This window comes from Ctenopharyngodon idella, chromosome 16 (assembly GCF_019924925.1).
Source record: "Ctenopharyngodon idella isolate HZGC_01 chromosome 16, HZGC01, whole genome shotgun sequence".
Taxonomy (NCBI): domain Eukaryota; kingdom Metazoa; phylum Chordata; class Actinopteri; order Cypriniformes; family Xenocyprididae; genus Ctenopharyngodon; species Ctenopharyngodon idella.
Genome location: NC_067235.1, coordinates 32,391,785 through 32,463,873, shown reverse-complemented (window position 1 = coordinate 32,463,873; position 72,089 = coordinate 32,391,785). Strand labels below are relative to the sequence as shown.

The following is a 72,089-nucleotide window of genomic DNA, read 5'->3' as shown; positions in this document are numbered from 1 at the left end:
TTATGAACACACACCTGTGACTGACTATAAACACTATATTAATACACCAAATTGCTAGATTGCTTGTCAGCTATATAAATAATACTTATACTGGATGAATTGTTTACTCCAATTATTATTAATAATTAATTATTAAAATTTTAGAAAATAAAATTATAAAAACTATTTACTCTTTTACATATTATTTATATATTTTTGTATGTATATACGTACCATTCATATGAGTTCAGTAATTTTTTTTTTAATTATTCTGCAAGGATGCATTAAATTGTTCAAAATTGACATTTAAAATGTCACAAAATATTTCTGTTTCCAATAAATGTTGTTCTTTTGAACTTTCTATTCATCAAAGGATCCTTAAAAATGTTTTCACACATTGATAATAATTAGAATGATATATTTTAATCACATTTTGTCCCTGCAATTTCTTATAAGCAATAAGCCCCTCACGGCCTTTACTGCTGTTTTTACATAAAACTGCAGATCTTTGAACAATACATGTATAGTGACACACAATAAAGTGAAGCAGGTACAGTACCACCCACCTTCAGCATGTTTTTCAGACTTCAAAGGATTTTCTGCCGCTTTCCACAAGAACCAGATGTGTTTCAGGCACCTTTCATCATTATAAGGTGAGTATTATGGGTCACCCTGGAGGTCCGACTGCCTGCCAACTACTACCCAGAAAAAGACAATTAAGCATTATAGTCTACCAAAGCCTCGCCTTCCAAACTCCTCTGAATCACAAATATTCAGAGTTCTGCTGTCTTTCTTTTTGGCTACTCAGAGCATGACATTTTTATTGCTGATTCAGAAGTCTATTTATTAGTGTTAGAATCTAATAATTCAACTTAATAATACAATTCAAGAAGATCTGTTCAGGTTGAGCGATCTGGCACAGAAAATCTGGTACCAGGGTATCAAATGGAAGACTCAGACACAGAGAGTGCAGTTCAACCAAGATACAAAGTTTATTCGGCCAGAGGGTCAATATATATTTGAAAATATAGGAAGTGATATAAGGTGATTTGGAGCAAAAGTGGTTGTAGAGCAATCAGAGAAAGTAAAGTGCTTCAGTTTGGCTGATTTGAATTAGTCAAGCGACTTGGTTTACTGTAAAAATGCAGGACAGCTTCCCATCATTTGACTAACTCCCAAAGGAAGACAGCGCCATCTGCTGGAAAAACATACAAATAACATTTAAAGGGACAGTTCACCTAAAAATGAAAATTCTGTCATCATTTACTCACCCTCAAGTTGTTCCAAACCTGTATGTATTTCTTTCTTCTGCTGAACACAAAAGAAGATATTTTAAAGGGTCTTAGTAACCAAACAGTGATGGTCCCCATTGACTTCCATAGTATGGACAAAATAAAATGGAACTCAATGGGGACCAGAAAATCTATCTATCTATCTATCTATCTATCTATCTATGCACTGTCAGAAAAATTGTGCAAAACTTTACTTTTAGGCTTACAAGAGCTTGTCACTGAGGCGGTACCCTTAAAGTGACAACTTTGTACCTTATTTACCCCTAAAAGGTGCGTTTTAGTATCTTTATTACTATATTACTCACCCTCATGTCGTTCCACACCCGTATGACCTTCGTTCTTCTTCGGAACACAAACGAAGATATTTTTAATCAAATCCAATGACTCAGTGAGGTCTGCATTGCCAGCAATAACACGCCCTTTTTCAATGCACAGAAAGCTACTAAAAACATATTTAAAACAGTTCATGTGACTACAGTGGTTCAACTTTAATATTATAAAGCGACGAGAATACTTTTTTACAATATCTAGTGATGGGCGATTTTACAACACTGCTTCATGAAGCTTCGAAGCTTTACGCATCTTTTGTTTCGAATCAGTGGTTCGGAGCGCCAAAGTCACGTGATTTCAGTAAACAAGGCTTTGTTACGTCATAAATGTTTTGAAACTTCAATAGTTCACGTGACTTTGTCAGTTTGATACGCGCTCCGAACCACTGATTCGAAGCAAAAGATTCGTAAAGCTTCATGAAGCAGTGTTTTGAAATCGCCCATCACTAGATATTGTTGAATAAAGTCATTATTTTGTTTTTTTGGTGCACAAAAAGTATTCTCGTCGCTTTATAACATTAAGGTTGAACCACTGTAGTCACATGAACTGTTTTAAATATGTTTTCAGTAGCTTTCTGGTCATTGAAAAAGGGAGTGTTATTGCTGGCTACGCAGGCCTCACTGAGCCATCGGATTTTATCAAAAATATCTTCATTTGTGTTTCAAAGATGAACGAAGGTCTTACGGGTGTGGAACGACATGAGGGTGAGTAATAAATGACAGGATTTTCATTTTTGGGTGAACTAACCCTTTAAGGTACTTCTATGAGACTTTTAGGGGGTAAATACGATACAAAGATCCTTTTAAAGGTACAAGTTTTGCACATTTTTTCTGAGAGTGTGGGATGATTGGAAGCATATAACAGAACACACTGTATCCCACAGTGCAATGCACTTAAAGTGACCTTCTATTTCCATTGTGATGAAAGAACTGCAAATTTGTTAATCATACTGTCAAATGTTAACATATTTGAGGTTAAATGAAGGTTAAAAAAATCCAAATTTAGATGAAATTCAGACTTGACTTGCTAATTTAATGCAATATGATGAGTCATGTGACAAGTGTTTGAAACATTTATCATTGCATGCTGTTTCTGTTGCATACTGCATACTCAATTCACATATGCAGTTATGAGTTATGCTTGTTCAGACATTACAGCATGAATATAATCATGTTGTCTGTTATTGTCAGAGACATTTGTCATAATGTCCATGACGTCACCAAAACACTTTACTTTGATCCAGGACGAAGTTAGTAACTATTTTAAGTTGCTGATAAAGGCTGACAGTGTTTGTGTGTTGAACACATGCCTTTAATTTGTGCATGTTTTTAGTCATGTTCTTCTTGTTTCTGCACAGTGGTGAAGAAAGTCAAACCATTCAGTGTTTATTGCAAGATCACTGCGGTAAAAAACAGGCACTTCAAAACAACCATTTGACCATGGGTCACAAGGAGAAGGTTTTACACACACTGTTTGTTTCCTTTTACACAAGTCTTTTAGTTTAAATTGTCACTTGTTTGTTTTCAGAATCTAAATGCTACTTTCAAGTGGGTCAGTATTTGTTCTCAGTAAGACAACATTGTTCAACCACCCTTTTTAACCACGAGTGCAAAAGCAAAAAAAAATCAAAAGCAAAGATTTTGCCCTGTATATTCTGAAATGAGTTAGCAGCAAATCTCATACACTCAGTATTCATCTCGAGATGATCTGTAACAGAAGTTTCTCATAGCTAATGTCACATGGATGTTTCTTCATTTCCTGTAGCTCACAGACGGCCTTTTAAAGACAAAAACATGCATTCTCAACGTTCCCGAGGGTCCCGACATCATCCTGTAAATAGAAGACTTTTTTCCTGAATATTACAAAAATGCAACTGTGGGCAACTGTGTGCTCTGTGTGCAACTGTGTGCTCAACCATTTCATGTTTTTAATGTTATTTAAAATATTTTTTCAAACTTCACAACAATACAAAATATGTATGAACATCATTTTTATAACCAGAGTCTCTCTAAAAACATTTTATTTATGTAATAATAATAATAATAATAATTAAAATACATCATGAAAGTATTGATTACAGGTCTCTGAGGGTGGAATAGATGATGAAGTGAATGTTGCTTATTTTTTTTGCATGTTTGTTTGATTTTTACCTTCTCTTATACTCTGGTTATTTACCAAACTCAAACCAGTGTTATTTCAGTAACGCTGATATACTATTATACACTGTAAAAAAAAAAAAAGTATGTAAAAATAGGTCACAATGTACTGTATAAAAGGAATTTTCCGTATTTTTTTTAAACAGGTGTTTTACCTGTATTTTGAATTATGCATTGCATTGTGTTGTGTTTTAGGGTTAATGTAAATTTCCGTAAAATTACAAGATAATGTCCTGACCAGTACATTTTCCCAATTTATTTTTTACATTCGTTTTTGTTAATATTTTGTATTATGTTTTATTTTTCTATTGTCCGTTTTCATTTTAATTTTTAAACTGTCATTTTAACTTTCAAAATTTAGGAATTTTATTCTGTTTTTTTTTTTTGTCATTTTTATTTTTAATGTCTGTTTTTTAAGTTTTATTTTTATTTAGTTATGACATTTTAACGCTTGAACTAAACGAAAATGAAAAATGATGCATTGACAACTAGCTGAAATAAAATAAGTTAATTTTTTAATATATTTCATTTTTATTAATGTTTATTTTATTTCAAATAATTAAAGTGTTTTTATGGTTTTAGTTTTATTTAGCAATATTTAACCCTGAATGAAAGTCCTTAAAGGTATAGTTTACCCCAAAATTAAATTTCTGTCATTAATTACTCACCCTCAAATCTGTAAGACCTTCGTTCATCTTCAGAACACAAATTAAGATATTTTTGATGAAATCCAATCACACACATGCATTGTGGTACTCACGCTGGTGTAAACACTGAAGCGCTGAACTGCATTCACTGCGTCAACTGCTTATGAGAATGACAGGGTAGAGAAGAATTTGTTGAAAAAAGTTCTTTTTGTTTCGTTTTTGCACTGTCACAGACACGCCAGGCTCTACACTCACCCAATCACATCGCACTCCCTCTCCTGAGTACTGACAAGCCACACCTGACGCTCATTCACGATCATCACCACAGCCACATATAAGTCACGCCAGTTCACTCAGTCACTGTCCGGTCTCGTTAACACATGCTAGTGTTTACTTACCTCCAGGACTCCCTACTCGACTACTTACCTATCTCCAGCGTCTTCAGTGATTCCCAGTGTCTCCTCGTCTCCTGTGCTTCTCCTGTGTGTTCGTCTGCTCCTCGTCTCCCGGTATCCACGCTCCCTAGAGAACACAGACAAGTATCAGTTTCCAGTTCATCGGCTCATCGACCCATTCTTCTGCCATCACTCACCTGCACTCTTCTCACGCTCTGCTTACCTGAAAATAAACCTGTTAATCCTTACCTGTGTCTCCGCTCCCTTCTGTCCTGTAACAGAAGACCGGACCAACACCGTCCAGGTACAGCATGAGCACCCCGGATCCCATTCAAGAGCTGGTCGATGCACTTCGTCGCACTTTCACCAGCACCTCCATGACAACGCCACCAGCGAACACTTCCGCATCCACCGCCACAGCTCCTTCACCTCCCGTGGTCGCCAGTCCCATGGCCAAACCGGCGCCCTTCTCTGGTCTGGCGGAGGATTGCAACGGTTTTCTCCTGCAATGTTCGCTGGTCCTGGAGATGCAACCGCACTTATACCCAGACGATCGTTCTAAAGTGGCTTTCATAATCTCTCAGCTTCACGGGAAAGCACTGCGATGGGCTGAACCTCTCTGGAGCCTAAACAACCCCGTTGTTTCATCCTTGTCAAGTTTTACAACCCACTTCAAGGAAGTTTTTGGAAAACCCGCCTGGGACTCGTCGATTGGTGAGAGATTATGCAATTTAAAGCAAGGTGCACTAACTGTGTCTGATTATGCCCTCCAGTTTCGTACCCTCGCTGCTGCTAGTGGCTGGAATGAGCAGGCCTTAATAACCACTTATCGTCAAGGCCTCGATCCCCGTGTGCGGTTGCATCTCGCTGCATACGAGGATTCCATCGGGCTCGAGAAATTCATTCAGCTGTCTATCAGATTCGCCACTCGTATGCAGCTGTGCTTAGAAGAGCACCAGGGCCAGCCGCTATTCCCCTCCATTTCCCGCCAGCCAGAGTCCGTCAGCTCCCCAGAACCAGCTAACGATAACATGCAAATTGAGCACTCGCGTCTTTCCGCAGCTGAGCGACAGAGGAGGCTGACCCAGAATCTCTGTTTGTATTGTGGTGGTGCCGGGCATTATATCGCTGAATGCCCTTTACGTCCTGCCCGATTTTTGGTGAGTGCTGTCCTGCCCACTCTAAATAAAATGAAACCACTCACAATTGTAGTAACACTTACTGCTGCTAAACTTTGTCTTCCAGCCAGTGCGCTCCTCGATTCTGGGTCAGCTGGAAACTTCATCTCCGGAGCCCTCTGTCGCCAGCTGCGTCTCAAGACCACCCCAACGCCGAAGATCTACCAGATCCACGCGATAACAGGAAAACCTTTACGGAAGGTACGTTACAGCGTGGGACCTCTCCGTCTCCAAGTGGGAGTGCTTCACACCGAGGAGATACAGCTGCTGGTTCTGGAGGAGTCTACATCTGACGTGATCCTAGGGCGCCCATGGCTTGAGCAGCACAACCCCACCATCTCCTGGAGGACAGGAGAGATCCTGAAGTGGGGTAACCAATGTTTCCAGGACTGCTTTTCCGAACTCCCAGCTTCCAGTTCTCCAAGTTCCCATGAAATCCAAGTCGGGGCTACCACAGTGGAAAGCCCTCTCGAGAAACGTTCCACGGACATCCCAGCCTGTTACTCCCACTTCAGAGATGTCTTCTGTCCGAAGCAGGCCTCCAAGCTGCCCCCTCACCGGCCATGGGACTGTGCCATAGACCTCATCCCAGGTGAGCCAGTGCCCAGAGGGAAGATATACTCCCTATCCGTCCCGGAGGAGAAAGCCATGGAGGAGTACATCGACGAGGCTCTCAAGCAAGGTTACATCCGACCGTCCACTTCCCCTGCTGCTTCTAGTTTTTTCTTCGTGGCCAAGAAGGACGGAGGCTTGCGGCCTTGCATTGACTATCGAGCACTCAACCAAATCACCATAAAATTCCGTTACCCCCTTCCTCTCGTCCCAGCAGCCCTGGAACATCTACGCGGCGCCACTGTGTTCACCAAGCTGGACCTCCGCAGCGCGTACAACCTCATCAGAATACGTGAGAGGGACGAGTGGAAGACCGCCTTCGTGACACCTACCGGCCACTATGAATATCTTGTTATGCCGTATGGCCTGGTCAACGCCCCCTCCGTATTCCAAGACTTCATGCATGAGGTGCTCCGGGAGTTCCTGCACCGGTCTGTCCTGGTCTACATTGACGACATTTTGATCTACTCCCGGAGCCTGGCCAAACATCGCCGACACGTTGCGGAGGTCCTCCAACGCCTGAGAGATTACCACCTCTTCCTGAAAGCCGAGAAGTGCACCTTCCATCAGCCTTCCGTGCAATTCCTCGGCTACAATATCGACCACAGTGGCGTCCGCATGGACGAGAGGAAGGTCACAGCTGTAAAAGAATGGCCCATTCCCTCCACTATTAAAGAGTTACAAAGATTCCTAGGATTTGCCAATTTCTACCGCCGTTTCATCCAGCACTACAGTTCCATCACCGGTCCACTCACCAACCTCCTCCGTGGTAAGCCCAAGTCTCTGTCCTGGACCCCAGCAGCCACCCAAGCCTTTGAGGCCCTCAAAACCGCCTTCACGACCGCTCCCCTCCTGGTTCACCCTGACCCTGAGCTCCCCTTCATCGTCGAAGTCGACGCCTCAACCACCGGAGTGGGAGCGGTCTTATCCCAGCAGCAGGGGAATCCCAGCAGACTCCATCCATGCGCTTTCTTCTCCAGGAAGCTCAACCCGGCGGAAGTCAATTATGACATCGGCAATCGCGAACTCCTCGCCATCAAGCTTGCCCTAGAGGAATGGAGGCATTGGCTTGAGGGAGCCAAACACCCTTTTGTCGTTTTAACTGATCACAAGAACCTAGGATACTTACGTGAAGCCAAGAGACTAAACCCCCGCCAGGCCAGATGGGCTCTGTTCTTCACGAGATTTAATTTCACCATCTCCTACCGTCCCGGATCAAAGAATGTGAAAGCCGACGCCCTATCTCGTATCCACAGCCTCGACGAGAGCAACGAGGATCCAGAGCCCATCATCCCCGAAAGACTCATAGTAAGTCCCATATCCTGGTCGGAAGAGACGCTCCCCGAGTCCAATGCCTCCACTAGCATTCCGCCGGGTTGTCCCCCCGGATTGAAGTATGTACCCCGGTCACGACGCACACCCCTCATCCATTCAACCCATACTTCACTGGGCACTGGCCACCCCGGGGTCAACGAAACCCTCTCGCTGTTAAAACAGCGCTTCTGGTGGCCCAACATGACATCCAACGTCAGAAGGTACGTGCAAGGGTGTAGGGAATGTGCCGTCTCCAAGAGTCCACGCCATCTTCCCTCCGGAAAACTCCAGCCTCTGCCCGTTCCCACTCGTCCCTGGTCACACCTAGGAGTGGATTTCATCACCGACCTTCCTGTCTCCGAAGGATGCACATGTGTGCTAGTAATCGTCGACCGCTTTTCCAAGTCCTGCCGTTTAATTCCCCTGCCTGGACTCCCCACTGCCATGGAAACGGCAGAACTATTATTCAACCATGTATTTCGCTACTTTGGTTTACCTGAAGACATTGTATCAGACCGTGGATCCCAATTCACCTCCCGAGTCTGGAAGGCCTTCTTCAAACTCCTAGGTGTGACCATAAGTCTCTCCTCCGGATACCATCCACAGACGAACGGGCAGACGGAGAGGAAGATACAGGAGATCGGCCGTTTCCTGCGTACCTTCTGTCACGGCCACCAGGACTCCTGGAACCAGTTCCTGGGCTGGGCCGAGTACGCCCAGAATTCTCTTCGTCAACCCACTACAGGCCTTACACCTTTCCAATGCGTGCTCGGCTATCAGCCCCCGCTGTTCCCCTGGGATGGGGAACCATCAGACGTTCCGGCGGTGGATTACTGGTTCCGGGAGAGCGAGAGGGTCTGGGACTCAGCACATCTGCAACTCCAGCGAGCCCTACGCAGGCGCAGGTTGACAGCCGACCTTCGACGCTCCCACGCACCCAACTTCCAACCAGGGCAGAAGGTTTGGCTGTCAACCCGGGACATCAAGCTGCGCCTACCCTGTAAAAAGCTGAGTCCTAGATTCGTTGGCCCCTTCACCATCATCCGGCAAGTCAACCCCGTCACCTATCACCTGCAACTCCCTCCTGAGTATCGCATTCACCCAGTTTTCCATGTGTCACTCCTGAAGCCTCACCATCCCTCTGTTCTTCCCTCCACAGAGCCTGGCGACCCCGAAGATCCCCCTCCTCCACTCATCGCTGAAGACGGAGTGGCCTACCAGGTGAAAGATATCCTGGACTCCCGACGTCGTGGTGGGTCCCTTGAATACCTGGTCGACTGGGAGGGCTATGGCCCCGAAGAACGCTCATGGGTCCCGAGGAATGATATCCTAGATCCCAGCCTCCTTGACGACTTCCACGCCAGACACCCCAGCAAGCCAGGCCCCCGAGGCAGAGGTCGACCACCACGACGTCGGGGTCCGCGGTCCTCAGGAGCGGACCGTGGAGGGGGGGGTAATGTCACAGACACGCCAGGCTCTACACTCACCCAATCACATCGCACTCCCTCTCCTGAGTACTGACAAGCCACACCTGACGCTCATTCACGATCATCACCACAGCCACATATAAGTCACGCCAGTTCACTCAGTCACTGTCCGGTCTCGTTAACACATGCTAGTGTTTACTTACCTCCAGGACTCCCTACTCGACTACTTACCTATCTCCAGCGTCTTCAGTGATTCCCAGTGTCTCCTCGTCTCCTGTGCTTCTCCTGTGTGTTCGTCTGCTCCTCGTCTCCCGGTATCCACGCTCCCTAGAGAACACAGACAAGTATCAGTTTCCAGTTCATCAGCTCATCGACCCATTCATCTGCCATCACTCACCTGCACTCTTCTCACGCTCTGCTTACCTGAAAATAAACCTGTTAATCCTTACCTGTGTCTCCGCTCCCTTCTGTCCTGTAACATGCACTTAAAAAGTATTCTCATCACTTCATAACATTGTCATAATAGTCAACGTGACTACAGAGGTTCAATGTCTTTAGCTTTCTGGACCTTGAATGATGGTAATTATGTTGCTTTCTATGAGAGATTAAAAAAAACAACAACTTGGATTTCATCAAAAGTATCTTAATTTGTGTTCCAAAGATGAACGAAGGTCTTACAGGTTTGGAACAACATGAGGGTGAGTAATTAATGACAGAAATTTCATTTTTAGGGTAACTAACCCTTTAACTATGTTCCAGTTTTGCTGTAATGTAAGGTTAGGCTTGTTTTGTCTTTCCTTTGACCTTCTGGGTCGCAATGCAAGACTTCTTAGTCTTTGAATTCAATATAATAATCAAGACACAAGAATAAACCCGGCATGCATTTAAAACTTCTGCTCAATAAAACCTGCCATTTTTTTCTCTGACCACTCCAGCTTGTGTCTATTTATTGTGTGTGTTTGTTGCAGCTTGAAATCACTGTGAAACTATTTTAGCACATGAAAAGCTCAAGCAGCCACAACAGAAAACAGACAATTGCAGGATACAGAGAAACCTCTTAAATGTTAAAGTCAAGGTCTAAAGATCTACTGGTTGAATATGAGGTCAGCTATTTTTGACTGGCTTGGTACACAAGATCAAATTTAAAAAGCACAAGCAAAGTATGACATTTAAAAACACATCGATTGAAAATGAATGTTTCAGAGTAAAATTATAAAGGGCTGACATTGAGTGAATCATGCAATGTTAAGGTCATTTCACTCCAAAATACAAAAGACAAAAAGTAAGTAAAAACATCTAATAATCTGGACACGCACACACACAGAGAGAGAGAGAAATATTCTGCTGAAAGAAAATGAAGGCTATTTTTATTCGTTCTGTTGTGAAATGTGACCTGGACTTGTTTTAGTAAGAATTACTCCATTCTGATTTCCTAAAGTCTCTGACCTTTCGATGATGTTTGTGACCTTTTGCATCTTTCCTCTTCAGGTTTCTGTTCCCATCAGTATGTGCAGATATTAATTCTATTGTTTATTCATTCAGCTGTGTTTTACATCTACCCTCAAGCAAATCACGTTAGGGAAGATGTGACTGGCTTTGTCTGAACACGAGGATGTCATGTTTAGGAATACAGTAAGTCAGTGGTTCCCAACCTTTTTTACTCCAAGGCCCTCCTCCTCTCCGAATCAAACTTTGCAGACATTCTTTACAACTTAAAATTACTTACTTTGTTCAGTTATACAGTAACTCAAATAAGCACAAATCAACCTGCCATATAAAACAAGACCACAGGGAGGCGCCAAAGGACTGCATATAGCTACTGTATGGATCCATTCAGAATTATTAAACACACCAAACTACAAATAAAAGATAAAAACATTCTGAATGCATGGAAACTTTGCGATCTGAAGGTGGGTCAGTGTCATCAGTGAACAGTTCCTCTGTCAGAACAAGCAAACGTGTCTATGTTAGGAGCATCTGATGCCCATAAACACCACTCATACTCACAAACTCCTCCAAAACATGCTTCCTCAGCGAGCATCTGTTATAAAACACTCACAGTAGTACATTAATTTTGACAACTACGCAAATATATTGAACTTTGTTCATGCAGAAATACGATGTTATAGCGGTGAGTCGAGAGAGCACATACAACCCGAATTCTGGAAATGTTGGGACGTTTTTTAAATTTGAATAAAATGAAAACTAAAAGACTTTCAAATCACATGAGCCAATATTGTATTCACAATAGAACATAGATAACATAACAAATCTTTAAACAGAGAAATTTTACACTTTTATCCACTAAATGAGCCCATTTCAAATTTGATGCCTGCTACAGGTCTCACAAAAAGTTGGCACGGGGGCAACAAATGGCTGAAAAAGCAAGAAATTTTGAGAAGATTCAGCTGGGAGAACATCTAGCAACTAATTAAGTTAATTGATATCAGGTCTGTAACATGATTAGCTATAAAAGGGATGTCTTAGAGAGGCAGAGTCTCTCAGAAGTAAAGACGGGCAGAGCTGTGAAAGAGTGCGTAAAAAGATTGTGGAATACTTTAAAAACAATGTTCCTCAACATCAAATTGCAAAGGCTTTGCAAATCTCATCATCTACAGTGCATAACATCATCAAAAGATTGAGAGAAATCTCTGTGCGTAAGGGACAAGGCTGAAGACCTTTATTGGATGCCTGTGGTCTTCGGGCCCTCAGACGACACTGCATCACTCATCGGCATGATTGTGTCAATGACATTACTAAATGGGCCCAGGAATACTTCTAGAAACCACTGTCGGTAAACACAATCCGCCGTGCCATCTGCAGATGCCAACTAAAGCTCTATCATGCAAAAAGGAAGCCATATGTGAACATGGTCTAGAAGTGCTGTCGTGTCCTGTGGGCCAAGGCTCATTTAAAATGGACTGTTTCAAAGTGGAAAAATGTTCTATGGTCAGATGAGTCCAAATTTGATATTCTTGTTGGAAATCACGGACGCCGTGTCCTCCGGGCTAAAGAGGAGGGAGACCTTCCAGCGTGTTATCAGCGTTCAGTTCAAAAGCCAGCATCTCTGATGGTATGGGGGTGCATAAGTGCATACGGTATGGGCAGCTTGCGTGTTTTGGAGGCACTATGAGTGCTGAAAGGTATGTAAAGGTTTTAGAGCAACATATGCTCCCCTCCAGATGACGTCTATTTCAGGGAAGGCCTTGTGTATTTCAGCAGGACAATGTAAAACCACATACTGCATCTATTACAACAGCATGGCTTCGTCATAGAAGAGTCCGGGTGCTGAATTGACCTGCCTGCAGTCCAGATCTTTCACCTATAGAGAAAATTTGGCGCATCATTAAACAAAAGATGACCACGAACTCTTCAGCAGCTGGAAACCTATAAAAGGCAAGAATGGGACCAAATTCCAACACCAAAACCGAAACTCATAACCTGGATGCCCAGAAGTCTTCACACTGTTTGGAAAACAAGAGGAGATGCTACACTATGGTAAACATGTCCCCGTCCCAACTATTTTGAGACCTATAGCAGGCATCAATTTTGAAATGAGCTCATTTTGTGCATAAATTTCTCAGTTTAAACATTTGTTATGTTATCTATGTTCTCTTGTGAATAAAATATTGACTCATGTGATTTGAAAGTCTTTTAGTTTTCATTTTATTCAAATTTAAAAAACGTCCCAACATTTCCAGAATTCGGATTGTACATGGTTTGTTTGCGCATCAATAAAAACGGACTCATGCATACCTAATGTACAACTCCTGTATGTCACTGTAATCGTCTTTACCGTCATTACAATCGTCATCCATCAAAACTTTTTTAGCGAAACTGGTTTTCTTTATTCCGCTGAGAGAGAAAACCACTGCAGTAAGTAAAGCACAAACTATGTTGCTTTATATTCACATATGTAAGGGATAATAAACAGGCAGCTTATAATAACAGACTTTCTTTAACATGCTATCTGGCTGAATAAACACATGGCCAGTTGTGTCTAATTATAATAAAAACGTGGCCAAACAATGCAGGTAAAATGCATGATACAATCATTAGATCTTTTGTACACCAATGAGTCATTTGAACTTCTTCTTTATCATGATTATAGTTATCTGAGTTGTTTACTTGGTTCCACTTGTAGACAGTTGGGTCACAAGTCAGCATAAGGATTATGAAACTACTAGTTGGCCTCGTTTGGCTATTTTGGTGACTGAGTTCATTTGGTTTAAAAACACTTATGTCTTATGTCATACGTCTTAGGTGCAATAACAGTAATTTAGACACAAAATGCACTTTCCTGGCTGTGTGACGAGCTGCATTGCAGTTTTTTTTTTTTTTTATCTATTGAGTCTCCTTCAGCTGAGAATGAAGGACAACCAGTTCTGTGCAGTGAAACTGCAGTACATGATGGACGAACAGGAGATTCAAGGGAGGGAACCACACGGATTCTTGGAAAGCTGCACAATTAGTGTTGTATGACTAACAATGGATTAGGAGTGAACAATAAACCATGAGTTTGTTGAACTGACTGAATCATCCTGTCACAGCAAGCACAGGGTTGCCAGGTCTGCTTGACAATAATACCCCAATACTAAAACTCATTATATATCACTTCGAAATTAAAAACAGATTTTTTTTTTTCACATTATGCATACTTAGATTTTTCTTTCACTTACTATATAAGGTATCAGCATAAGAAAATAAACAAAAATCGAGTCTGATTATCTCTTGATTTACAAAGTAGGCCTATACTACTTCAATTCATTTCAACTGAGATACATTTTAGGGGTTGCTTGAATAATATAATAGACAATAGTGATGCGCAGGTCTGTTTTTTTTCTAACCCGCGGGTCCTGCTTTTATGAAATTATTTGGCCCGCCCCAGCCCGCCCCGCACCACTGTATCTATTTTTACAACCCGCCCCGCCCCGCACCCGCAACCATTAAATAGACATACTGGGCATTGTAATGTAAATGAAAACAGCCTTTATTTCAGCCTGAAAGTGCTTGGAAACATCGCCCTGTAAACTGGCAACGACATACGATTATGAATATGAACCATAAATCAGGTCATATTAATAACAAGATAATGATAAACATGTTCAACATTTACAAAGCAGCGTTTGTATTCATCTAATAGGCTAAACAATTTATTATTTCAGATTTGTATAGGCCAACAGTTTACATGTATAACCACTGAACTTTTTGTTTTATTTAACACACGGAAATGTTCATTTCTGAGAACCGATCCCAAACATTAGATTTAGCAGCCTGACCTTTTTTTCTTCCATCTTCACTTTTATTTTTCCGTTTTTGTTGTCGTGACTAGCGGCGGGAGCTGCTTGGCGCGCCGCTTTCGTGACGTGTCACGTGACGCCAAAGGTTTGGAGACATCACGCAAGGTACGTTTGATGTTGGAGTTTGGGTTCCTTGCCGCTGTCGCTTTTGGCTTGCTTAGTTGGGGACACTTGACATTTGATATTCAACAGTGCTTTGCATCTGCCTACATTGACAGCATTTTGTTTAAGAGCTGCTGTGCAGCCAAAATTATATACCATTTATCACTGACACAATCTGCATTGTAAAAAGCGCTATATAAATAAAGCTGACTTGACTTGACGTTGCTACGGCCTTCGTATTGTAAACTTATCAAAGAACCTAATAAAATATGAAAATAGATATTCTCAAATATTTAATATAGGCTATAGGGAATTGCACACAACATAAATGGATTTTTTAAAATGTTGTTTTTAATGACCCGCCCCAACCCGCCCCGCAAATAAAGTGACAATTTCTTTCCCCGCCCCAACCCGACCCGGGGCATCACTAATAGACAAATATAACTTCTACTTACCTTAAACATAAATTACGTAACATGGGTTATAAGAATTTACTACATTTATTAATTTTAAACAGAATGGCAACTCTTTGCCGTATAATGAAATTGAATAGGAAAAATAGTACCTTAAATACAGCATAAGCTTTGTGTGATGAGCAAAATTGTAATTTCCTGTAAATCTTTCCCTCTGTCCACATCCATTCAAATAATATACATGCAAGGAATCATGTTTCACAACTACCATTAATGTCTAACCAATTAACAATGCCATATTTATTTTGAGAGCAATGACAGAAGGCAATATTTCCTGTATACAGCCTTACATTTCTGTCATATAAAGATATCACATGACTAAGAAGAAGATATTTTGACCAAACAGTTAATGGATCCCATAGTATGGGGGAAAAATACTATGGTGCCCCACAACTGTTTGGTTACAGACATTCTTCAAAATATCTTCTTTTGTGTTAAGCAGAAGAAAGAAATTCATACAGGTTTGGAACAACTTGAGGGTGAGTAAATGATAACAGAATTTTTATTTTTAGGTGAACTGTCCCTTTAAGGATTCCCCGATTCGAACACGTTTCTTGGCAACCCTAACGGCACGAATCCAGCGACCCTCCTCTCCACTGGATGCCGCTGCAGTCCTAGAAAGAGACCCCTCCCATTGACTTTTCAAAACCTGCCCAAAGGGTGTGTTTTTAGAGCTGTTCATATATTTGTTCTGCATCACGCACTGCAGACATGGGAAAAAGAGATGGTGTGTGTGAAATGATCAGTCGTATCGCTAAAGGACATCGAATAAGTTCTTTAAGGAGCGCTGAAAAGCCCGCCTGACGCTACCACGAATACAGCAACGTCTTTCGTAGTTGAAGCGACTTTTCCTGTCGTCTGTATCGGGACAGGACAGATTGTGATATTATCAGAAGAGCAAACGAGCAACATGAAGAAAACGTGATTGGTGCCTTTGGACTGTATCGATGAGGACTGTTTTGGAGTTGTCATTGAGTGTCCTTTTTCCGTGCTGTGTTTCTGAGGGGCTGATGATGGTGATGTTAGAGGAGGAAGAAAATGAACATCAGTTCTACCTTTTAGTGTAGCGCCTTGAGGGAACACATACCCGCATATATTTCCTGGTCTATATGCAGGTATATTCACACACACACACCTGTCTATATTTCCTGGTTTTCTCTGCCTTCACCTGGAGAGGGTGTTTAAGTGTTTTACAGAAGCCAGGAAGTAGGAAACCCAAGAGCCTTTTAGATTTCAGTCAATCCGAAGTCAGAAAATGATCCAGGAATTATCTAGTAGGTTAAAAAGAAACTTCATTATAGAGCTAGTTAAAGCATCGACAGAGTTGGTCAGATAATATCGTGTCATTCGTGTATCGGGAGGAGCTTGATTCCTCTCATCTTTTAAAACGCACAACTATCATGGAGCTCAAGATGTTCATCATTGTCTTGGGGTTCCTGGTGGGCAGTTTGATGCCCCTCGAAGGGGCCGCCAGCTCTCCAGCCATGGACACCGGGGTGTCCCAGAATAACCACGAACACAGAGACATGGGACACAACAGCACTCATTCCAAGAAGCCCTTCCCGGTTCTGTCATTTGATTATGACACTGTTCGGCTGCCCTTTGAGATTTCATTATGGGTTCTGCTGGCTTCCTTGATGAAATTGGGTGAGTATGTCTATATTTTTATATTTAGTGGCTTGGTTTTGTGTGTGTGTCTGTTATATACAACAATATATACAATCAGCCTGGAGAGACCCCTTAAAGGTATTCACCCAAAAATGAAAATTCTGTCATTAATTATCACCCTCATGTCGTTTCAAACCTTCGTTCATCTTCAGAACACAAATGAAGATCTTTTTGATAAAATCTAAGAGTTTTCTGTTCCTCCATTGACAGCCTACGCAACTACTACTTTTAAGGCCCAGAAAAGTAGTAAAGTCATCATTTAAGTAATCATGTGACTCCAGTGGTTTAACCTAAATTTTATGAAGCGAGTGCTGTGTTTGCCCCAAAAAACATAATTTACCACTTTATTTGCAAAATATTAAAGGGTTAGTTCACCCAAAAATGAAAATTGTAATTTATTACTCACCCTCATTTCGTTCCACATCCGTAAAGGCCTTTGCACACTGAGTCCGAAATTTGCATCTGAAATTTTTGCATGTTAAAAAATAAATTCGACCTCACGTTGTGTCAATCACGTTTGCGCACACCCTCTGAAACTTTCGTCAGTCAAAAAAAAATTCGGATCAGGTTTCGCATCCATGGCACGCATTTTGAGAGACGTTTTGCCAATTCAGAGCCACCGTACAAGCGAACGCCAAAATCCAGAATGCCATCTGACAAGTTGATCTACGCCGTCTACATCACAAAGCAGCAGAACTGTATGACAAACAAAGTGCGGAATACAAAGAGACAGAATATAAAGACAGATTGTGCCAGTAACACTAGCAAAGCATCAAACTGAGCCACAGACATCGTGAAGTAAACTTTGAAACGCTCGGGATAATCACGCAGCTTCTTGATGAGGTGGAACTCTCCTTCCTCTCTCTCTCTACGCAATCTCGGGAATGGATGGACCCAATATTTCCTCTCTTTAAGAAGAGAGGACAACTAAATCATTCTCACTGCTTGAATACTCCATTTTGTATTATTTTGCTAATTTTTTCGCAACGGATTTATTAATACGCATCGGACTCAGTGTGCAAGGTCTCTGTGCGTGACGAATTTTTAAGATCGCGAATACGAAAAAACGCATACGAAATTTTCGGACTCAGTGTGCAAAGGCCTTTAGACCTTTGTTCATCTTCGGAATACTGATTAAGATCTTTTTGATGAAATCTGAGAGCTTTCTGTCCCTCCATTGACAGTCTACGCAACTACCACTTTTAAGGTAAAGACATCATTAAAGTAATCCATGTGACTCCAGTCTTTTACCCTAAATTTTATGAAGCAATGCGAGTGCTTTGTTTGCGGAATAAAAACAACAACAACATAATTTACCATTTTTATTTACAGCTACCACTTTTAAGGCCCAGAAAAGTAGTAAAGACATCATTAAAGTAATCATGTGACTCCAGTGGTTTAACCTAAATTTTATGAAGCGAGTGCTTTGTTTGCCCAAAAAAACATAATTTACCACTTTATTTGCAAAATATTAAAGGGTTAGTTCACCCAAAAATGAAATTTCTGTCATTAATTACTCACCCTCATGTCGTTTCAAACCCGTAAGACTTTCTTTCATCTTCAGAACACAAATGAAGATCTTTTTGATGAAATCTGAGAGTTTTCTGTCCCTCCATTGACAGTCTATGCAACTACCACTTTCAAGGCCCAGAAAAGTAGTAAAGATATTATTAACGTAATCCACGTGACTCCAGAAGTTTAACCTCAATTTTATGAAGCGACGTGAGTGCTTTTTTTTTTGTGTGTAAAAAAACGTAATTTACCACTTTATTTTACAAAATATTAATCTCCAATGCGCGTTCACGTAACAACGTCTGCTCTAGCATCAACACAACACAAATTATGTTTTTTTTTTTTTTTTAGGCAAATAAATCACTCGCGACACTTCATCAAATTGAGGTTAAACCACTGGAGTCACATGATTACTTTAATGATGTCTTTACTACCTTTTTGAGGCTTAAAAGTAGTGGTAGTTGCGTAGACTGTCAATGGAGGGAGAGAAAGCTCTCATTCATTTGTGTTCTGAAAATGAAAGAAAGTCTTACGGGTTTGGAACGACATGAGGGTGAGTAATTAATGACAGAATTTTCATTTTTTGGGTCAATTAAACCTTTTAATTACCTTCTGCTCAGGGGTAGTTTCTTCTCTGTTCTCATGCTTCTCCGTTTACCAGTGTAAATATTCCTTTTTCACACTGTGACCAACTTGCTCAAATCTCCACTTTTTGTGCACAGTCATCAGAACAGTGTTTCTCTCTTGCTGTCAGCATAAAGTCTGGTCCAGATTGCAGTTTATCCTGATAACAGCTGTCCACTTGGACAGTAAGGTTGATATGTAAAGTGACCAATGGTACACCGTGGGCTCCTGGACAGTTCTGCAGCATCAGCCAGCCTGTTTTTGTGTGCATTTATGCATGAATCAGACTTTTTGTTGCTGGCGTGCCGTCTGAGACTAGAACTGGTAACGTGAGATTCTTATATGCTTGCCATTGAATGATACCTTAGTGGACAGTGTCAATTAAATGCCTGATGTACTGATAATTACAGTACATACTGACCCTAGTGTACATACTGCACTGGGCCTGCTTGATTAGGGCTGGGCATAATATGGATTATTAAATACTGTTTAACTTCTCAAGCGAGTTATTGTTGGTGAGGAAATGAACGTGGCATTGTGCATATACATGATATTTGATGTTTTGGGGAAATACAGCAGTCATATGATGCAAGAGGAGAGGAACATGGCGAAGAGGGAAGATGAGGTCAGGTATGTGCAAAGGCAGAGTTTCAGGCTTCTTCCTGTTTCAGAAGAGCCTGTGTGAGCAACAGATGATTTGGCATGACAGTTTCTAGCTTCCTGATGTACAATCCTCCTCGCAGGAGTCAGAAATCTAGTTTTTTTTTTTTTTGCAAGAATCTTCACCCTGGGGCCGGTTGAATAAACTGTTAAGACTAGTCTTACTAGTTCGTCATCAAATTTTTTTCTTCAATACCATTCATAGCTCTGTTTAAGTCAGTTACATAAAAACATAGATCGGTCTAACTTGATACCGAAAAGTAAGATTGATTACTCTTGATTACTGCTAGTAGGTCATACTAGTTCATAAGACACAGTCTTAACATAATGGCTATGTTTATATAACTGGCCCCAGGTCTTTTCTTTACAGCAGTTCATATCATGCACATCTGTCAATCATAAATTAGTCCAGAAGACTTATTTTTATATTATAAGTGTTCTGAATTCATATTATAGGTTTATGTGAGGAAGAGACACAAATTTAAGCAATTATTTGCTAATAAGATTTTTACTTGTCTGGCGACATTTTCACTTGATGTTAAAGCAAATTTGACATATTTATTTGAAGAATCTTCTCTCTGATCATTTCTGTATAACAGTTTATAGCAAACACATCTGTCAATCATAAATTAGTCCAGAAGACTATGTCTTCTTTCTTCAGTCGAAAAAAAATTAAGGTTTGTGAGGAAAACATTCCAGGATTTTTCTCCATATAGTGGACTTCAACAGTTACGGGTTGAAGTTCCAAATTGCAGTTTCAGTGCAGCTTCGGTACTTCCGCCTACGTCACCCATGACCTTTCCAACATGATTACAAAATGCGTGGCGCATCGCAGAGCTAGTGCAAGACGAGCATTTGTGGTTAAAAAGTATATAATTTTAATTTTTTAAGAAAATGACTGATTGTTTCGCTTGTTAAGACCCTTATTCCTTGTCTGGTATCATGTAGAGCCCTTTCAAGCTGCACTGAAACTGACATTTGGACCTTCAACACGTTGGTAACTGTTATCTGTCCTGGCTTGGCTACATTTTTACTGGCTGTTAAAGCAAATTTATTTATGTATTTTGACTTAGTTGGCCTAAATCCTTTGGTTTTTCTTTTGACTTTGTCAGTCATTTGGTCTGGCTCCTCTGCTTGTCAGCTGTAGCTTTGTCATTTCTAGTGTTTACATCGCAGTCCATCTGTCCAAATGCATTGATGCCTCTGCAAGGGTTAAGCATTAATGTTTCAGAGTCTGTTCATTATTAATACATGCTCATCACGGGGAGTGAGTGCCAAGTCTCACAGCCTGAAGATAGTTAGTAGTAGTTAATACAATATGGGCTCATTTATAGCTCACGCTCAGGACTAATTAGCATGGCTTAGAGTAATTAATCAGAACAATTTAAATGAACTCCTGTTCCGCAGATTTAGATTGCATTAATTGCTCTGGTGTTGTTTTTGTCGATGTTTAGCAAAGCAGGAATTCAAGTTGTGGTCTTTCAAGAGACCATGTGAAATTCTGGAATGACTGGAAAAGCAGCCATTTATACAATTTAGAGTCATTATGCAGAAATATTTCATCGTAGAATGCAGTCATTGACCAAACACAGTCTTATTAATAATAAGTATGTTTATTGAAAGCTCTTTTTTTTTTATACACTAATGAGTTATCCTCTTTCATTTAAGGCAGGGTTTCTGGCAAGGTCTGTGAGGGAACTGCATAGTTAATCAGCTGATGAAAAGCTAATAATTAAAATTTTAATTTTAAAAATTAATCATATTTAATTAAAATAAATAAGATAGAAAATGCATTTACCTGCATGTCATGTGACTATTAGACAAGATCAGAGAACAGTGGACATGTGTAAATGTGTTAAATTATTTAAATATTAACTTAAAATCTCAGAGGGATATTTTACTTCAAAGTGGTTCGCCTGACAGAAAAATTTGGAATCCCTGCTTTAAAGGAACACTCCACTTTTTTTGAAAATAGGCTCATTTTTGGAAAATGAGCCTATTTTCAAAAAAAGTGGTGTTCCTTTAAGTTAACACGTCATGTATTTGAAGAATTTAAATATTGACTAACTCTGTAAATGTGGCATAATTGATCACCAGGCTCAGATTTCAAACGAAAGTGACTTTAGAGTTTGTTTGTCATTCTGTTTGAAATTTTGTTGAAATCATTTACAGCAAATCTGTTTGTCCATTGTTAATTCTGTTTTCTCTTTTGCTTTCTTTTATTGATTCTTACATGCTTCCTCTAAAGTGGTCTGTGTAAACTGTGACCTCAGTCTGTGAGACTGTGCGGTGTAGATTAGTGTTTTCACCAGACTACTGTCGCTCACAGTTTACTTTTGTTAGTTTGATCAGCTGATTAGGGCTCAGACAGAATAGAGTACCTCAGGGATGACGTGTTTTTGTATGCAAAACCCGGAAGTGAGTTAGCATTTTAGGACTTGCGGTTCCATCGCCCCAAAGTCAATGGGTTTTTCGAATGGGTTTTTGCTAAATCGCCTGAAATAAGGTCTGTGGTTAACAAAGCCTCTAAATATTTTCACGTTTTGATCTATGACATAAAACACACCAGTTATAACCCGCTTGTTTTTTTTTTGTTTTTTGTTTTTTAAAAAACCTTTATTGTGTCTTAAAAACGGCGGTTGCTAACAAATTGCTAAAAGGGACTACTTCCTTTGGCGGGGACTTTAGACGTCATCATGACAAACAGGACATTTGGACAGCATTTCTCATGAAAAAGTGGATAAGTATTCATACACAGCGCAGGTCATAATCAGCGAGCATGTTTTTAAATAAAGTTGTTTTTTAAATAAAGTTTGAGGAAGTTTGGTGGTGGTGACGTTGATCCCCGACCATGGTGTGCTGTAGTCCGTTTATAGCCTACTGTTAGCTTTTTATATCTGACGACTTTATTTAGGCTTCGAAATGTCTAAATGTTGTGTTAACTTGTAAAGATTATCTTGATAGACAAAACGTGTAAGTGTCATAACCCTTTGTTAAACACAGAGCTTACTTTTTGCGATTTTCCAAAAGTCTATGGGAAAAATGCATAGGCTTTTGATCGAGGGAACCCGTGCGCCGCTAACTTCCGGGTTGTCTTGTAAAAACACGTCATCCCTGAGGTACTCTATAGAGATCCGACCTGACCGGTGGGATTACAGCAGAGTTTTAAAAATGGGTGCCTGTGTTTCGCGTGCGTTTGACATATCAGCGTACGTACACCTACGTCACTGGTAGCTCCTTTTGTGCTGGGTTAGACCTTTTACATTCTGAGGTAGCCGTGATTCGCCTCTCGCGATGTAACATGCTCTAAACACACCTCTTAAACACGCAGCATAATGTAAGTGGATGTTTTCCCTTGTAATCGCGCCTTTGAATGATTACGAAATTGTGGTAATTGTAATCGCGATTAGAAATTCGATTAATTGTGCAGCCCTATAATTTATATTCACTTTTCACACAAAATTAGTTGTTTTCATGCCTTTTACGTAACATTGCACTATTTCATGCTTTTAATCTTCAGAAAGATCTTTCTTCCTACCCATATTGCATGAGAACTGTGACTTGCTTAATAATGTGGAACAACCTCTTTAAGTAGGGTTTCCATTAGAGCTGCATGATTAATCGTAAAAAGATCGCGATCGCGATTCAAGCACCCACGCGATCCTACTTTATTAATGACAACGATTCTCCTGCGTCTATTAAACCTTTGACAAAATCATACCGGAACGTTCAAATCTGTGTTCGTGCTGCCAGAGCCAGAGAGAGCCGTTTTGAATCACACATTAGTTGTTTCTTTGTTAAATATTCACATTATCACAGAAGTACTGAGATATAAGTTTTAAGTTAGTATTTAAACACCGATGTCTACGATAGCGATCAAAATAGAGAAAACTACCTTTTGAAACGAATTTGGCACGTCAAATAACGGTTGTCAATTACATCTAATTCCACTAGGTGGTGACAACTGACTGTTAAAAAATGTATTTGTCATTGAATCGTTCATTCAAAAGATTCGTTCAAAAACACTGATTCATCCAGCAATGAAACAAGTATTTATTGAGTCATTGAATTCATTCAAAACCATTTTTTAAATAATTCATTCAAACATTTTCCAGCAATTAGAGTCAGCAATTTACATTTTGTCAGAACCTCTAGTAAATTACATGTTATTTTGTTCGGTTGTATATTCAGAATCGTGGGAGAATCGTGATCTCTATTTGAAACCAAAAAATCATGATTCTCATTTTATCCAGAATCGTGCAGCTCTAGTTTCCATTTACCTAAGTAGACCTGGCAGACTGTTTTGTCTGAGATTGATACCAGTTATCTAAAAAGATATGGCGAAATAAAACAAACAAACACTTTCGTTGAAAAACTAAAATCTGAATGTTTATTGTAGTGAAAATTCTCCTGATATGTCACTTGCATAATAATTTGTAACACAGTGTGTGTGTGTATATATATATATAATATATATATGAAAAATTACCATTTCCACAAACATATTAATTGTTTTCAGCATTGAAATGTTTCCTGAGTAGCAAATCAGTATATTAGAATGATTTCTGAAGGATCATGTGACACCGAAGACTGGAGTAATGATGCGGAAAATTCAGCTTTGATCACAGAAATAAATTACATTTTAAAATATATTCACATAGAAAACAGTTATTTTAAATTGTAATAATATTTTACAATGTTTTTAAGATAAGTGAAGACACCAAACTTTTTTTATTTTCATTTGCTTTAATAATTATGTATTTTTCCACTGCTTGTTTCTGTCTTGGTAATAGTTTTTGTTAGCAAAAATAACTTGCAGATTAGTCACCTGGCAGCCGATCCCAGTCTCTCACAGAGATGATGCTGGTTTTTCCCTAGACAGGCTGTTCACTTGTGACCAGGATCAATATGACTCATTGGCGCAGCAGTTACAAGCGCCTTTAGTGACCCTGTAACCAGAGGAGCGTAACATGCAGTCTTCTCATTTGCATTTCTTGCCCGTTTACCCCTGCGATTTACATGCCAGATGTTTGTTTAACATGTTCCATCTGCTAAGCCAAAAATTTGACTGGCTGCTCCAACATCTAAGGCTTAATGCAATGAAAAAAACATATGCCTGTTTGGTTCCAAATTATAGTTTGTTTTGATGTTTTAAATGCAGATGCAGGCAGATTTTTGCCACTCTCATGTGTAAGTAAATGATAAAGCAAAATGTCATGTACATGTTGGAACGTTTCGTCCCAGTCCTAGACTCTAAAGGAGTCCCGTTGCAGGTAGGAGAGATATATGACATGCTCCCTGAGGGTTTGGTGTGCCAGGTTGCTCCCATTATAACACTCCCCACAGGCAACCGTTTGTTTCACTGCTGCTGAATGCCTGGCGACAAGAACGGGCCTGCAGACTTCACTGTGCCCTTTAGAGCATTCTGTGTAGATCTCCAGCAGCGATACCCACTAAACAGGCCGTAGACAGAGATTGATTTAGGACAGCGGTGTAGATAGGATCTTGAAATCTTCAATTAAAAAAGTAATCGTTTTTGTGTGTGTCCCTTTAAATGCAAATGAGCTGCTGCTCCCGGCCCCCTTTCCAGAAGAGGGCGGAGCTTTAACAGCTCACGCTTCGTTTGCTCAACAACAACAAAGCTGGAGAATCTCACGCAGACAAAATGAGGATTGTCAGTAACAGTGTTCAGCCTTACATTGTTCAAACAGGAGTCGGACACTGATGGAGAGACTCAGGAAGCACTTTTTAGAATGCAACGGGATGTTTCTGAATGGTTAGTGGATAAATGTGAACATCACGCATGACCTTTCCAACTTGATTACGTATTGCGTGGCGGATCACAGAGCAGTGCAAGACAAGCATTTGTGGTTAAAAAGTATATAATTTTTATTTTGTTTAGAAAATGACAGATGGTTTGCTAGATAAGACCCTTATTCCTCGTCTGGGATCGTGTAGAGCTCTTTGAAGCTGCACTGCACCTTCAACCCGTTGAACCCCAGTGAATCCACTGTATGGAGAAAAATCCTGCAATGTTTTCTTCAAAAACCTTAATTTCTTTTCGACTGAAGAAAGAAAGACATAAACATCTTGGATGACATGGGGGTGAGGAAATTATCAGGAGATTTTAATTCTGAACTGAACTAATCCTTTAAGGGGTTTAGTGTCATGCAAACCATTAACCACAGTAAGGAAATATGGGATTCCAGCGGAGACCACACACAACCTCTAATGCTGTCTGTCACTGTCTGTGTCAGGCTAAAGCAAGACTGACCAACCCACCTGACATACTTTTATGTCAGTTTGGCGTTGAAGAATAGCCTGTTGATGCTGTTCTACAGGTCTGAACAAACAACACCCCATAGATGACACTTCTGAATGCCTTTTTTTTTAAACGTCTATGTGTCTTTGTCACTCTTACAAGTAAATAATGTAAAGCAGTCCTGCTCACTGATAGCTGCAAACGTATACTGCGGTCTATACATCAAACATGATACAGCAAAATCTTACCAGCAGACACTTTTCGACCACCACAAGGTATATATCGCCATACTGTGTGGCTGAATTAACATTCTCTACATGTCCATTGCTAGTGGTGTGCAGAGGCAGTCATGATGACTTTGCTGCTTGTAATTATGGGTTGTCAGGACCGTTCTCTCTAACGCCGGCAATTTATTGCAGTCTAATGTTCCCTAAATGACTTTGTAAGTGGCATGAAAATGCTCATGAAATCACACATTTAAATATGCACTGTGACATTAGAATGCTTAGTTATAAGATTATTATGCAAAAGATGTGTAAAAATATACACAAGTACGAGAATGCAAACGCTGCTTATTTTTAACACTTTCACATCCTTTATTGTCATTTGATGTTTGTTTTGTATATTTTCCCTGTAACTTGTAATCATAAACATTAGCATGCTAAAAAAGGTCCAACTTTACCCAAAAGAAAGTCAAACTGGTTGTCATCCAGTCTGAATTAAGATTAGAACCGGGTTAGAAACTAATTTAAATCACCAAGAGCATCCAGAGACAGCATTTCCCACATGATGCTGGTAGTTCTGTTTTACTTTAAGTAAATTTGTTTAAGCTTAGTGTTTATAATGAATGCCACCATAATATATGTTTGTTTGCATTTTTCATCTTGCACTGTTCTGAATACTGTTTAATTTAAAGGATTTGTTGTTGAGTGAAGGGAAATTGTTTCATTATATTTTCTGGTATTTCACATTATAATAAAATGTGACTTCTACATAGATGCAACTTATCTGTGATTTTTTTTTTTTTTTTTTTTTCTTTCTCTCTCAACAATTCAATTTTGACCCTGTGCAGCTATAGTCAGGTGCGACTTATTTTCCGGAAAATACGGTACTTGTCACTGTATTTGGGTATGAAAGATTTGGCTCCTGATTGGGTGATGTTCAGCCATTAAGTGTGAATTTGAGCCAAGAACACACTCTTGTTCTGTCCTTGTTCAACCTGCGCAATTGTTGATCCTCTGCAGAACCCAGAAGTGCTTCGAGCAGCTGCTGTGATAGTGGTAAATCTTTGAGGAACAGTCTCAAGTCCTGTCATGCATTCACACAAGAGCTGTTTGTCTGCATTTTGGGTGGATGAACTTAAACGTCTGCTATCAGAGATCCACAGTTGAGATCTTCTCAGGCATGCAGACAGTGTTTAATAATAATGATTAGAGAACGTTTATGTTGAGCTTTGTGATAATTCATTACAAATTAAGCATTTTCTTGTTTAAGAGAAGAGATTGATGCACTATATATTTAGTAGGGAGGGATGCACCGGTGTATTGGCAAATAATTGGTATTGGTCAGTAAAAGCTATTATTTTCACTATCAGCCGTCGGCCGATTAAAAACAGCCAATGATCAGTGCCGATTATATCCTGTCAATCAAAAGGGGGTGGAAAAAAGTGTCAGACTGCAACTCATACTGTGTGTGAAGAAAATCTCTCTTGTGTTGAATTTAGGTCAAGTTAACGTGACAATAGTGCATTAACAGTTAAAAAAAAAAAAATTAGCAACGTTCAAACAGGCTCTTTTTGAGCCTATGAATTACCTCTAATTCAAGCCAGGGTTGCCAGGTTTGCGTTTTTTTTTTTTTTTGTTTTTTTTCCTACACCAAACATATATATATATATATATATATATATATATTTTTTTTTTTTTTTTTTTTTTTTTTAGCTCGCCTCCAATCCACTAATCACAAAGAGCTTTGTGCTTTGCTAATTCTGATATTAAACAGTCTCAGCTTTAAATTCTTTCCACTCTTTCATGAAATTCAAACAATAAATGGTGTTTTGACACTCTTAAATGCGGTGAATATAATAGTTTGGTTTCTTTTGTTAATTTTAAGGAGAGATTTTTTTTTTCCTTAAGAAAATTGGTATCAGCAGATATCATTCTGAATAATCGGCTATCGGTATAGGAGGAGAAATTTAGTATCGGTTCATTACTAATATTTAGCCAGTCATTGCAGACACCATTTGCATAAAGAAGTTTGTGTTTTTTTTTTTTTGTTCAATAAGGTCCCATTAGTTAACCTAGTCAATGCATGAATAACATTAACAATGAGCAATACATTTGCTACTATATTTATTGTATATATTATCTTTGTTAATGTTAGTTAACAAAAATACAATTGTTCATTGTTAGTTCATGTCAGCTCAGGTTCATTAAATAATAACAGATACAACTTTTTGATTTTAATAATGTATTTTATTAGTATACATGCTAAAATTAACAATAACTAAGATTAAAAGATGCTTTAGAAGTATTATTCATTGTTAGTTCATGTTAACTAATGTAGTAAACTAATGTAAACAGATTAAACCTTATTGCAAAGTGTTATCATTAATTTGAAGGTTGTAAGGGTAAATTCTGACTGTTTTTGGTGCAAGAAACCTTGACTAACATTGTAATTGGACCGCAGGGAAAGGATAAAATTGCTATAAAAGTGTACAGTGTAGTCCCTTTTAATTAACATCCATCTTTTTTCTCATCTCTTCAGCTATTAGCCTAACTGGAAAGATGTGCAAAAAAAGCAAAAACATGTGAAGTCAATGAGATATTTATCACAGCTTGTATGAAGGCTTCATGTTTGTAGCGACGAGATGTTGACATTTGTTATGTGCTAATGACCGGTTTTAATTGGATGTGCTCAGTGTGTGTTTGGTGCACTGAACGCAGGTAACATGTTGACACTATCAGGCCTCATGCTGTTTTCTTGTCTCTCGACACGTGCCCATATGCCCATATGCCTCAAGACTCTGAATAATTCACAGCCTCTCCCGGGGGCACATTGTTTGGCACCTGAGGGGCCTCACAACGGGCATGATGCCAGCGTGAAGGTTAAATGACCTCATAATAGCAAAGGGATTCTGGCTCCGCTATTTTGAGTGTTTTTATATAACACTGATCTAGGGATGGGCCGGATGAACACAACCTTATCACAGTAACAGTATCACAATATAGATATTTTTGCCTCAAAGTCTTTATTTATATTATTTATTTATTTGTTTATATATTTTTGTTTTGATGATGCAATAAAACTAAACTGAATTAATTAATTTAATTATGTTTATTTATTTGATGATCCAGCGAAACTCAACTGTAGTGGTTTTTAGTATTTGTTTATTATATTTTAATTTTGATAACCCAGTGAAACCAAGCAAAAGTTATTTATTTATTTTTATTATTTTTTGATAGTTTAGTTTTTATTTTTATTTCTTTTAATTTTAATAACCCAGTGAAACTAAGTAAAAGTTATTGATTTGATTTTTTTTTTTTCATTTTTTTTTTTATTTATTTGTTTGTTTATTTATTATATTTCCAATTAATTAAAGTCTATGTATTTATTTACTTTTTTTTATTATTATTTTTTGATGATCCATTGAGCACAACCTTATCACAGTACGAGTATCGTGGTAACAGTAACTTTATTTATTTATTTATTTGTTTATATATTTTTGTTTTGATGATGCAATAAAACTAAACTGAATTAATTTAGTTAAATTATGTATTTATTTATTTGATGATACTAAACGGTAGTGATTTTTAGTATTTTTAGTATTTTTTTTGTATTTATAATGTTTTATTTTAATTTTGATAATCCAATGAAACCAAGCAAAAGTTAATTTATTCATGTATTTATTATTTTTTGATAATCCAATTAAACTAAACTTACAGTGGTGGTCATAATTATTGGCACCCTTGGTAAATATGATTAAAGATGACTATAAAAATAAATCTGCGTTGTTTATGCTTTTGATTTTTAATTCATAAAATTAGCAAAAATCTAACCTTTCATTGAAGGAAAAGAATTGAAAGTGGGGGGAAAATCACATTATGAAATAAATGTTTTTCTCCAAAACACGTTGACCACAATTATTGGCACCCCTAGAATTTTTTTTTTGAGTAAAATATCTCTGAAGTATATTCCCATTCATATTTACATTTTTTTAGCACACCAGGGTGATCATAAACATGAAATTGTCCAGCCATGACTTCCTGTTCCACAGAAGTATAAACATCAGGAAACAGAAAGGCCAAATTCCTGTAATCATTCATCACAATGAGTAAAACCAAAGAATATAGTTCTGATGTGCAGCAAAAGATTGTTGAGCTTCACAAAATAGAAAGTGGCTGTAAGAAAATAGCTAAAGCATTGAAAATCCCCATTTCCACTATCAGGGCAATAATTAAGAAGCTCCAATCAACTAAAGATGTTACAAATCTGCCTGGAAGAGGACGTGTGTCTAAATCGTCCTAATGCGCGGTGAGGAGGAGAGTTTGAGTGGACAAAGACTCTCCAAGGATCACAGCTGGAGAATTGCTGAGATTAGTTGAGTCTTCAGTCTCAGAAAGCCTAAAAAAAAATTATCAAACAGCACCTATATCCCCACAAGTTGTTCGGGAGGGTTTCAAGGAAAATCCTCTGCTCTCATCCAGAAACAATCTCCAGCATATTCAGTTGTCAGACAAGACTGGAACTTCAAACGGGACCGGCTTCTATGGTCAGATGAAACTAAAACAAGAGCTTTTTGGCAGCAAACCCACCAGATGAGTTTGGTGTACACATGGATAAAAAGTACCCCATGTCCGCGGTTAAATATACTTCTGGATCTTTAATGCTGTGGGCCTGTTTTTCTGCTGGAGGTCCTGGACATCTTGTTCAGATACATGGTATCATGGATTCTATCAAATACCAACAGATAAAAAATCTAAACCTGACCGCTTCTGTTAGAAATCTAATAATGGGCCGTGGTTGGATCTTCCATCGGGACAATGATCCAAAACAAACATCAAAACCAAACACAAAAATGTGTCACTGAGCACAAAATGAAGCTTCTGCCATGGCCGTCCCAGTCCCCTGACCTGAACCCTAAAGAAGATGAGTGGAGTGAACTGAAGAGAAGAAGCACCAGCATGGATCTGGGAATCTGAAGGATCTGGAGAGATTCTGCATGAAGGAATGGTCTCTGGTCTCTTGTCAGGTGTTCTCCAAACTCATCAGGCATTATAGGGGAAAAGGAGGTTGCAAAAAGTATTGAATAAAAGGGTGCCAATAATTGTGGCCAACGTGTTTTGGAGAAAAACATTTATTTCAAAATTGATTTTCCCCCCACTTTCAATTCTTTTCCTTCAATGAAAGGTTAGAGTTTTGCTAATTTTATGAATTAAAGATCAAAAGGATAAACAATGCAGATTTATTTTTATCGTCATCTTTGATCATATTTACCAAGGGTGCCAATAATTCTGACCACCACTGTATTTAGTTTTTTTTTTTTATTATTATTATTTTTTGATGATCCATATATTAAAATATTTTATTTTATTTTATTATTTGTATTATTGGAATTTATTTTATGATTTTTTTTTTTATTTTTTTTTTTAATGTAACAAAAATGGGTTTGAACTACTTTAACTTGTCAAAATATCTCATTGCACAAGATCCTAAAAAAGGTTTATTTATTTATTTATTTATTTGCTGCTTTTGAATGGTTGTCAGTGGAGAAACAGACTCATTTCCTCCATAGCTACTGTAGTGTATACCAGCTACACAAGGGTTCAGCTGGATGAAACAGGTCTTCCTATAATGACTTCGGTTTTTCATTACTTCCTGGTAGAGCCTTTCAGGCTTGAGGAGGTTTTAATTCAGCTCTTCTTCATGGTCTTTTATCTGCTGACTGTGCTGTCGTGTCACACAGAGCTGCGTCTATGGTTACGTAGAAAACTGTAATTACTTAATTCAGTTGAAGTGAAGATGACATCAGTCTTTAAATAAACCTCTAATGCATTACTGTTCCATAGACAGATGTAGTCTTTGTCACATGTTTGACCACCAAAGCACCGGTCAGATTGATTGAACTGTGTTTATGTATCAGTCACTGGATGAGCACAGATGATGTGTTTGTGTGGGTTTCCCAGAGAGTATGTGTATGTGTCCTTTAACGAACTCCTCGTGTATCTCGTTCTCACTGAGGTATGCTGTGTGACTTTCCATGAGTTAAGCTCTGTGTTTGTCTTCAGCTGTCAAAACTGTCACTCTAAATACCTGAAGCCAGCTGCAACAAACCCCTTTAGTTAAAAAAAGCTTTAGTGATAATACCCTTACAGTTAAAACAAACGCTTAGGACAAACTAAAGATGATAGACTAGAAGTCAATCATTTGTTTGTGTTTTCGGCTCTCAAGAAAACAGTTTGACTGGCATTATGAACGAATTGTGACGGGTTTTTTTGCAACTGCGACCCTGTCATGATGCTTTGACGCTCTTAACACTATTCTGCTACTCTGAGGTTCACAACTGTTTCACAAGTCAGCAAAGCTTCAACTGCAACAGCAGGATCACATTGAGTTTTCACACTGCTGTGCAACAGAGCTGCAGCTCTACACAGAAAATAAAGTGATTTTATTGGGTTAGGCCACATGGATATTTCCTTTAATTATGGCCATGAGTAAGCCATTAAAAATTTGATTATCATAAAATCAAATTTACATGAGGAGGAGAGGAAGAATTTATATCCACATGCTAATTAATGTACACCGAACAGGACCCACGCGCCTATAAACTGTAAGACTATAAACTGCATAAATCATCATATTTACTGAACATAACATATCTACCAGTTCACTTCTTTACTTTGTTGATTCATAAAAGCCTATTGCAAAAAATTGTTGCTACACTGTATAGTATATTTTAAACCTGTTAAACATAGCATAAAAATTAGGATTCAACCCTATTATTATAATATATTATATTATATCATATTATATTACATTAAAAACTTTAATATTAGGTGTGATTAATCACAATTAATTACACAAAAAATGTGTGATAGGGAAAATAATTACTTTCGGTTTCGGCCATTCAGTGGCCATAGATCGTTAGTTAGCTAGAAAAAATAACTTTAGAGAGGAGAATTTTAATAAATATATGCACTAAAATACATATTCGTTATATTTTTCTTAACCTGTTAGTTATGTCTTCATTATTTAATGTATTTCTGAATAAATCTTTTATGAGTTTTTATTATAGCCACCATTTAAATGTTTATATTTCAACAATGAATTGGAGAAAAAAAAAAATATATAATTAAAAAGTTGATATAAAACTTGTGCCATTTAATTGACTCAGTTTTTATTTTAGTGCTGATTAAATTTCATTTATTAATTTATTATTAAATAAACTTTATTTTCGGTTTCAGTTTTCAACTAAATGAAAACATTAATTTCGGTTTCTGTAAAAATTAATTTCAGTGCATCGCTAATTATATTAATTATCAATGACCGCTGTTCTCCTGTCTTGTTCTTCTTCCTCTTTTAGGGTTCCACCTGATCCCTCGTGTGTCCTCTATCGTACCGGAGAGCTGTCTGCTAATCGTGGTGGGCCTGCTGGTCGGTGGTCTTATGAAGCTGGTAGGCGAGTCTCCTCCGGCGCTGGAATCCAAGATATTCTTCCTCTACCTGCTGCCTCCCATCATCCTCGATGCCGGCTATTTCCTGCCCATACGACCCTTCACTGAGAACCTGGGCACCATTCTCATGTTTGCGGTGGTGGGGACCCTTTGGAATGCCTTCTTCGTTGGTGGTCTACTGTACGGGGTGTGCCAGCTGGAGGGCCTTCAACACTTGCATGTGGACCTCCTGTCGTGCCTGCTGTTTGGGTCCATCATCTCAGCCGTAGACCCTGTGGCCGTGCTGGCTGTGTTTGAGGAGATCCACATTAATGAGCTGCTCCACATCCTGGTGTTTGGAGAGTCTTTACTCAATGATGCCGTCACTGTGGTGAGTACACTGAACAGCTATTGTAAACTCATATCATTCAGCCACTAGTCTCTGTATGATATATGGCATCGCTCTAGTCCTTCTCTCTCTGTGAGAATTCACTGCACCCTTGTTCACTCTCACAGCTCAATTTATCAGGTGATTGAGCCCTATTGAAGAGGCGTGTCATTTCCATTACCTTAACTGTTTTTCCTCAACGGTTTGACCTCATGCTTTGAATGAGCTTCTGTCTCAAGTGGTCTATGAAACAAATTACGCTTAGAATGTGATCAATGAAAGAAGTCAAACATGATTTCAGGTAAGTCCTTCTCCACTAATCTCAGCTGGGAAGCGGTAAATCAATGTTTACTGAGTTTATTGAATGAATGTTTACCGATACTATTGAATGTATTTCATTTCATAAGGAGTCTAATGCTGTGTAGCTCAGCATAAGACAAGGAATACTAAATGTGGATGTTTGTTTACAGATATTCTTATATTAAGCTAGAAGCCCATGAAATCACAGCAAAAGTACTAAACTAACTAAGTGGCAAATATCTATGTAACTAACATCTCTCTAATGAACTAAATGGCAACACTTTACAGTAAGGTCAATAAATAGTTATATGAATAGTTAAATGTATAAACTAACATTAACACTGAGCAGTACATCTGTTACAATGCTAGTTCTGTCAGGACCACTATCGTCAAAGATGATTACAATTAGCATATAGTTTTGATTATTAGTCGTATGGTTCTGTTCTGGGCAAGAAGTCCTTGCCCATCCTTGCAGCCTGGCATAAATAAGAGCAGGGGAAGCAGTGATACCCCCTAGGGTAAACAGAACTGAACCAACATAAATGTGTTGCAGATATTAATGTTCAATAATTTAATGTAACAACATAATTCAAGAAAAGTTAGTCTGATTTGAAGAGGACTATCAGAAGGCCAAGTCCTGACTGGATGAGAGGAGGAGCTGGGGATGAGGGAGGGTAATTAGCTCCTGAGCAACACGATAAAGCTGCTGATAATACTGAATGGACCTTATATACAGGGATGCTGTGATAGGCATTGTATTCCTATAGGTAGATGTGGATCAGCTGATGCGAGCTTGACTGATGTGAGCTGCCAGAACAAACACTACGCTTGATTTAATGAAAATACAACTGTTAATTGTTAGTTCATGTTAGCTCAGGTCCATTAAATAATATTAACTGATACTAGCAGATATTAACAGAACTTCTGATATTTATTAAGATTAATAAATGCTTTAGATTTTTGTTTTGTTGTTAGTTCATGTTAACTAATGTAGTTAACAAATGGAACCTTATTTTAAAATGTTACTATTAATTCACAGCACATCACACATCATATCACACTATATCACATCACTCATATCACTCATCATATCATATGACTCATCACATCATATCACATCACATGGTTCTTATGCTCTGTATTGTGCTAATTTCTAATGCACACTTCCTGTTGTTCTTCTCTGTAGGTGCTCTATCATCTGTTTGAGGAGTACTCCAGTGTGGGTACGATCACTGTCACAGATGTGTTTCTGGGTATCGTGTGTTTCCTGGTGGTGTCGTTGGGTGGTATCGTGGTGGGCGCCATCTACGGCATCCTGGCGGCCTTCACTTCACGGTTCACCTCACACACTCGTGTCATCGAGCCTCTGTTTGTCTTCCTCTACAGCTACATGGCTTATCTGTCCGCGGAGGTGTTCCATCTGTCCGGCATCATGGCGTAAGTTACCACTTCTGTAGAGTGTTGAATTGAGTTAGTTTCGTAATTGATGAACTAAACTGAATCAACATTGTACTAAATTGAGCTGAATAATGACTAGGGATGCACCGACAGGATTTTTTTTTGGGGGGGGCAGATACCGATTTTAGCAAACAACTATTGGCCAATTCCAATATCGATATTGTCACTTGCTCACTTATTTGAAGTCCATTTATCATTTAAAATAGATTACTAGATAAAGATTAGAGAAAGCAAATAGATTAGCAAAGTTCAAAAACACATGCATTGAGGTATACTAGTTTATTGCTGTATCATCAAAACATGGATTGGATCCATTTGACATTCAACAGGCCAACATTATAAGAGAGGCACAAAGTAAGAAAACAAAACAAAACCTTCAGAGGTTATTTTTGCTATCAGACTATATATGCTGACAAACTATATTTTGTACAGATTTCTTTCTTTTTTTTTTGGCAACTATTTAATTATTTTAACCAGGGAAAAATGTTGAATGCAGCAGACATTGTACAACTCAGTGCCTTCACGCAGTTGATTTATCTGTTTATTATGTCACTGTTCTCATGCTGCATCTGACATGCTGTTGGTTTTAAATTGATCAAAAATCGTCCTATAAAAATCGGCCTATGAGTATCAGTAGCTGATGCAGCATGAATACAGCTGAATTCATGTTATAATTGAAGAATTTTGCAAAATTAATACTTTTATTTTCCTTTTTATTACCGTGAAGTTATTACATTTTGCTGGAAAATTGAAATTTTCATTTGAAATAACATGCACAGATTAATCATGCATAATGCGCCAGGAACATGCATTGAGAATGTAAATGTTAATATTTCATGTTGTTTTAAGCGTTTAATTTTTTAATATTTAAATTTAGCTGCAGGTGTTGGGTGCCTTTTGCAGGAGAATCCAGAATTGCACAAGAGCTTTTTCTGTTTCTGACTAAATGATAAAATCAATAAACAGGGCCAGATGAAACAGGGTCAGGGTTGCTATTTCTCCAGTTTGAAAGCATCCAGTGATTTAACAGCTTGTCGCCGACACTTGATATATAGTCTGAAGACGTTTGGATTCACTGCGTCTTCACGGCTCGTAAGTAAAAGGCTGTCAGAGCTCGGTCAATACTTCTGTGCTGAAGATGGCTCTCGGTTATGACCTGGTGACGGTTGAGTGGATGATAGAAAGAGTCTGAGGCTCAGACAGGCCTAGAGACGGAGCAGTAATTCACTGTGTGTCTCAAAGTTAGCAACACCTTTCCGCCTATTACAACAAAACGATTAAAAATGGATAGTTTTGAATAGGGCTGGGCAGTATAGGTAATAATTATTTAACTGTTCATATTTTTGGGGGCAGTAAGAATTTTTTTCCTTTTGAAAGTAATTAATACTTTTGTTCAGCAAGGATGCTTTAAACTGATAACATATATAATGTTACAAATTATTTATTTTAAAATAATGCTGTTCTTTTGAACTTTCTATTCATCAAAGAATCCTGGAAAAAAATGAATCAGTTTCCACAAAAAATATTAATCAGCACAACTGTTTTCAACATTGATAATTATAAGAAATGTTTCTTGAGCAGCAAATTAGAATGATTTCTGAAGGATCATGTGACACTGAAGACTGGAGTAATGATGCTAAAAATTCAGCTTTGATCTAGGGCTGGGCGATATGACCAAAATCTTATATCACGATATGAGTAATTTTATATCACGATAACAATATATATCACGATATAGTTATTTTTGCTTTAAATAAGATTTTTATGATATCAAAATTTTCCATATCATTAAAATTTCATAATTATCAATTTCAATATAATTAAAAAAATTAATACTAGCCTAAAAAACTCTCAAGCTTACTGAAGACAAATAAACTGTGATAAAGAAAGAGCAAAGAAAACAAACTACAGTAGAACAAAGACAGACGAAATAGACCTAGGCTACATGAAAAAACTTCAAGCACTAGAAAATGTATTAAGTAATCAAAGGTATAAAAAACAATGCATAGTCTTTACTGTGTAAATTAAATATACATTTATTCTTATTAAAGTTACAAAAGCAAGCAGTGAAAGATTTCCTCTCTTTTTTGTTGTTTGATTAGCATTAATAATGACAGCAGGTAAATTTGGATGCTGTCCCTTTAAGACTGACTGCACCGATCCATTAGCTCGAGCCTTGTCTTTCTCAACTGTACCTTCACTTAAGACAAAAAGCACTCAGTTCAGTCCTCTATGAGCAACGGCTTCATGTTGCGCGTCTCTCAGACGGTGCTGAGAAACAGTCTCTCAGAGAGCACATGCATATGCTGAAATAAGGTGTCTTTCGCTGCTAATTGCACTTAAACAGTTTAAAACCACTTGTTTTTTAACCGCAATGCTTAAAAACTCATGCAAATTATAAACTTTCGTGACAGAGATGATCGTCCAAAATCTCTACCAGTTGACAAATTTCTACCGGCTAATCGTGTCAACCAGTATATCGCCCACCCCTACTTGTTGTGCTTAATACACTTTAACATCGAGCACGTGTCTAATTCGCGATCGCCTTCTGAGAGAGGCAGGTTTCATGCGCGCACTTTGGCAGTGTGCCAGTCAGCACGAGCGCTGCACCGAGTTCCTTTTTAGGATATATTGCGCTTATAACTCTTGTAACATCAAGCACGTCCCGCTTTTTATATTCTCAGTCATGCATTTCATCACTCTGAAGTGTCAATAGTGCAATATATTTGTACTACGATATAGCAAAATCTCTAATGATAGACATTTTATTTCGTGGTAACGATATATATCGTCATATCGCACAGCCCTACTTTGATCACAGAAATAAATGACATCTTACAATTTATTCACAAAGAAAACAGTTATTTGAAATCGTAATAATATTTCACAATATTACACTTTTTCTGTATTTTTGATCAAATAAATTCAGTCTTTGTGAATTCAGAAATTCAGAATTGTGAGGTATAAACTCAAAATGACCTTTTTTATTATTTTATTCTGTGGCTTCCATGGACTGTCATTTTCTGCCAACAGATAGGCTCCGCCCACAAAACACATCATCGCTGTTTGCAAACACCGAAATGGTTTATTTGGCAGATGCTTTCATCCAAAGTGACTTACATACCAGTTTATTTATCTGGGAATGGCACTAGCAATACTAATGTCATTCCCAGATATACTGCAGTTTCTGAAATACCCAATGGTGCAACTTGGATACATCATTTATCACTGATGATGTATCAAAGTTGCACCATTGGGTGTTTCAGAAACCTACCGTATATCTGGGAATGACATTAGCATTGCTAATGCCACTATCTACTCTTTGAGGTACAGGACTTTGATATTTATTCATGCATTTGCTTTGACATGACTAAAAAGGGTACTTTCAGCCTTGAATGGCGTATTGCTCTTATTGCTCTAAACGGCACATTTCTTTTGTTTTTGAGCTGTGAAATATCCTATTGTGCAAAACGGTACTCCTAAAGGCACGCCTCAGTGTGGGCACAGGAAATGTTGTCACAGAAAGAGGAACTAATGACAGAGGAGGAGGAGCCTCCTCACTAGCACAGGAGTTAAAATGATCAACCCCTGATAACGTGATCCCAATCAGTTAGCGTTCACATGAACTGCCTAAGTTTAACTGTGTATTATAGCAGGTCATACATTTAACAGGTGGCGATAGTTAGCACCTCCATAATACTGTGGTTGCTCTGAACTGAGTCAGTTAAGATCATTGTAAGTTGTCATGACCCCACAGTTGACTTTAACACTTTTGACTGTAGGTGCAATTAGTTCCTCACACATTGAGATAAATGAGGGGTAATTGAGATGTTCTCTTTCAAGGGCGTATGCTAATGTATTTCGATGAATTATTGAAAGTTATGCAAATTGCTGGTGTGGGGCAAAATTCAAGGTCCTGTCAAAATTCAACCACACTTGGACCCCAGAGTTCAACTGCCTGTAGGGGGCGATAAATTGGAATTATGACTAGGGTTGGGCGATGTCCCCTAAATAGGCAGTTGGCGATGTTTACAGTAAAACATCATGATGGACAATGATATCGTTGGGGGGGCCAAAAGGTCCAGGCCACTGATTCTTGCCATAAAATTGCAATCAAAACAAAATAACATACACATATACACCTGCATAATAAATAAAATAAACAATAATTATAATAAAAAAACAAATAAACAAACAAATAGTACTCTCTGCAATATGAGAAACTTAGGATAAGTAGAGTAACATAAAGATCATCAGAGGTTTGAGAGTCCAAACCATATCACAAAATTAGATTCTACCATCCTGAAGCTTTTCTGTCAACTCATCTTTCCAAGCCTCAAGGGTTGAGGCTCTGGCTTTATGTATTCTGGCCGTTGAAAGTTCTAACATTACTATTATCATGAAACTGAAATAGCCAGTGTCGCACAGATAAAGTACTGGGAGAGAGCCATCTTTGTGCAATTATCTTTTTGGCAGAGGTTAGTCCTGCCAGCCAAATCTTTCTTTGTAGCTCTAAATTGAAACCTAAACCTAAATTGGAGTCACTGTTTAGAAGGAACACAACTGGTTGCACTGGTATCTCTTTTCCTATCATATCAGACAGTATTAATGAAATCTTTTCCCAAAACTCATAAACCTTCTCACATTCCCAGACCATATGCATGAATGTTCCCTCTTGTTTGTAGGGACAAAAACTACAGTAGGGATTTGCAGATAATTTAATGAGGAAGCGTTTCTTTGGTGTCCAGTACAATCTATGACAAAATTTGAATGAATTAATTGATGGTTTGGATTTTTTGATGCACAGAAAATATTTTTCCATACCGTCTCCCAATCAATCTGGTCTACACATAGCTCCCTTATCCAAATTGTGTGCAGTGGTAATTGTTTTTGCTTAACTTCAAGAAGGTGAGGATAGACAGCTGATACTACCCTTTGTTGAGAAGGATTAAAGAGCCAACTGTGAACTGGATGTGTTTCGAGAGCAATGGGATTCCATATGCTCTGAGGGCTGAACGCAGTTGCAAAAACAAAAAAAAAAGGATGATGCCAGTACATTAAAAGATGCAACTATATTTTGAAAGCTAAACATCCCATTATCATTCCATATGTCAGCAAGAGTCTTTATTCCCTGCTTTGACCACTGTTCTGATGTGAATGGATCAGAACCACATTTAATATTCCTATTACGCCATAAGGGAGTCTGTAGGTGCCATTTGTTATTGTAACTTAATAATTTCTCCACTGCTATGACAGTGTTAATGGTGTTTGTTACAATAGGACCGAATGATTGTTTGCAATACTTTAAAGAGAGTCCAGAAAAAAGTGACAATTGCTGCTTCCATTTCTCTGCAAGGTGTGGAAGCCATAGAGTCAAACCATGACTTGACTGCTCGCAGTTGGAATGCTTTATGATATAGTCAATTCAAGTCAAGTCACCTTCATTTATACAGCGTTTTTTACAATGCAGATTGTGTCAAAGCAGCTTTACAGTGATAACTGGTATATAATTTTGGCTGCACAGCAGCTCTTAAAGAAAATGGTGTCATTATCCATCTTAAGTAAATTCAGTATTGATTCATTCCGATGTAAGAATCAATAGTTATTAATTTAGTTAATTTATCTACATCAGCACTGGAGTAAACAGTGATGTCATCATCCAGCTCAGTTCAGTTCGCACACAATGGTGTCAATGCAGGCAGATCAAAACACTGTTGAATATCAAATGTCAAGTGTCCCCAACTAAGCAAGCCAAAGGCAACAGCGGCAAGGAACCCAAACTCCAACAGGTGACATCAGGTGGCAAACAGGTGTTAAAATGGAGAAAAAAAAACCTTGGGAGAAACCAGGCTTAGTCGGGGGGCCAGTTCTCCTCTGGCCAACAGCGAACAGTGCTTTATGATAGCTGCCTGAATCATAATAAGTCCGATGGGATCGCAACAGTCAAAGTATTTATTCCAGTTCCATCCAGTTGAGGATCGTATTTATCACGCCGGTATGGATGGTTTGTTGAGGAGCTGTGCCACTGGCTGTCGTGTCGATGAGGCCTTCAGAGTGGATGATCTAGTTGACTCAATCTCTGCTGACACTTCAGGGCTGCGTTGTGGTCGTGTCAAGGCGCAGGTCCTCGATCTCACCTGGATACGGCCCGGATCCGGCTGACTACGGTAAACCTTGGGATAAACAGAGACTAATATTAGCTAAGATGCCATTTTTCTTCTGATGTAACCAGTACATCTGGTGTTACAGGAAGTGTTCCCGGTTCCGGCTGACCTAATTTATGCAGCCTAACAATCCTTTAACGGATTTGAAAACATAAATTGATAATGTGTTATGTGTATGCCAGGTTAAAGAGATGCGTTTTTAATCTAGATTTAAACTGACAGAGTGTGTCTGCTTCCCGAACAATGCTAGGAAGATTCCAGAGTTCCAGAGTTTAGGTGCTAAATAGGAGAAGGATCTACCGTCTGTGGTTGATTTTGATATTCTAGGTATTATCAACTGGGCTGAATTCTGAGATCTCAATAGACGTGAAGGACTACAATGCGTTAAGAGCTCACTCAGGTACTGGGGGGCTAAACCATTTAGTGCTTTGTAAGTAATTAGCAAGATTTTAAAATCTATACGATGATTAACAGGAAGCCATATAACTCAAAATTGGGAAGGGAGAGACCTCCCTCCATTTTAGTACGTTGCAACATCGCCAATTTGAACTTTGGTTGTTTGCCATTCCAAAGAAAAGTGCGAATTAAAGAGTCAAGTCTTTTCCACCATTTTAAAAGAGGTGGCAAAGGAATCATGGCACTAAGAAAATTAACCCTAGGTAATATATTCATCTTCACAGTCGAGACTCTAGATTGCAGTGATGCAGGAAGTGTCCTATTAATCTGAAAGACTTTATCATAATTAATATGTACAATTTCTTTTAGAGAGTGCCGTATAAATATCCCTAGGTAAGTTATCTGATTCATAATTAGGATAACTGATGGTATCTGGATACTCTGAGCTTTTTTTTTTCCATAGATGCGGTGGGCTCGTTCGATCTCTATCAGCCTGTTTAAGAGTGAGGGGATCCACTTTGGAAGCATTTCTGTGAGGAAGCATATCACGTCGCCTCCCTCATGGTTTGGTGCAAGACCAACAATTCGAATGTTATTGCTTCTTTCTCGATCTTCCAATTCTGCCAGCTTTGCTTGAAGTTTAGACACGTCTGATTTGCAGCCGACTACGTCTTGTTTCAGGCCTCTCGTCTCACGTTGGATATTGTCCACTTTGTCGATAAGCCCGCGCACGACGGCCATCTGTGATTTGAAATTCGGCAGTCAGTGACTGCATGCGCTGTGTCACATCTTGCATCGCAATATGCACTGCATTCCGGACAACTTCTTCCAACGTATCTTGTTTCGTTAATGCCAGAGAAATGGCGTCCGCCATGTCTTCACTGCACGTTGAAGATTTCATCCGTTTTCCAGTTGGGGTTTTTGCGAGTGAGGATGCAGCCTTCTTGTTGGCATTCATCTTGTTTAAAGGTGTGTTTAGACTGTTGTAAACTTTAACCTGTTAAATATTGATAAATGAGGGAGCGTGCTAGGAGCACTAAAGATCGGCAGCCATCACATACGAAGCGTCACGTGATCCCCCTCCGTTAGTTTTCTTATTATTGTTCTTCTGCATCTTCTTCCGCTCTGGAAGTCTATAGCAGCCCATAGAACTGTACGGTAAAAAGCTGTGAAATTTGGCACACAGATAGAGGACAGTCCAAACGTTTCCCACTGCAAATTTGGAGCCTCTAACTCAATCCCACTAGCACCACCAACTGTCTAAAGTTTCACTTACATTTATGCTAATAACTTTTGAACCATAATTAGAACAAAATAATTTTTTCCTCTTATTCCTTGGCTTAAGATGATTTGATTGCATCCTATGACATAATTTTCCATCAAAACTGGCAAAAAGTTATCAAAAGGTTTTTGATAAACCCAACTGTTCTCAAATAATGCGCAAATGAATTTGACGAAGAGCATGCCAAATTGAATGCAAGGCTATATGTCCACAACGCTTTAATGTATTCAGACCAAACTTGGTACATGTCATCCCAAGCATGACCTGAGGCTACATGTAGCGTTTCGGCACAGCGCAACCTGACTGGTCAGGAGATATGAAAAATTGCCTTTTTTGCTTAAATCTTCTGAATGGTTTGCCTGAAAATTATATAAGTGGTCTCGTCAGATTCGGGGCAGCCGAGTCTAATTATATCCAATTTTTCCATATCGGCCATTTTGGGTGTCGGCCATTTTGAATTTTGTAGTAAATGCTGTATTATTAACAAACAAGTTATGTTTACGTTCATTCTCAAGGTCTAACAAACATGGAATGCATTTCATTCCCCATTAATGGTATGAAATGAATATTGTGATAAACATCAATATTGAATGAAATGGAAAAAAATACTGTGATAATCTTTTTTTGGCCATTTCACGCAGCCCAAACTGGCTGACCAAAATGCCTTTTTAAGCTGTCCTGGTTTATCCGATCAGATCAATAATGTAGGCGATTATTCTGCTTCCAGGCTAATAGCGTGTGGTGCCGTCACGCGTCCCTACGTGGAGGCCAACATATCCCATAAATCCCACACCACCATCAAGTACTTCTTGAAGATGTGGAGCAGCGTGAGCGACACGCTCATCTTTATCTTCTTGGGAGTGTCGACAGTGGCCGGGCCGCACCGCTGGAACTGGACCTTCGTCATCATGACCGTTATTCTCTCTCTGGTGGCTCGTGTTCTTGGTGAGTAAAGAGACACCACAGTTTGCATGACCTCCTGAAATGGATTTACAGGAATTATTCACTAGATTTCACTAGTATAACTTACAGCTGATGTGTAGTATGACTCACACCAGTATCCGGGGTGTGATTGCGATTGTGTGTTTGCGTCGTGGGTTCAGTGAAGGTCCACCGTCTTGAAGTATTTCTGAACTAATTTTAAAATATTACTTTTATATTAATTAATGTTATTACCATTTTCCTAATTATTACTGTTTGCCTAATTAAAGAAACAGTTCTGTTCGATTAATGCCCTAAGGATTTGAATGTTGGCACACTTTTCAATGCTTGAGTTTAATTAAACGTTTTGTTTCATCCAAAGGTGTTGTCGGCTTGACCTTCATCATCAACAAGTTCCGTATCGTGAAACTCACCACTAAGGACCAGTTTATTATAGCTTACGGTGGACTGAGAGGAGCGATCGCCTTCTCCCTGGTCTACCTGCTCAAACCTGAGCACTTCCCCATGAGAAACATGTTCCTCACTGCCATCATCACTGTCATCTTCTTCACTGTATTTGTGCAGGTCAGTGTCCAGCAGTAAGACCTTTTCTCTTGTCCATATATATATATATATATATATATATATATATATATATATATATATATATATATATATGTATATGTATGTGTGTTTTTATATATTATATTATATTATATTATATTATATTTATATTATATTATATTTTAAATGTCGGTCACACTTTAGTTTAGGGTCCAATTCTCACTATTAATTATGACTTTTGCCTCAGTAAACTCCTAATTACTGCTTATTAATAGTTAGTAAGGTAGTTGTTACGTTTAGGTATTGGGTAGGATTTAGGGATGTAGAATATGATCATGCAAAATAAGGCATTAATATGTGCTTTATAAGTACTAATAAACAGTCAATATCATAGTAATATGCATGCTAATAAGCAACTAGTTAATAGTGAGAATTGGACCCTAAACTAAAGTGTTACCTAAATGTCATATAAATTATGTAAAATATCACATTTTTTAAAAACACACATTGTTTTATATATTATTAATTGAACTTTAGGAAACGATTTGAATGAATTAAAAAAATAAAAATAACATTCTGAACATCATATTAATAAATGTAAAATATTAAATAAATGAAATGATTATAAAAAGTCAATGCATGGATAAATTAATGTAATATTGTGAGAAGATGAATGATTACATCTACAGAACCCTATCACTGATTAGGCAAAATATTTGTTTTTTGACAATGATAATCAATGAAATTCTGTGAAATGGATTCAAATATGATCGAATGATTATCTTAAAGGATTAGTTCACTTTGAAATGAAAATTAGCCCAAGCTTTACTCACCCTCAAGTCGTTCTAGTTATATATGACTTTCTTCTTTCTGATGAACATAATTGCAGAAATATTAATAAATATCCTGACGCATCCGAGCTTTATAGTGGCAGTGATAGGGTTCAATGAGTATGAGCTGAAGAAAGTGCTTCCATCCACATCCACCCATCATAAATATGTGCGCCACACAGCTCCGGAGGGTTAATAAAGGCCTTCTGAAGTGAAACGATGCGTTTGTGTTAAATAAATATCCGTATTTAACAAGTCATGAAGTCAAATATCGAGCTTCCACCAGACCGCTTTCCGTATACAGGTTACAAAGAAAGTGTAAACTGGTGTCGCGTCAGTTACACTTTTTTTAACAGGGAAGGCGCATGACGTAGCGTAAGCTTTGTGAACTGCAAGAGTTTTACACTTTCTGCGTACGTTGAATACGGAAGGCCATACTCGGCTTACACCTGTTATTTTAGTTTCTTTTGTCCACTTTCAACCACTTCTGTCCTGATTTCTTCGAGGGGAGGGTCTATGGGCGGGTAAATGTAAGGGTTTTTCAGATCTTTCAATATAATAGACAAAATAAGCTTGCGCAATTTACATGTAAATGTGCCCGGAGGCGACAGAAAAACATACAGAGAGCATCAGCTTTCATTTCTGTTCTGACACCTGCAAGACCGGCCGAACGCTGAGTGTGTTAGAAATCAGGAATGGTGAGAGAATGTTGTGCTCGGTACGTTTTTTTGACTTCAAACAAAAATTAGGTCTTCAGCCGACAAAGTTTAAATCCCGTCTGGCTAGCGCGCTTCTCATAATGTTTACGCATTAGGTCAGTAGTTGGAGAGTAGGCGGCTTTTAGTGGCTTTTCAATCACAAGTTTACACTACAAAAGCAATCCGGTCGGATGCATTTTCAGCTACCTGTGGAAGTGGTCGAAAGTGGACAAGCTCAAAACATTTTAGACCCCGTTTACACCTGTATTTAGCGTTGTCCACTTGTGATCCGATCGACCAAAACGCATTTTAATACTAGGTGGAAACAGGGCCAGACTTGTTTATTGAAAAGCCTTACGCCCCATCAGGTTATACTGGGTGGTGGATTATCGAACAGTCTCGAATCGTTTATTCGCTTTTGCTGTGATTGTTTTACACCATTATTCCTTCAGCTGACGGCTCTTTGGGAGAGCTGCAGGAGCCCTGAAGGCTCTGAGATATGCATGAGGTGCTGAAAATGGCAGTGGTGAAAGTAACCCTCTTCATTTATGTTTTGAATGATTCATACCGTAATGTGAGTCTTTCTGCTTTTGTGGAAGCAGTGTTATAAAAGAGCAGGACCAGCGTAGACTCTGTGTACAGTACACAGAAATGGTCAGATCCAAATCTTACTATGTTTGTTTCGTGGATTTGCTAATGGGGGCTGATGTATCGGAGTTGTTTTAGCATATCTTGAGTGGTTTAGGGTCAATGCATCATCGCTCTCCTCAGGTTAAAGATGCGAATGGCTTCGCAGCTCTAATCTTCTCATGAGTTTTGTGCCAGTGGTGAGTTACTTTGGAGAATTCATTACAATGGAAGATTCCAGGAAGTTTCTCTCCTTTGTGGAGGCCGCTGGAAGAATGTTGGTCTTCTAGTCTTTGTTCTGGTGTTAAAATCATGTGGTGTCAGGTTTAAATGGTGTGTCTCTATTCACACATTTAAACAAGGACATAAGGGACGGTCTCAAATTGCGAGGTTTGTGTTACCCTATTTGTGTTTTATGTTCAGGACATGTTTGTGATTATTGTGACGTGTGGTCTATATGTCAGATATACATTGACCCCAAAAAGTATTTAGACACTTATGCCACACTTCAAAATGACTGCATTAGATTTAATCAAAATATCAAACTGAGGCCTTTTTTTAAAAGTAAAGATAAAACTTTCTTAATAAAAAACTTGAGAAAGTAAATGCAGTATTATTTCATTATGATTTCATGTTATAATTTTTAAACTGTTATTCAGTTTATCGATGGTAAAAAAAAAAAAAATGTCTTTGTAAAATGATTTTCTGGACAATCTTCCCTCCTTGTAATTTTATTTTAATGTTATACAATGCCCAATGCAATGCAGTTCTATCTAATGCAGTGAATTAAATACATTTTTAGGTGTACCTATTTGGGGTCATTGCCTTTAGGTGCAGACCTGACAATTGTGCTATCCATTTAATTTGATTAATTTTTTCTTATATATATATATATAATATATATATACACACACACACACACACACTACCTGTCAAAAAACATTGCTATTTTTAATGTTTTTGAACAAAGTCTCTTATGCTCATTAAGGCTGCATGTATTTCATAATAAATATAAAATAAATTTAAAATATAATTTATTTTTGTGATGCAAAGCATCATTACTCCAGTCTTCAGTGTCACATGATCCTTCAGAAATCATTGTAATATGATGATTTATTATCAATGTTGGAAACAGTTGTGCTGCTTATTTATTTTATAACCTGTGATACTTTTTTCAGGATTCTTTGATGAATAAAAAGTTTAAAAATATCAGCATTTATTTAAAATAGAAATCTTTTGTAACAATATACACTACCGTTCAAAAGTTTGGGGTCAGTAAATTTTTTTCTTTCTATTTTTTTTTTTTTGAAAGAAATTAATACTTTTATTCAGCACGGATGTGTTAAATTGATAAAAAGTGATAGTAAAGATTTATATTGTTAGAAAAGATTTATATTTTGAATAAATGCCGTTCTTTTTAACCTTTTATTCATCAATGAATCCTGAAAAAAAGTATAAAAAAAAAGGTTCCAAAAAAAAATTAAGCAACACAACTGTTTTCAACATTGATAATAACTGAGTATCAAATATCAGCATATTAGAATGATTGCTGAAGGATCATGTTATATATATATATATTATATATATATATATATATATATATAATATATATAATGTGTGTGTATATGTGTGTATGTTTATGTATGTATATATATGTGTATGTATATGTGTGTGTGTGTGTGTATGTATATATATATATATATAAATTGTTTTATTTTTATTATTTATTTTATTTTATATTTTATTTATTCAATGCAATGCAGCAATACAATTTTACGTGGACTATTTGGGGGCTATCTTTTTTTTTTTTTCTTTCTTGCTGCATAGAGTTTGTGCTTTTCACAGGAAGTGGAAGGTGGAGACAGTTTGCAGTGTCAGATGTGATGGTGCATTTGCTATTGCTGCATGCGGTGTAGCGTGATCTCTGCCAGCATCTGACCTTGAGGAAAAACCCTCAACCGCAATGTAATAAACGCTGCAGTCACAGTCACAGTCCAAGCCCCGTCTTTCATTGCTTAGCATAGTATGAAAAATCATGGTATGGACAAGTGAGGACATGCTATGAATTACAGCTCAGTGTTGAAGGACAGGAGGTGCCGCCCACTGTGTGTAAATGTAATTGTTTCCTTGTCATGACTTGCAGTTCTTTCAGGGGTCAGGAGGATTTACTTTTTTATTTTTTGGAATCAGAATTGGAACAAGAATTATAAAATCCCTTTCTATTCCTATTTTCATGCCCATATTCTTATACACACACACACACAAACACGTTACACTGCATAGTTTGAATGAATGAAGCTGTATCGTTTGCATTTAAATAGGACCATCTGTAAGCATACATCAGTTTCCCTCCTCTCTCTTTGTGTTGGCAGGGTATGACCATTCGACCTCTGGTGGACCTCCTGGCAGTGAAGAAGAAACAGGAAACAAAGCGATCCATTAATGAGGAGATTCACACACAGGTTTGAGTTTACTCCCATCTGTGATCAGGAATATTTTATGCTGTCTTATTATTCTGCCAGTCCCACACAGATTCACACATTCCTGTTCAGCTTTGTTAGATCAGTTAATTATTATAATTTACTTATTTTGTTCACTTGTTTGAGTTTGTGTAACACCCAGTCCTACTACTGAAGGTGTTTGAGTGCCACCTGCTGGTTGTGTGCTGGTACAGTCACAGTTTCATACAGAAATGCAGCTTGATATTTTTTTTTAGAATGACAGGAATCAGAACATTTTAATACCAAGTGAATTGATGAATTTCACGAAATCGGTCCAGAATATTTTCAGGTCATATTTCACCGTAAAATGGAAAAAAAAAAAAATAATAATAATATTTTGCATAAAGAAAATAAAGCCCATTTTTAGGACCACTGTGATTTTTCTATGATATGATCTTGTGCATGTTTATTATGTCTACTGTTCTGTGTTTACAGAAATAGCAACTTGATTTTTTATATATATATATATATATTAGTCAAACCAAAAATTATTCAGACACTAGATATAATTTTTTTATATATTTTTACTAGTGGGTGCAGGACACTATAGTTCATTTATGTAAGTGAGGATAGCAAAATAAAGTAAACTGAGACACATTATACTCAAAAAGTCTTCATACAGTTCTTCATTCAGCATTTTTTATTAATATAAAACTGCTATGTTAACAGTCTAAATGAGTAAGTCATTGAGTCATTCATTTATTCGATTATATTTTGCATAAAGAAAATAAAGCCCATTTTTAGGACTACTATGATTTTTTTGCATTTTGATATTAATTTCATGAGAATTAAGCACATTCTTTTTACCATAATGCAGAAAAAAAATTTAATTATTAATGCAAATGCAACAAATGCATAATGTAAAATACATTTTCATTATTATTTATGCTGATTTAAAAGTAAATTGAAGTAAAAAATGACTGTAAAACTGTAATGGTAAATGCATTCATGAGAATCTAAAGAGAAATGCCATCAAGAATTTATATATATATATATATATATATATATATATATATATATATATATATATATATATATATATATATATATATATATATATATATATATTACACAGTCAAACCAAAAATTATTCAGAAATTTTTGATATTTTTCTAGAGGGTGCAGGACACTATAGTTCATTTATGTAAGTGAGGATAGCAAAATAAAGTAAACTGTGACATATTATACCCAAAAAATTCTTCATACAGTGGACTACCAGTAAAATTTATAAAAATATGTAACCAAAAATTATTCAGACACTTTGACCTGACCATGTTTTGCTTCAGTGTTACCTGACATAATTAAATTATTTTTTTCTGACACAGTTTCTGACACAATTTTTTTCTGACACAGTTAACTCTGAGATCTTATCATATTTTATTACCATTTTTTAAAACTATAGTGAAGAAACTGAATTAATGAATGAAATGTATAAGCTGTCTAAATAGATTTTGGTTTGACTAATATATATATATATATATATATATATATATATATATATATATATATATATATATATATATATATATATATATATATATATATATATATATATATGAACTTAAATGTTTACAAAGTCTCCATCCTCATGAGTTTAATGTGAACGTTCTTCAGAAAAAGCAGGATGTGGTTTGTATGCAGACATGAGCTTGGATCCACTCCAGAAAACTCAGTACAGAACAAATTGCCCACAAATTGGCATTTATTCACCACTTATAAAACTGATTGTTGCTATGGAAACACCCATTTGCATGAGCATCTCATCATCTTTAATGCTTTGAGTGACTAGCAGAAATCTCTGCTGTCCACTTTATTGCTCACTGTCAACATCATATTCAGCTGTAGCTTTATTATTGCCAGTCATTTTCGTTTATGTTTGTTTAATAGCGAGTACATGTTCATTTTTTTGTCTTCAGTTTTTGGACCATCTGCTAACTGGCATTGAGGATATCTGCGGACATTATGGACATCATCACTGGAAGGACAAGTACGTATAAAACCGAAAAAGACAAATTTTGTGATTATTTGAACTGTATATGAAATCATAATGACTCCTACGTCTGGTCTTGATGATTGATGAAGAATGTTGATGTGATCTGTTTTTGAATGAGTGGCGTCAATGATGTTTGGCCATTGAAATCAGACATGATTTTAGTTTATTTGGTTGAGGTCACAGTCTTTTTCATCCTTATATACTCTGCTGTTGTTGTTGCTACAGAGAAAGTGAGTTTTAGGATTAAATTTGGGATCAGAGAAGGAGAAGCACAAGTAGTTTGGTCCATTTAATGCAGTGTTACAAAAACATGCTGGATGTCAAGAGATTCAAATTGTTCTTATGAACTACACATCATCTTGGTGTATATATATATATATATATATATATATATATAATATTTATTTATTATAGTTATAGTATTTAAAGTATTTAAATAAAGTATTTAAAGGTGTGTGTGCCCGTCTCAGCAGTTCCACATTGATTTCAGACACAGCTTTAGTGTTTCCTCTGCCACTGATGATGGGTTTGTTATCTGGACTTCTGCAGAAAATAAAAATAACCCTCCAGCGATCATATCAGAAGCTTCACCATTTCCTTCTCATTTCCAGACTGAACCGGTTCAATAAGAAGTACGTGAAGAAGTGCCTGATAGCGGGTGAGCGCTCCAGAGAACCTCAGCTGATCGCCTTCTACCACAAGATGGAGATGAAGCAGGCCATCGAGCTGGTGGAGAGTGGCGGCGGATCCAAGCTGCCTTCTGCCATGCCGTCCACCGTCTCCATGCAGTGAGTGCCCACCTGACCTCCATCAGGATTTGTTTTAGAATTTATGGAATGTAGATAGAATATGGAATTGTGTAGGATGCATATCGAATGCATTGAATTTAAAGAAAGAAGATGTCATAGAATGAAAAGAAGAATGTGTAGAGTTAATAATATGCATGCTTAAGAGTATGTGTGAAATTCATGGAATGTGTTTGAATGTATGGAATTTTGTATTGGAATGTGTGGAATTTTTGGAATGTGTATGAAATATAGAGAATGTGTGGAAGTTTTGGAATGTGTATGAAATTTAGAGAATGTGTGGAATGCATTCAATATATGAAATGGAATGAAAGAATTTTATATAAAGCATTGCACAGAGAATGTGTGAAATTTATGGAATGCATATAGAATGTGGAATGTATGGAATCTGTAGGGAATTTATATGATGGATGGAGAATGTGTGGATTTTCTAGAATATACAGTAATGGCCAAAAGTGAGTTTAATGTCCCTACAAGCTCAATTAAATCATCAAAATATGAGGAAAATATTTTATATTTTGTAAATATTTTAAATATGAGGGAAGAACAAAACACTAAACTTGGTTAAGGTATTTATCTGACAATTGTTTTTTATTTTTTGGCAAAAAAGGCAAACTACAGCTTTTATTTTACTATGCAAAAACAAAAAGCTCACTGAAAAAAAGCATAGATTGACAACAACAACATAATCAATTATTAATATTTCCTTGTTTCTCTCTTGCTTTTGCTTATGTTCATAATTTCTCTGTATGACAGCCTGGCCAAAAATTATTACATCTGCACAATTTGTCATGTTTCCAGGAACATCCATCCCAAGAAGCTTCCTCAGGACCGAGCTCTGCCGCAGCTCTCCAAGGCCCGTGAGGAAGAGATCAGGAAGATTCTGCGCACAAACCTGCAGAAGACCCGCCAGAGAGTGAGCGTCAGCACTTCACTGCCGATCCTCAAACAAGGCTTTTTTTGCATTTAATTAATTCATGAGATTAACTTGGATCAAACTAGATTGTCTTCTGTATTTTCAGCTGCGCTCGTACAACAGACACACACTGGTGGCGGATCCGTATGAGGACGGCTGGAACGACATCCTCATCAAACGGAAGAAAATGATAGAGCTGGAAAAGAAGGTTTGACGTTAACAATGGATTGACTCATCATTGGACATGACGAGATTATCGATGTTAGCTGATTAGAGAAGTTGTGTCGTTTCCAAAATCTATCGATAGCCTTATTAATTCATTCTATTTTAATTTCAGCAATTTTGTGCATCTCAATTAATTGTTATACTCTATTATATATGTATATTGGCGGTATATAAATTACTCATCTCAGTTGACACAAAAGAGTCATTGATAGCTGGAATGTGCTTTATTAATCACAATAGATGTCACCGTTGAAGGTTCTCTCCCTACTTTCAGATATCACAGATGAACAATTACCTGACTGTTCCAGCTCCGCCTCCCGATTCACCGACCATTGCTCGAGCTCGACTGTCTTCGGGTGAGGCGGACGTTTACTTTGCTGAATCACAGATATGTGATTTTAGGATCCTGTTGTGTCACTGAAACCTTTTTCTTTTCTTTTGCTCTGAGTGGGTTCGGCTCCAGGTCTTTCCTCTCGACAATCATTCAGGCTTCAGTTGTTGCGCAGCGCCCCCTGTTGACTCAGCAGATTTAATCATATGCATAACTCTTTATGTTCAACACACTCGAGCCATATTCCTTACAAACATCTACCAAGTTATTATTACAGTAAAATTGTGGTAAATGGATATTAATCACCATTGTCATCATAAATGAAATAAAACAACATGGCAAAAAGAATCTGAAAGCTTCATACACTATTTGATATAGTGAATTACTATGGTTCACAGTAGTAAAAATAACTGTAGTACTTTGGCATAAACTATAGCAACAATGGTGCATTTTTAAGGGATATCAGATGTTTTAAGCGCAATTATGGGCCATAGAAGTCAAGAAATGGATCATATTGCAATAATTGGAGAACCATCTTGAATCCCTAATTAAAGTAAATTATTTATTTTTATTAGTAAATTGCATAAAATAATTGTGTACTATAACAAAACATTTTCGTATTCAGACTTATTTTCCAGTAAAATCACTTGAATTTAGTTAAAAAAAAAAAAAAATATATATATATATATATATATTTTCTTTGACTATATTTAGATTGTTAATTGATAAATATTGATAAATAGTTTTTTTCTTGTTTTAAGCATAAAATTGTATTGTTTTAAGCATTTGTCATAACATTTTGTTAGATTTTTGCTTCCAACAAGAAAAAAGTCTATATGCCAATGGGGCAAAAATATTTATAATCCTTTGCAAATTATATAATTAATTGTACTTATGTTTTTTAAGTACATCTATCTTTAAGTAAAAGTGCTATTTTACTATTATTTATGTACTATAATAATATTTTATAAATATATTTTAAATTAGGTTTTATTTTAATATTGTCATTTTCATTTCAGTTTAAATTTGAGTACTATTGTTATACGTTTTGTAATTTGTATTTTTATATATATATATATATGCTTTTTTATTTTAGTTTTAGTAATTTTAGTATTTCAGCTTAACCTTAATTTATTTCAGTTAGTTGCAAGACAAAATTTCTAATATTCAATACATTTAGATGAAGTTTTTCATCTAATATTTATATTTTACTTTATATCAGCTTTGTTTTAGTTAATAGTTTCAGTTTAATAGGTCTAGTTTTAGTTGAAAAATAACAACACTGGAGTAAAACACTGAGATTAAGAGTAAAATAAAAGATTTTCTGACAGATTTCCACTCTTCCCTCACACAGACCCTCAAGCATGGGGCATCAAGGCCGTCACAGAAAGCATCCCCATAATTAAAGTGGACCTCGCCTCACCCCAGAGTCCAGAGTCTGTCAACATGGTGGACGAGTTCAGCAAAAAAGGAAGCCAGCCGAAAGAGAGGGAGGAGGAGGTCGGCCTGGTGATGAAAGTACCCTCTCCTGCGAAGGAGAGAAAGGACAAAAAGGCCGACGAGGATGACGACAAGGAGCCGCAGCAACGGCTCATGCGCTGTCTCAGCGATCCGGGCCCCGCCGCCGAAGAGGAAGACGAGGATGAACCCTTCCTCCCCTGAGAGAGCAGACGAGGATGAACGAGCCTCAGCCGTCTCCTCTCAGACAGTATCTGCAGTCCTTAACTGCTGTAACATGGAGGACAGATTTATATTCTATAGGAAGCCAAAACGAGAACGTCAGAAAAACCAAACTGTTGATGAACTAAATTAAAGAAAATGAAAGGGAGCGATCAAAAAAAAAAAAAGCCATTTATTATTTTTTTTTTGCTTGTCATTTGTTCTTTTCATTTTAAGCCTAAAGGCTTGTTCACACCAAGCACAATATTTATAATAGTAATAAAACGTTAAAGAAAAATCATTCTAAATATAAAAGAATAGCTGAGTCCACAACAACTGTGACAATAACGGCATCGTTACAATCAGTTTCAGAATGAGTTTGATGAATGATAAAAAATATTGAGCAAATCAGGATCCACCCAATTTTAAAGTGTTCGAGCATTTATTATTATTAAAAATATATATTTTATTGAATTATAACATACTATTAATACATACTGTAAAATTTAAAGAGTATTTCATAATTATAATATATTGCATCATAATACAATATATGTTATAATAAATGTATTAATAGAATTGTTATTATCGTTGTTGTTGTTAATTACTTTTGCTTTCAAACACTAAACCAATTGAGCTTTTATTTTGGCGGAAAGGTCGCAGGGAGACTTTAACGCTTCTCTCTGTTGACAACAGATTTATAAACGATTCTCATTATGAACCTGAGAAGATGGCTGGCGCACGTTACGTTCCCAAATGCAAATTATAAGCGACTCAAACACACACACACAGCACTTGCAGAGTAACATTTACTGTGAATCAAAAATGAACACAGTGCTGTGCTTTACTCTGAAACATGCAGCGCGTCAGACTATATATTTATATAATTACATCTGAACTGTTGCGACTTTAAGCCATATCACATTCTTCCAACTATGTATTGTCAAAATTCATAAAGTTTCTGGGCAACTAGGAAGTAATATCACTTCGACAACGATTTTTACTCTCATTAGGTGCTTTGATCCCTGGCTAACATGCTAATAGTGTCCCGCAGATGGCGCTGTGAGCTCTAAAATAAAATAAATGTATTACAAAATGTATCATTTTGCAGTTTATTTAGTCTGTTTTAGGCCATTTTGCAATTTCAGTCATCACACAGTAACCCCGCCCCCAACCCAAACCTTTTTTCTCCAATGTCGGAAAATAAGGAAATGTGGAAAAACACATTTCAGTATAGTTATCGTATTAGATATTGTTCTTGGTGTGAATAGGCTTTAACACCGTGTCCTTACCAGGCATGACGCGATTCAAAGGTTTTAATCTCAACTAGCGATGAGTGGAAGAACATTTTGTCATTGAGCCCTAGTGAAATCTCATTGGTCCTTGAACACATGATGCCTGGTTTGAACTCATGTCAGTCGGCAAGTAAATGTTGCCGCTCCAGCATTTACTGTGGAATAATAATATTCCGCACGAGGGAACAGATCTATGCATTACCAAACGCTCGCACTGTTCAGTCTCATTCTATATTCAGGTGAAACGCTTCTGTTGTTGTTTTCAAAGCATTGATGCGTTCTTGTTCGTTCACATAAGTTGGCTTTTGTTTTTGTGACGCGGGTATCATTAGTTATGTTTTACCTCTAGGGGATTTAGACTCGTTTATCAGGAGCAATATGAAACCGGTCACATTATGGCCTTTCTTATATTTATCAGCCAGATGGTGCATATTTACTCTGGCTAATTATTTCGTCGACACGCTAACCACACGTGGAGGACCATTCAGGTCACGCTCTGTTCGCAGTGCACATAACAAACCTGAGAATGAAGTAGAGACTCGTGGAGATTGCACAAAGAGATTTACATATGTAAAGACTTTATTTTACACCAAAAAGTTGCATGACCAACTTGATTGGTTGTGATCATGTTTCCTGTTTTGTTTTCTTTGCGTATACTTTATATAATATCAAAGAACATTTTCATCTAGTAATCTTTTATTCCCTTTAAATGCACTCAATCGCTTTGGTGACTGGTGAAAAAGATCTGGACCATCTTATCAACAAGCCTCGATGTAAAGAAAGAGTTCATGCAAACGTGATTGTCATTATTTACTCACCCTCATTTCATAACACAAACCCATATGCAGATTTTTCTCCCCCCCCATGGATACATTATGTTTTTATTTTGATTCTTCATGCAACTTTTTTCCATAAAAGTTCTTAGTGACCTCATCTGTCGATCTCTGAAAAAGTACAAAAGTATCATAACAGTCATTCGTATGACTTTCTTCTGAAGTCATCAGAAGCCCATTTTGAAATTGAGAATGCAAGTCATAATTATGAGATAAAAAGTAGAAATTATGACATACTAAGTCATAAGTATGAGATAAAAAGTGGACAAAATTCGGAAAAAGTCATAATGACAAATAAAAATTGACAAAAAAGTCAAAACTGACACATAATTCATAATTATGAGATAACAAGGCTAAATTACGACACTAAGCCAGAATTATGGTATAAAAAGTGGGAAATTCACAAAGTCAAAGTTATGATTGTGGTATAAAAAGCCAAATATATGAGATAAAAAGTCATAATTGTGGTATAAAAAGCCAAAAATATGAGATAAAAAGTCATAATTAGATAAAAAGACGAAATTACAACACTCTAAGCCACAATTATGATATAAAAATATAAATTCTGAGATAAAAAAAAGTCATGATAAAAAGTAGAAATTGACAGAACGTGAAATTATGAGATAAAAAAGGCAAAATTACGACACTCTAGCCACAATTATGATATAAAAAGAGAAAATTGACAAGACAATTGTGAGAAGTCAAAATTATGATTTGGAAAGTATGACAAAAATTTGAAATTGAGATACAAAAAGTCATAATTGTGAAAATTGTCAAAATTGACACATAACTCATAATTATGAGATAAGGCAAAATTATGATACTAAGCCAGAATTATGATATAAAAAGTGGAAAGTGACAAAGGTCAAAGTTATTATGTACAAAGTCGTAATTGTGGTATAAAAAGTCAAAATTATGTGATAAGAGGAAAAATTATGAGATAAAAAGTCATAATTGGATAAAAGGCTAAATTGACACTCTAAGCCACAATTATGAGATAGTCATATAATAAAAAGTGAAAATTGACAAAAAAATTTAAAGTATGAGATAAAAAGTCATAATTAGATTATAAAAAGGCAAAATTACGACACTCTAAGCCACAATTATGATATAAAAAGTGGAAATTGACAGTAAGTCAAATTTATGATGTACCAAGTCAGTTGTGAGAAGTCAAAATTAGAAGTGGAAATTATGACAAAAAATTTATGACAAAGTCAGCTGACAAGTCATAATTGTGAGATACAAAATCAAAATTGAGATAAAAAGATAGTTGACAAAAAGTAGATTGTATGTCATAAATGTCTTTTATATTGTAATTTTGACTATGACTATGAATGTTACATTTTCATTACATTATTCATATTTTCGACTTATGTCTGTCATAATTATGATTTACCAAATCATGATTTTTTTTTTTTCATGACCTTCCATACTAAGCTGCCTAAATGGAAACCGATTTCTAATGTTTGCGTGAATTAGTTTGACACTTTCCCGAATCTCTTCACCCTGTAGCTCTGCCTTCGCACACATATATTACTGCCAGTGTAGTGGAAAGACGGGATGGGAAATGTTGATTCATGAAGTGTTGCGTGATGACCCTCAAGCAGTGTGATTGTATCCTGAAAGATCTATGCAGAGTGTGAAGTTCAAGCAGAGCTCTTGCTCTTCTAAAAGCTGTACGTTGAATTATTCCCTTTAAAACCTTTGCACCACGAGTATCAAAACACTGTCCTTTGATTCTTTTTTACAACCCCAGCAGATCCTGCTCTGTAGGTGCATTGCATATTAAAAAGAATCAATTATATATGAAATTCAGAAACTCTTTTGCATGCACAGAGAGTAGATTAGTCTTATTTTAATCTAAGATGTGGTAAAATCATATCTATATATTTTATGTGAACTCTAAAGGTCCATATATATATATGTCTATATTCTGCTATTACAATGCTAACTGACCAATTATTTTCTGAGCTTCTTTTGCCTTTGAAAAGAGAGGATGTCCTCTCTTCTGACCTTCTTGCTTTGGGTGTTTAGTCAGACATGCTGCTCACGGGATTGTGCTTCACCTGATTGTGCTTGTTCACGTCTCACCTGCGCTGTTGTGCTTGACGAATGTTTCACAGCCGTCATTATTCGATGCAAATCACCTTGATGTACAACATGGACTGCAGTATTCACATGAATGACCATCTCTAATAAAGAGGAGAGGTGAAAACATTTAAAGGAATATTACAGCCACAAATGAAAATTCTGTCATTTACTCAACATTATTTTGTATAAACCTGCATGCTGTTATTTTCCAGAGTTTTGAAAAAATACGAGAATATGGGTGATGTTAGATTAAAAAAAGACGTTGTTTGGAATTAAATACTTAAGAGTCTATGACTGGATCTTTATTACAGTGATTATTATGTTTCTAGCATGTTATATGTTTGGGAACAGTTCTTCTAAACCTAATTGATGGAGTGTGTAGCTTTTCATTTCTTAAACAACCATCATGGCCATATTCCAGGATGACAAAGCCAAGATTCATCAGGCTCAAATTGTGAAAGAATGGTTGGGAGGAGCATGAAGAATCATTTTCACACATGAATTGGTTACTTAAATTCATTGAAAGTCTGTTATTTCCATCAAGAGGTGCATCTATTTTTAAAAAATGAAAAGCTACACACTCCATCTATTAGGCTTAAAAGAACTGTGGCTAAACAGAAGTTTTACTGTCAATTTAGGTGTCCCTTCATCCTCGGTGGCTCACGTCACCTGTGGTGTACCCCAGGGATCGATTTTAGTACCATTATTATTTTCGTTTTTATATATATATATATATATAGATGTATATATATATGTATATATATATGTGTGTATATATATATATATATATATGTGTATATATATATATATATGTATATATATATATATATGTATATATGTATATATATATGTATATATGTATGCACCTTCTGGGATTAATTATTAGTAAATTTGTGGACGACACAACTTTATATACCTATAAAATATCAAATTTTGGCTCACAAATAACTTTTTGCTACTTAATGACGATAAAACCCAAATCATTCCGTTTGAGGCACCCTTACTCCATATCTTACTTCTGATGTTAAAGATGAAGGATTTCAGCTAGATAATAGTCTTAAAATAGACAAATCAAACTAATTTTTTGGGCCTGGAATTGTAGTTGTATTATTAATTGAAATTTTATTATAGTTAATATTTTTAATGAGTGTTTATTTTTATATTTTCCATTTTCAAGTTTTAGTAATTTTATTGTTTTTGTCATTTTTAGTAGGTTTTTTTGTCTCTATATATTTTTTATTAATTTCTATTTTAATGTTATTTTAATACATCAAGTTTAACTAAATTGAAATGAGAAATGTTTCAAATAACTTATTTTATGTTTTTAGTTTGAACGACATGAGGGTGATTAAATGATAGAATTTACATTTTTGAGTGAAATATTCCTGTAAACTTTATTTTTCTTTGTTATGAAGCTGAATGCCAATGATGAGTTTGTTTTAATGGTATTCTGTGTATTTAATAATTGTGCTAGCTTGCATATATTTTCTACATTTTGTTTATGCTTGAGTTTTATTTTTTATTGCTTGGCACTGATTATTTTGGCTAGCCAGCTGATTGAATATTAAGTCTTTTGTTGTGTAATTTTCTACTCATATTCACCATAAAGCCTTTTGATACAAACATCAAGTGTTTGATGTTCGGTTCACGATGGTTTACTTTTGCTTTGCATAATTTTGCCTTCTGTTGTCAGAGTTTATTACGGTTTTATCATGAAGCATATGGACGATTCTGTGAGTTTACATTATTTTGTCTTTTGTTTTTTGTGCATGCTGTAACTTTAAACTGCTGTTCATGTGTGTATGATCATGCAGATTCAGACAGGATCTACGCCTCATGCTGTTTGTAATCATAAAAGCTTATTTACGGTTTCAGGCAGTTTGTTATTATTCATGGCCAGTGATGCTTATCGTTTCGCTCCAGACACTTTAATGGCCTGCGTTCATTTTTATGTTATTTGTGACGCCGGGAAGCGACTCGAATGCAGACTAACGTACAAGACTGATCAAACCGGTTGTTCTCTGAAATGAGTGTGTGATCATGTTAATATGTCTGTACACATGAAGCCTTTCACATGATTTTAAATGTCTTATCTCATTTTTTCAGTCTTGTTTGGTGCCGTTGAAATTACTGTAATCTTCAACTTTTGCTTTAATTTCAGGGTTTATTCTGGAGAGATGTTGTTGTTGTTGTTGTTTATGGATAATCCTGATGAATATATGACTGAACTGTAACTGCACTCAAACATGCTTACTGTTCTTAAACTCTAAATGAAATTACATTTACTGAAATGTGCATGAATTATGTGCTGTTATTTATTTTACCAAAAGACACCAAATACAAGGCAACGGAACAATCTGTTAATTTGTGGTGAGAAGATCTTGCTAATATGATCTTGAGCTTTCATCTTCATAACTTTAGTTTCATAGTCTTTTGTTTTTAAACAGATATAACCTTTCCTCATTAAATTTAATAGGCCGTTTGAAGCACTTTAATGTGAACAGAACCTTTCAAACATAATCATTTCAAAATTATAGCAATAATTAAGCCATACATTTAATGATTTACTATGGTAAATCTTGGTGGTGTAAAGGTCATGTAATATTAGAGGCTGATTTGAAATGTGTTGGTTGGTTTTATATGGGCCAACCTGTAGGATTTTCAACCAGGTTAACTCATGATTATTTACTGCACACTGAGTCTGAAGTTTCTGATGAGGTCTTTAACATCAGCTGTGTTTGTCTGTCGTCATATAATAAAGTGCATCAAAATGTATATTTTATATACAAGAAAAAATATATATCAAAATATAAGATTTGAGGTATACTCTGCGATGTCAAATTTTTTCAAGTGTAGCACTATGTGGATTCACTGTGTTTGTCAAGTCGTCTACAGCTTTGGCATTTTGCTCTTGCATTCTGGGAACTAACATTTATGGTCATCAAAGATACACAAATAAAGTTTTCATTTGCTAAAAGCATCAGTTTTCTCTTTCATTTGAATGCTGCATCCGAAATCAAAATAATTAATTGGTTTGAGTATAGGGCAAACTCAAATGAAACTTTTATGAGTATTTAGAACTTCCTTTTTCTTTTGAGTTCACGAAACTGACACATTTTAAGTAATCTGAATTGTTTCATTGTTTTGAGTTTTATGAACTTGTTTCTTTTCATTTAAACAAACATAAATTTACCTGAAACTGGGTTGGGATTTCTATTTCCCAGCATATTGCCATGACACTCAAAAGGGAGAATAAATGATAAAATGATAAAAAAGTGTTATATAATGTTTTTGTGCAAGATTAATGTTGTGTAAATACAACCCGAATTCCGGAAATGTTGGGACGTTTTTTACATTTAAATAAAATGAAAACTAAAAGACTTTCAAATCACATGAGCCAATATTTTATTCACAATAGAACATAGATAACATAACAAATGTTTAAACAGAAATTTTAAAATTTTATGCACAAAATGAGCTCATTTCAAATTTGATGCCTGCTACAGGTCTCAAAATAGTTGGGACGGGGGCTTGTTTACCATGGTGTAGCATCTCCTCTTCTTTTCAAAACAGTGTGAAGACGTCTGGGCATCGAGGTTATGAGTTTCTGGAGTTTTGGTGTTGAAATTTGGTCCCATTCTTGCCTGATATAGGTTTCCAGCTGCTGAAGAGTTCGTGGTCGTCTTTGACGTTTTTTTCTCTATAGGTGAAAGATCTGGACTGTAGGCAGGCCAATTCAGCACCCGGGCTCTTCTACGACGAAGCCATGCTGTTGTAATAGCTGCAGTATGTGGTTTTGCATTGTCCTGCTGAAATACACAAGGCCTTCCCTGAAATAGACGTCATCTGGAGGGGAGTATATGTTGCTCTAAAACCTTTATATACCTTTCAGCATTCATAGTGCCTTCCAAAACATGCAAGCTGCTCATACTGTATGCACTTATGCACCCCCATACCATCAGAGATGCTGGCTTTTGAACCTCGGGGGACATGGCATTCGTGATTTCCAACAAGAATGTCAAATTTGGACTCATCTGACCATAGAACACTTTTCCACTTTGAAACAGTCCATTTTAAATGAGCCTTGGCCCACAGGACATGACGGGGCTTCTGGACCATGTTCACAAATGGCTTCCTTTTTGCATGATAGAGCTTTAGTTGGCATCTGCAGATGGCACGGCGGATTGTGTTTACCGACAGTGGTTTCTGAAAGTATTCCTGGGCCCATTTAGTAATGTCATTGACACAATCATGCCGATGAGTGATGCAGTGTTGTCTGAGGGCCCGAAGACCACGGGCATCCAATAAAGGTCTTCGGCCTTGTCCCTTACGCACAGACATTTCTCCAGTTTCTCCATATCTTTTGATGATGTTATGCACTGTAGATGATGAGATTTGCAAAGCCTTTGCAATTAGATGTTGAGGAACATTGTTTTTAAAGTATTCCACAATCTTTTTACGCACTCTTTCAAAGCTCTGCCCGTCTTTACTTCTGAGAGACTCTGCCTCTCTAAGACATCCCTTTTATAGCTAATCATGTTACAGACCTGATATCAATTAACTTACTTAGTTGCTAGATGTTCTCCCAACTGAATCTTTTCAAAATTTCTTGCTTTTTCAGCCATTTGTTGCCCCCGTGCCAACTTTTTATGTATATATTTTACATAATTTTAAGTTTAATGTATGAATTAACTAACTGATGTAACTGATTACCTCAAATGTTTTGAGTTTTGCCAGCTTATTCAGGTTTACAGTGTACTGTGAATTCAGACACACTTCTTTTGTCACATAGGCTGCGTCCGAAATCGCGTACTCTCTTGAGTAGGTACTTTATTTTTTAATAAGTAATTACTTATTCAAATACAGTTATATAATGCACTTACTACTAATTTATACTCCTTTGCTCCTTTAAAGTCACGTAATGCTTCATTCGCCCAGAGCGTATAATTGACAATCTGCGCACAAAGGCTGCTTGTCAAAAAATGGAGCATAAGTGGCGCCTTACCGGCTTGAATGTCCATTATGAAGCTTGGAAGAATCTTCTGGGTGCCTACAGGGCATTAATTGAGTCTGAAAGTTCAGCTTATTTTTTCTCAGATTATTAAAAACAGTCAAGGAAATCACAGACATTTGTTTCAAACTATAAATAGATTGTGTCAAGTTAATGCTGATGTCACTCTGCCTGCCTCTCAACAGTTATGTAAATTCCTTTCGTCACTTTTTTTCGGCAATGTTCATAAACAAATATCTGTTGCACCTGCTTCCTCTGCCTCGCTCTCTTATCCCTCTGTTTTTTCTGGTTCTTCTCTCATTAATTTCTCATAGCTTGATTCTGAGGCTCTCAAAAGGGAGGTATCAAATATGAAATCTACCATTTGCTTGCTTGATCATATTCCCATAAGTTTATTTAAATCTTACATTGATGTTTTGTGCCCTACTGTCCTCAGTATCATAAATGATTCATTGCAGACTGGGGTTGTTCAGGCAGCATTAAAAATTGCAGCTGTAACTCCTGCGGCAAAAAAAGAAAGAAAATGCTTTAACAATTTCCACCCCATTTCAAATCTTCCGTTTTTGGCAAAAATACTAGAACACATTGTTGCCTCTTACTTGTAACCACCTTACAGTTAATAATCTCTTTACAGCCAGGTTTTTGTAAATTTCACAGTACTGAAACATCTCTGGTCAGGGTCGCCAATGACTTATTGATGGCTTCTGATTCTGGCACTATTTTCATTCTCATCTCTCTTGATCTCAGAGCCGCTTTCGATACTGTTGATCACAGTCTTTTACACACTTGCCTTAAAAGTGTTTTTGGTGTTTCGGGGACAGCTTTAAACTAATTTAAATCCTATTATACTGACCAATCCAAGTTCATTTCCTTGGGTGGTTACAGGTCTAAGATCAGTTTGATATTCACTGGTGTTCCTCAGGGCTCCGTTTTAGGCCCTTTACTATTTCATATCTATTTGTCACCACTTGGGTATCTGTTGCGATCACTCTGCCTTCATTATCACTTTTATGCTGATGATACTCAAATCTATATACACTGAAAATCTGGATGTTTGCTTTCTTTCTTATTATGTTTCTGAGATCATGATATGGATGAATATCAAATTTCTCTGTTTGAATAGTAGTAAAAAAAGTTGTTATTTGGTTCCCCCTAGTAACTTTCCAAAGCTGGTACACTGACTGTCTCTTGATAGTTCTGTTTTGGAGAATCAAAAAAAATTTAGGAACCTTGGAGTAATCTTTGATGCCAGGCTTACATTTGATCCCTGTGTACAGAGCACTGTTAAAACATCATTTTTCACCTCAGAAATATAGTGAGATTATGTTCTATGCTAAATTTTGTTGTCTCTTGGATTGACTACTGTAAGGCCCTTTTTGCCAGAGAACCTCAACCTACACTTAAAGGTGCAATATGTAAAAATAGTGTCCGCTAGAGGTCGCTAGACGCCTATTCAAAACAAAGGCGTAGCTTGATGATGCCAAGTTTGAGCGCGGAATCTTGGGACATGTGGTCTTCACCTCAACGGACGGTGCAAAAGAATAGGGATAGGACTCGGGAAGAAATCATGTTCATGGATGTGATTATTAACGTTATTGCAGTATGAAGCAGAGCAGGACCGAGTGTTGTGGGAGCTGAACGAGGCCGCTGGAGCGATTGCGCAACACACGTCTCACAAGCAGCGGAATTTTTGCCACAGTCGCCGGCGCTGCTTCCGCTTTTCCGGTCATGAGTATGAGGTAACGCAGCTCTGTTTATCATATTAGATACATTTGAGAGTGTTGAAAATGATGTTATAACGTTACTCTGTGCGTTCGCTCGGCGGCTGCTGTGAGACACTTGTTTGAGACACTCCACTGGTGTTGGAGCATCTATATCGTAAGAAAAACACCGTAGATTGACAGTAAATCTTTAAAACTTTCTAATGATATAACTTGTTATCTTTATTAATATTTTAGATAGATAGATAGATAGATAGATAGACAGATAGATCCTTTGCCTGCTAACATGATCACGTCGAGCTAGGCGGGTGTGGTTTCAGTAACCAGTCACCTTGGTTCCAACCATGTCCCGCCTCTTTGCCCATTTTCAGTTACCCCGGAATGACGTGCGGTGACGCGCTGCTAAGATGGCAGCGGCCTCATTTTCAGTTCAAAAATGCTATTCAGAAATCTACGGGTGACGTCATGGACACTACGTCCATATTTTTTTACAGTCCATGGATGCAATTGACAGGCGACTCCTCACACGTCCCGGAGCCTTGGTTAAAATTGCAGTTTTCTCACGATTTACAAATAGTTGGAAACATTTGGGATATTGTAAGTACTCAAGTGAACAAAATATATAACACTGGCCTAGTGGTTTTTGGATATTTTACTGCAAAAATATTACATATTGCACCTTTAACAAGTTGCAGCGTGTACAAATCGGCTGCCAGGATCCTGACTGGGACCAGAGCATGTGATCATATCGCTCCTATTTTGGAGTACTTGCACTGGCTCCCGGTCAGGTTTCGTGTTGATTTTAAAATCATGATGCATATAAAGCATAGTCTGGCTCCACATTATTTACACATTATTTATTAGTTACTAACTCCTTGCATCCCAAATCATAGACTGCTCTCTTCAAAATCGAATCTGTTGACTCAAACCCATGAAAATCTGTGGATAACAGGGCTTTTTCTTCTTATGCTCCTATTCTTTGGAACTCTCTTCCTCTTGAACTTACTGAAGCTCAGACATTTGGGATTTTTAAAGCTTAACTTAAAACATATTTTTTAGACTACAGTGTATGCTTGCTAATTGTTGGTTTTTATTATTTTATTCATTGTTTTATGAATTTATCTTGTCTACAGCACTTTGAGAAACTGCTTTTAAAGGCGCTATATAAAATAAAGTTTGTCACTTCACAATTGCTAAGAAGTATGTTCTGGTCGCATTATATTCGCCATTTTGTCATTATCATGTGACCCACCAGAGTCAGTTGTGTCGCTTCACTGTCATTCGCAAATCCTCTCCTGTGGCCTCATGGGATAGTAAAGTGTCCATCGAATGCACACTTCAGAATCTCACTGGAAGTAGTAGATCATCTGGGTACTTTTCACCAACTGCTTTATGGGTACTGTGAATTCTGACACTTCTTTTGTCACACACTGTTTTTCGCCTACTATATAGTAGGGAAGTATGTGATTTCGGATGCAGCCTAAGTTTGATATACTGAGATGCACATGAACGACACGACCAGCAGAGGACGCTGCTGTTTCATGAATAGAAAAAGCTCTTTCTACAGATGGAGTCTAACACAAGTCTGAAACTCTTTACAAAATGATCAAATGTCTGATCAGTAAAAGGAGGCGTTTAACCTTTGGGAAACGCATGTCATCAGCCTCAAAGGGTCAAACTCATCATTTGATGAGCTATATTTTTTTATTACTTATTATTATTTTGCAACCATGTTGTCTAAATGCAGTTTTATACCTTGATTTGTTATTTCCTAGCAATAAAGATCAAAATCCAGATTTTGTCTAAATTAAGCTCATTCAGTCAGGGCTAGTTATTGATCATATTAATTAGATTTTTTTCTTTTCTTACAGCATTAAATATTTGAGATTGCAGTAAACACTAGGCCTACAATTTACATAAAAAATAAAATGGAAATGAGATTATTTACTTACTTTCCCTCGGGGTTATTATCATTAACTAAAACAAAAGCCATAAATAAACTAATGGTTTTCATTTCAAAGAAACCTGGATTTGTGCATCTAATGCTAAACACGTTCCAGCTATTTGTGTTTTTATCATTTCATATTCTTTTCATATATAGACTGTGACACTAAAATACATGAGGCTAACACCCCATCTCTCTTTAACATTCATAATCCTGACGTTTTTCTGAGTAATGCCAGACTGAGCCTGAGAAGTTGGGTTTAGACCACACAGCAGCTCTTTTGGCCATGTTAGTGTTTATTTATTCTTGTTTGGATGCTGTTAAATTGCTTTGACTCACTGAGAAGCAGAGAAATGAAACTTGATATGGCTGGTGAGATTAATGTGACCTATTTGCATCATGATATGCTTACAGTATTTGCCCCAGATTGCTCTTGAGTGCTGAGATAAGTGTCTTTCTGTGATATTTAGATCCCATTACTGAGATATTCAAATGATGAATCAGACTGTTGCATCTGCGCCAATAAACCTAAAATGAAAGTCTGCATATGGTGAGTATTTTATGCTTCATATTGAGCATTTGGGAAACATTTTCCAAATTCATGGCCAGAGGGAATCCCTTTCCGGCTAGACATTTTTAATTTCAGTGTTTTAATGGCCTTTTAGATTATTTGCTATAATTTTTGAGATTAGGAGGAATCATATGCAGTGATTTTAAATGTTAAACTTATTCATGCACAAGAACATTAAATAGGGAGCATTGCTATTTTTTTCTATGCAAAATCACTGTCTGTCAAACACTTTGATATTTAAATTCATAATGCCAGAGAGTAAACAAACTGGCTTGTGTATATGAGAATGTGAAGTTCAGATCTGTCTCAACTCTCCAGAATAATTCAATCATATTTGCAATCAAAGCATCACTTTATTGTCGAGAAGTTTTATAGCAGGTCGTTTACACCGTGTCTGTTCTCTGAATCTCCTGTTCAGCTGAATTAAACATCCTGTGTTGGGAATAATTATTTCCCATTAGGAATGGCCTGTAAACAGCCGTCCCGCGAGACCTAAACAATCAGCACTGAATGGAAATTTTCTGCTGCCGACTGCACTATACTTTTTTCTTGACCTTTCCTTTAACTAACTTTGTTTCTGCTGTGGTTGGTTGTTTTTTTCTTAATGATCAACACCAGATTAATCAGGACCATTCGTCTTATTTTGTTCCAGGAAAACTGCTCTCTGTCTCTGTCCAGTTTGATTGGAAAATCTGTTGAATTTCTGTATTGATTGCTGCCTTGATTGTTGCTTATTCGCTTTAAACTTGTGAATCGTTTTGCTTAGCTAAACCAAGTTAAATCTAGACAAAATGCCAGTGGTGTGATTAAACATTCTCTCAACAAGCAGAATATCAGGAATTCAACAAGAAAAGGTTCTATATAGAACCTTAAAGGGTTCTATCAGGTGCTTCATATATAGAACCTTTTATGGATTTAGTTTTAATTAATTAATTAATTTTGTTTTAATTCATTATTTTATTAACTTTTATGAATTAAGCAGCTTGTAAACATACTTTATCACTAGAAAAAATGAAATAATCCATTGAAAGTAATACATGAAAGACATTTTTCCTTATATAGAACCTTGTTGGCATAAAGAGTTCTTTAAAATTGATTGAAGAACTAAATAGAACCTTTTCTTCTAAGAGTGAATGGATTACAGGCCCAGAATAAGCAGAATATGCTGCATGACTCTATTCAAACATTTTTTTCTTTATACTTTTAAGATTAAAGTTAATTTAAAGTAAGTCAATTGACTGAAATGTTGCTCATTATAATGTTTGTGATGATGCAAACTTGAGTAGTGTGTGGGATTTATGTTTTCTATGATTAAAGTTTTAAAATCTCCCACTGACAATGCTGTAACCTATTTTTATAGAATAATTTAGCCAATCTGAGAACACCTGCACATGTTCAGGTTTGCTGTCATCTAATTGGCTGATATCACTTTGAAGGGCGGGGTTTTGAAGAGCATCTAATTGGCTGATATCACTTTGAAGGGCGGGGTTTTGAAGAGAAGTTAACAAAACCAAGGTCTCTGGCTTGGCTGGTTTGTAAGGCCCATTTGCTCCACCTTGAAAAACCATCTTTCTTTATTGACGACCATTCAAAAATATTTGCGTATTCTGATGAAATATGCCAACAGGCCTACTTTGTGGCCTATTTGATTTGTCATACTGACAAAATTTATCAGGTGATAGACTCAAAACAATCTGGGCAAATGAGCAAAGATGTCAAATCCCACACCAGCCCAGCAACAGCCGATGAGACGAGTGGGAATGTTAACGGATTGAGAACTGCAAGTATTATGCCTACTCTACTTCCTTTAGCAAAATGGTTGAAATCACTTACTGCACCTTTGGCTTTGTACCTTTGAGTTGATTTGCATACTGAATTGTTTATATGAATTATGAGCATTTTTTTTTCATCTTGCATTTAATCTATGGACATAGATTTAGTGTTTTGTAAAAGAAAACAAGGCTGTTAGTGCTAGGTGTCTGTGCAATAAGCCTATAGCACGTTTTCCAAAGTTGTCACCAAAAAATGTTTCAGGTATATTTTCAATGTTGCATCAGATGAATTATTGACACTCAAGAATGTGATACAGCGATAGTACAACCCACTGAATGGACTGTTGTTTACGCGCAAAATTAAATTTAATTAAAAATGCTGCACATGTGTTGAAGATTCTTATTGACAGCTAACAAAAATCAAGGGCTGTGTCTGAAATCACCCCCTATACCCTTAATAGGGCACTATTTGAGGGGACAGCCATTTGTAGTGTCCGAAACCATACTAGATGTTCTTGAGTGCACTCTTTCAATCCAACAATGCACCGCAACATCGAGTGTACAACCGATGTATGCTCAACGGTTGTGGCTAGAAGGGATAGAGCAATGGCCAGAAGTGAAGCAAAATCTCATGCTTATGTTGCATGAGTGCCCACTACTGGCAGAACCTTTGCAATGGGCTGAATTGGAACGTCCTAAGCCCTTGATCACTTGGAATCCGCAATGATTTATTATTTAATTTTTGCCCTTTCGAAATTGTTTAATGCAGCATTCTATATATATATATATATATATATATATATATATATATATATACAGTATCTCACAGAAGTGAGTACACCCCTCACATTTTTGTAAATATTTTATTATATCTTTTCATGTGATAACACTGAAGAAATGACACTTTGCTACAATGTAAAGTAGTGAGTGTACAGCTTGTATAACAGTGTAAATTTGCTGTCCCCTCAAAATAACTCAACACAGCCATTAATGCCTAAACCGCTGGCCACAAAAGTGAGTACACCCCTAAGTGCAAATGTCCAAATTGGGCCCAATTAGCCATTTTCTCTCCCCGGTGTCATGTGACTCGTTAGTGTTACAAGGTCTCAGGTGTGAATGGGGAGCAGGTGTGTTAAATTTGGTGTTATCGCTCTCACTCTCTCATACTGGTCACTGGAAGTTCAACATGGCACCTCATGGCAAAGAACTCT

General features: G+C 37.2%; 1 protein-coding gene across 1 annotated transcript; it reads left to right on the top strand.

Annotated features, from left to right (window-relative positions):
• The first annotated feature begins 15,851 nt into the window (after positions 1 to 15,851).
• slc9a1a (solute carrier family 9 member A1a) lies at positions 15,852 to 62,153 on the top strand. Its single transcript, XM_051865340.1, has 12 exons — positions 15,852 to 16,852; positions 33,511 to 33,971; positions 35,455 to 35,705; positions 44,296 to 44,513; positions 44,872 to 45,074; positions 49,581 to 49,670; positions 51,626 to 51,696; positions 52,314 to 52,490; positions 53,310 to 53,424; positions 53,531 to 53,632; positions 53,924 to 54,005; positions 55,335 to 62,153. Exons 1-12 carry the CDS (start codon positions 16,606 to 16,608, stop codon positions 55,640 to 55,642), a joined length of 2,325 nt encoding a protein of 774 aa, XP_051721300.1. The 5' UTR covers positions 15,852 to 16,605; the 3' UTR covers positions 55,643 to 62,153.
• The last annotated feature ends 9,936 nt before the right edge of the window (positions 62,154 to 72,089 follow it).

Bases quoted from the DNA above. Each gene is read 5' to 3' on its own strand.
- slc9a1a (XM_051865340.1), top strand. From the start codon at position 16,606: ATGGAGCTCAAGATGTTCATCATTGTCTTGGGGTTCCTGGTGGGCAGT. The intron at 53,425-53,530 runs GTGAGCGTCAGC...CTGTATTTTCAG, and splicing joins TGCAGAAGACCCGCCAGAGA to CTGCGCTCGTACAACAGACA. The intron at 54,006-55,334 runs GTGAGGCGGACG...TCCCTCACACAG, and splicing joins TCGAGCTCGACTGTCTTCGG to ACCCTCAAGCATGGGGCATC.